The 72,089-nt window shown below is 37.1% G+C and overlaps 1 protein-coding gene across 3 annotated transcripts; it reads right to left on the reverse strand.

Moving 5' to 3' along the window:
• Positions 1 to 9,966: 9,966 nt before the first annotated feature.
• On the reverse strand, positions 9,967 to 46,992 carry ZBTB10 (zinc finger and BTB domain containing 10). 3 transcript variants are annotated; one of them, XM_069465506.1, is made up of 6 exons: positions 46,703 to 46,992; positions 33,170 to 34,058; positions 20,294 to 20,392; positions 15,743 to 15,919; positions 15,357 to 15,529; positions 9,967 to 15,086 (listed from the first exon to the last, which is right to left on the reverse strand). In XM_069465506.1, exons 1-6 carry the CDS (start codon positions 46,796 to 46,798, stop codon positions 14,781 to 14,783), a joined length of 1,740 nt encoding a protein of 579 aa, XP_069321607.1. In that variant the 5' UTR covers positions 46,799 to 46,992; the 3' UTR covers positions 9,967 to 14,780. The 3 variants fall into 3 exon arrangements, with proteins under 3 accessions (XP_069321607.1, XP_069321606.1, XP_069321605.1); XM_069465505.1 differs by lacking the exon at positions 46,703 to 46,992 and adding an exon at positions 44,798 to 46,062 and having other exon boundaries at positions 14,507 to 15,086; positions 15,743 to 15,847; XM_069465504.1 differs by lacking the exon at positions 46,703 to 46,992 and adding an exon at positions 44,798 to 46,062 and having other exon boundaries at positions 14,507 to 15,086.
• Between the last annotated feature and the right edge of the window lie 25,097 nt (positions 46,993 to 72,089).

The following is a 72,089-nucleotide window of genomic DNA, read 5'->3' on the forward strand; positions in this document are numbered from 1 at the left end:
AACTATCCTGATTCTGAGGATTGGATGGTGTTTATAATTATCCATATATAAATTTATACAAATTACAAATACATAAATACAAAAACAAAACTCCATTAGAAGTTAGTCAGAGTGAGGATGATACAATTAGGAATTTTAGTTCATAGAATAACTTCACCGTGAAAAATTACATCCCCCAGGATCAAAGATAATTTGGTGTTTTTCCACTACCAATATCAAAACAAACAATTGGCAACACTTTTAGAGTTGGGGAGACTTCCTGATCAGAAGCAGGGTCACGAAAACTCACCTTAAAGTAGGCGAAGTAATAGATCTCATCGTAATGCCAACAACCGGCAGATTAGGAAGGCCTGCCCGTAGCACCTTGTGGAGGATTCTAAGGCTGTGTTGGTGAATAGCAAAAAGTACTGTTTTCATCCATTAGCTCTGTCTGCCTCAGCTGGAGGAATACGGGGTGGGGGTGGGGGGCCCACGCTTACCTTGTGTTTGTCATTCCTGGCTTAAACTAAGACATTAATTGGCACACCCAAATTTGATTCCAAAATCTGTCACTTTCAGCTGTGACCCCTTGGGCAAGTCACTTTATCTCCTTAAGTCTCAGTTTCCTAGGTTGTAAAATAGGGATAATAGAAGGATTTAATCTTATGGGGTCTTTTTTAAAGGATTAATGTTTGATGATATTTAAAGCAGGGTCTGGGACAGGATTAAGTGTCCTATAAATAAAAGCCATTATTATTAATATTATCCATGAATGTTTTAAAATTGTCAGTGGTTTAAAAAAGTATTTTCTTTTAAAGCACTGAACCCTGAAAGCATAACAAATAAGATAAAAGTGAAGCTGTTGTCGTTGAGGTTTGGCTGAAGGCCCAGAGCCCCACCTACTCTGCTCCAGCTAACCCCACACCCCCACAGCCCAGAGAGGCATCTTCAAAGAACCCCTAGGATCCCAAGCACAATTTGAAAATCCCTGAAGAAGGTTATTTAGAAGTGAAAACAATGCTCCTCTTTTGAGGTTTGCTCTGCATTTGTTAGCCAGTTAGGCTTAAATAAGAGAGGTCAGAGTCGGGGCAAAATGGCCAAATTTAAGGCAGAGAAAAACATACTTTATATAAAGAAACTTTTCCTGGAAGTTAAGGTATTCAAAATCAGACAGTAAATTTACACGGTTAACAGTAGAGTTGTTGAAAATAAGGATTATTTTTGGCAAATAAAACAGGATTAAAATTCATTTTAGATTAGCTGGAGGATACAGCAGACCTTTAGCTTTGTCTTTATATCCAAAAGGTGGCTAGATTTAGTTAGAAGAATTTAGCCAGAAAAGTAACTCCCAAGAGTGAGCCAAAGATCAGAGGAAGGTAAGCAAGGGGCTAAAGTAGGATGATGAAGGCAAAGAATGTATGTAGTACCCATCAAGCACAAATGTAAAAAGGGAAAGTAAAATGTTCAAACAATGCATTCACTTTGAAAACTTATGTTGTAAATAGCTAGATTATTTAGATCACTGTTTACTAAAGAAAAAACAGAGATTCTAATAGAGCTAAAGAAATATATTTGATTCAAATGATAGCAATAGTGATCTAATATACCAAATGCTCTGGACACATTAAAGAAAAATGTTCTTTAATTATTCACCAAATTTACCCACTCAAACAAGTAAAGCCAGCTCATATGAAACTCTGTAGTTTATTCTGAAACCTTTCTAACTCACATCTGCAAATCATGAAGACTTTTGCCTGAGGAGTCTTCTTTTCAATATATTATTGTGTCTCGTGAGACTTTCCTACTTTCCCTCTCCAATGCCCATGAATGAGAGAGCCTCATTCAGGAACTGTAACTTCTAATTCTCAGCCGCCTTCAAAAACTTTCATCTCTGAAACTGAAATATAAAGGCCTTAAATATATGCCATATTCTAATTATTAATCCTAGAATGAAAATACTTTAAACATACTTAAATTCTTTTGACGCGAGTCAATTATGTAGTACGTTAATCTTTAGTTTCAGTTGCTTAAGATTTTTCTTTGATGGTATGATAAGTTTTGCTTTCTTGGAATACATGTGGTTAAAAAATAAAACTCACAGTCTCTTTTTTTGGGATATATAATGCCAGATTCTGCCCTTGCCTCGTATTAATCATCTCCAAAAATGAATTATGTTAATAAAGGTGGTAATATTTTAAAAACAGGTGCTATTAAAAAGCAGGACATCGATTACAGTATAATATACTAGAAATACTCTCAAATCTGGTTTTTCAAGTTACTTCCATCATATATCCAGAAAATGAACTTTTACCGTGGCAAACCAGCTAATACATATTTATTCATTTTCTGCTTGCAAAAAATATGGCCTGTCTGCATCATTTGCACTTAGTTTCCCAATAAAGGCCATTTTGACGTCTAGATTAGTCACACTGATACAATTCTGTAAAGAAACTGCTTACATTAAGCATAAAAACTTATAACAAATTGGCATGATGCCAGTTGAGTAATAATAAATGCTTAAAGAATAAAAACATTCCCTCTTTTTCACTCATATCCATAAATTGCTAGAGTGGCAATGAGATTCATCACCTACACAAGCGAAATGTCCTAGGATTCTCAGCTCTTTCATATTCTTGGATTTTGTGCCAGGAAAACAATGTAGTCTGTGGTGGTAGCTTTCAAATAGCACGAAATAAACCTTATAAAGTGTGTTTTGGGTGACTACTATTATAGAATTTCCTGACTCAGTTTTTTTTTTAAGTTCATTAAGAAAAACTATGCTAATATGCATTCAATAATTTTTAGGATGTAAATTGGCTATTCAGTGAGGACAATATTTCCCTTCTTCCATATTATTGACATAGTAATGTTTTTCAAAATAAGTACTGCATAAAAATAACAAAAGCAGCCATAATTATAAATCTAACCTGCTGCTCGAGAAAAGGAATGACTTGGGCCTGAGGGACTTGAAGTTGTACAAGAATTTAATCATAAAAATGAAAATACTTCTCATTTCCTTCAGCTATAGTGTTTGCTAGAATAAGAAAAAGAAAAAAATACTTCTCATTTCTTTTAGAATATGATCTAAAATGCAGTTAAAGAAAAAAAATAACTCTCATCTTCCCTGTAATACATTTTCTAAAAGGAAATGAATCATTAAATTTATAAATGTTAAAATGATACTGCATTAAATCAATTGACTGAAATTCTTGAAAGGCTGGGATTACACAACAGTGAAATTTTGATATTAAGCTGCAAACTTCACATAAGATCAAACTTGTTTCCCCAAGGTGTCATACCAGTGCCAGCAATTAATATTCTAGTTTATAAGAAATAATTCTAGATGCTTTTCTCTAAAATATTTTTGGGCATCAGTTTTTCATATCGAATATTGAATTCTTAGCCTTAATATGAAGAATAAAACATTAAACCAAAAAAGGTAAATAGCATGGGTTTCTCATTCTTACAGAAATGAAAACACAGAGTACTGTTTTCTAGGCAAGTAAAAATTTTAAGGCCCTAAGCACTCTTCACATATGGTGTACCTTTCTCCATTCCAATTTCCGCTGTTATGTAAACCACTATGTGGAAGGCTCACACTTAAATCTGTGTGGCTTCAGGAGATGGAATAAGGATTATTGAGTGGAAGTTATAAGAGGGTAGATTTCCACCTGACCCAGCATAGGGAAGAATGAATAGGACCCCAGGCTACTACGACCTGCTATATGAAGTAATGAGCGGGAGGTGAACATCTGTAGAGTGAGTGCAAGCAGAGGCTGGATACACGTGTGAACTAGTTGTTTCCAACACTCCTTTAGCACTTTGTGTACTCCTAGGATTCTGTAAGTCTGGTACAGTTAGCAGAGACGCATACATGTTGATGTGACATGATGAAGTCAGCTAGATACCATGTCTTCAAGAAAAGTGTTAACATGACTGGCCCGCATTAAACATCTTCAGAAAAATCAAGGTTATAATTTTTCTAAAGGTAACTTTGCTATGCTTCATCAGCCCATGGCAAGACTTCATACAGTAGAATGTAAACCTAAAGACCTTGAGGACATCCAACAGAAACAAATTAGGATTGTAATTGAAAATCCTTCATGCATCAAACCACAATGCATGGTGTGACCTAAACAAACATTAAAAAACTCACCAGTTTTTAAGCCATTGTGATCACTGGAACTGAATAATACCAGGGGAAAGGACACTAGAAAAGGGCACCCAGCAAAGAACTAAGGGAACATCAGTGCTTGCTGAGCCAAGTATAAGGAGTTTTACCTAAAGGAAATTAGTTAGTCATTAATAATGCCAAATACTGAAGAGTGGGGTGTGGATTTGGCAATTTTTCATTAGTGGCCTTGTCAAGGGTGGTTTCATTCAACTACCGAAGACAGAATCTAGACTGCAGTGGGTTGGGCAGTGTATGGGATACCCACACAGCAACCATATAATCTTAAATTTTCCTCAGATTATGTCTTCCTCGGAGTTCCATTATATGTCCTTTCTGATTATATTTGACACTCCTAATGGGATCATATCTCATTAGACAGGAAGAGCAACAAAACTTTTAATAAATCCCTGAGAATCAAACTATTTGTTCTGATTAATTTTAACCTGAATATTATGGGAAACCTCTTGGAACAATTGTAGATCAATGCTGAAATTGTGTTTTAAGTAGAAATTTTCTGACTATAATGAACTGTGCTCAGCACTGAATCTGAACATTGGAAATGTACTGAGAGCCTACTATTGCAACAGACTGGGCATCACCAAGACTGCAAGAACACCCTCAACAGGGCTTACGATGGGAATCCGTGTGTCTGAAACAATGACAGAAAGCGTTCTGATTCCCTTTGATAGCCTTTAGCCTTGGGAGTTTATTTCTTCATCAAGGGGCTTGATGGCCAGTGTTTTTCAAGTCAGATATTTTGGTTCACAAGCTTAGCATTTTCAAGCTATGTCAAAGATGACTGGCAAGTCTAGTTTACTGACACCTTTCATGAATGTAGATATTAATGAAAGACTCCCAAGTAGTAGTAGCTTACATTCTAAAGACTATGGAAAGTCAATGTTATAGTACTCAAGTAAGGCTGAAGCCTGATCTAAAGTTAAAGTGTCTTTTAACCTAAGATAATGTGGCAACAAAAGGGTCTAAATTACAAAAGTATCTATTTTTATCAGCAAGTCTCCTCTAATGAAGTTTGGAATGTACTTCTGAATTGGATGTATTCTTTATTTCTTTCTAGGAACCAGGGTGTCAGAAGGGAGAAACACCTTGGGTATAGGGATACAGTATAACTAAATTCCCATTAAGGTCTTATTGTTTAATTAGAGCTGAGATGGTAAGGTTTTTATCCTTCTCAGCTAAAATGGTGCCACCAAAAGTGTAAGTCTCATTGCTACTCCAGATCTGTAACTCTGGAAACGAAATAGGGATGTTAAGAAGGCACATTATTCAATGTATGTATTACAGGAACAAAGAGGGGTGAGGGGGGAACCTACAGATCAGGGGTCAGCAAACTGTGGCCCATTGCCTAATTTTGTAAATAATCAGCAGAACACAGCCTCAAGATTCACTTAAATGTACGGTCTAGAGCAGTTTTCATGCTACAATAGCAGAGTTGAGCACTTGTGATGAAGATCTTATGGTCCACAAAGCCAAAAAGATTTGTCTGGCCCTTTACAGAAGGTTTGCTGATTCCTACATCTATCAGAAGCCTGACTAAAAAGCAAAGTGCGAGTGTGCACGCACACACACACTAGATAACAGGAATATATCCAAGTGATATGTTCTAATCCAATGAGACAATTGGAATTTTGAACACTGATTAAATATTTGATAATAACGGATTAATTTGGGGGGTAGGAACATGCTATTATTTTTAAAGCACATCAAAATTGAATAAAGATACTTAGGCTATCAATTTCCTTTCGAATAACTTAGGAAGAAAACTACAGAAGCTTGTGATTTCATCCTTTGAGAAAAGGTAATTTTTTTCCCTACCAAAAAAAAAAAAAAAGTGTGGAATGAACATTAACCCTAAGTACCTGCAATTTTACTGAACTGCTTAATTGGATAGGAAAACTCCTCTAGATCAAAGGCCCTTCATCATCCAGGCCCCTAAAACAGTAAGTAGACTCTATTAAGATGTCAGTGTCCCTCGGTACAAACTGAGTCTCCTAAGAAGAATTTTTCTAGTTCTACAGACTTGTCCAACACAGCTGATAGAGAAATAGGAAGCATCCAGAAAATATACTGTCCCAGAAAAAGATAAAACTAATATAAACATCTTTTTATGCTTGTCAGTTAATACAAAAATATCAGGCCCACAAGTAACAAATCTTTTTCCCAAAAGGCTGTAAGAGATACTTTTAAGGTGAAAGTATTCTTTCCCCTGTTATTATGTTGAAGAGGGACAATGTAAAGTGCTGGTATGCATTCTCTTAACTTAATCTGCACCAGTTTATATTTATCCTGTCACCTCCCCCTCACACTCCTGCTTTTACAGCCAAAATGAAGGGCCTTTTTGTTGAAGGAACCGCTGAGCTAAAAGCCAGGCCTGAAGGGCCTTTTTGATAAAGTTCCTTGTTTGTCTAATTTTGCATCTGTTTCCACCCCAAATGGCTTTCAGTACAATGATAACTGAGAACAGTATATACACTACTCATTATCTGTTATCCATCAAAAGGCCTATTTTCTCACAAATGGATATTCAATATACACATATTTGTTGAATACATGTATGACCAAAGAGGAAAAGAGTCTGCGAACTGAAATAGGGACTCATGTTTGAGTGTGGTATAAGCCACCAGCAGTAATGAAGGACCAGCAAATGTAGATTAGGATGCCAAAGAGTCAGCTACCGGCCAGGCGCGGTGGCTCACGCCTGTAATCCTAGCACTCTGGGAGGCCAAGGTGGGAGGATCGCTCAAGGTCGAGTTCGAGACCAGCCTGAGCAAGAGCGAGACCCCTGTCTCTACTAATAGAAAGAAATTATCTGGACAACTAAAAATATATATAGAAAAAATTAACTGGGCATGGTGGCACATGCCTATAGTCCCAGCTACTTGAGAGGCTGAGGCAGGAGGATCGCTTGAGCCCAGGAATTTGAGGTTGCTGTGAGCGAGGCTGATGCCACGGCACTCTAGCCTGGGCAACAGGGACTCTGTCTCAAAAAAAAAAAAAACAAACAAAAAAATAGTTGTAAAATTTTAAAGTAAATAAATAAATAAAAATAAAATCAAAGCTACCTTCAAAAGACAAGAATAGGATAAAAGTTTAGAATGATTACTGGCTCCAAAAAATTGCTTTCAGTCTAATGGAATATTTTAGTAAAAAAAGATCTATAAGCCTATGAAATATAATCTAAATAGGCAACAAATTTGGGACTACCAATTAAAGAAAAATCATACCTACATATATAAAATTCTAGACTTTAGGTAAAGTCCTAAAATAATTTCTTCAAATTTCCTTTGCTATAAATGATATGGCCCTAGACTAATTTTCACATTCTCTGCTCTTTAAAATGACTAAATTGTATTAATGATTTAGGTAACAACTACTTGAAAAATTAGTGTGGCAAAACCTGCTTGAGAGAATCATGCATGTTTCTGGGCAAATGCCACCATCCCAGTTTAGGAATCCAGCTGCTACAAAAAATCCAAAGTGGTAGCTCAACTAAGGGGCAGGTAGACAGAGGTACCGAGCTCCACATTATCTTTCACATGAATACATGTATCGTTCATATGGAAAAACACAAATGCCAAAATCCAATCTGCCTGTTCACAAATACAATAATCATATTGGCAACTAAGCATCAGATCTTAAATATCTTTATTGCTGTATTGTCGCACTCTAGACTACATCAAAACTCAAATAGGGCTTTCTTCCTAGTTTTTTCTGTATAGACAGAATGTTAGGCATTTAGATGTTAGTGGTAGCTTTGCCAGTCATTAATTTAAAACAAATACTTTGCAGCAAATGGCTGATACTTCTAAGTATTTTGAGTTATGGAGATGGTTTAAGTAAAAAAAAAAAAAAAAAAAAAATCACGAAAGGCTACTTTTGTATTGACATCTCTATAGCAATATTTGCTATAGAAGTTGGGTTTGGTCATTAAATCATCTTGCAGTACAGTCACCTGTTAGGGTATGTATTAGGGGAAAGGGTCCCAAAGGCTCAGTGTGGCTCAATATATAGAGTGCTCGGCAACACAGAAACTGGCTTGACGGCTACGTGCCATATGATAGCAACAGGCAAAATCCTTAAAGTTGCTAATGCCTTCACATATTTGGCCAGTATTTGTGAGCAAAAACTATGCGCCAAACACTGCGTTTGAGTGCACTTGCTAGGCTTCTAAATTTCAAACTTTTCCCTAATCTCCAATACTTAATGAACCAGTTTGATACAGGGAGATTTATACTGAAATGGAAGTTCAGGAGTCCATGGTCCTAAAATTGACTGTAATAGTTATAGTAGCCTCTCTGGGTATGCTTCACAAGATAGTCTCTGAAGGTCTCTTTCAACCTAAGTAATTCTACAATTATCTTGAAACCGTTTAATGCATTAATTACTCTCTCACCAACTATTGGGACATGTGACACAAAGTTGACTGTCTTGTGTTTCGCTTTCACTAAGATTCTGACACATACCTTACTACATTTGGAAGATTAGCATTTTCTTATTGCCAAACATAAGATTGGTCGTGGTGGGAAAAAAATAAATCTGGTTGACAATAAGGTAGTATTAATACCAGGTAAGGTACCATGCAGTTATGAAGCTGATTTTTAAAATTTATTATAGTTGAATAGATTTCCTGTAATTTCCTTCTTTAATTCTAACTTCAGAAAGTTATGCCATAGACTCAGTTCTGAAGTAGCTTTATTTTTCTTATCTAATCATAGATCCAATAATTCAATTTCCTACACCAGCATCCAAACACTGGTCTGTGATGATTTGCAATAAAAAATTAAAAAAAAAAGGCTCAAATAGCAATTTTTTCCATTAAGCTAAATCTGATGTCTTAATTTTAAATTTTCTAAATTTTGTCCTAAAATTTTTAGTGTGAAAATATTCTTCAAGTATTTATACATAATTTTACCAATTATTTTCTGTTTACTAAGCAAAACAAGTTGGTAACTATGATGATCCCAACACTTGGGGGGAAAAAAAAAAACTCTGAAATAGGGAAGTTTGGTCAATATTGCCTTAGCCACAATGATTGTCAGATAACCTTCACTTTATGTAGAATATCTCCAGTGGTAGGAGATTCAGATTTTTTTCTGAAGCAACTCCATTTCATCTTTGGATAATTTGAAACTGCTTTTTAATCTTGAGCCAAGTGGTCCCCCAATCATTGCCTCTTAGAACTGCACAGAATGTCTTAATTCTTCTGCCACATGACAGTTCTTTACATATTTAGAGATAATGCTATGTGGGTACCCCCTTTACTTTGCCTCTCTCCAAAAACTAAAAACTCCCATTTCTTTAATAAAATCTCAGTATATGGCCATTTTATGGTTTCCTTTGTTCTAAATTTTAAAAAACCTAAAAAACTAGGTAACTATATTCTCTATATTAATATAAAGGTTCAAAGAATATATTACATATTTACTTGTGATCAATAAACCCACAAATATACAGTAAATATGGGATGAAGCGGTTTACCTTTACTTTTCAACCCATTTATTTTCCCAAGATTATGTACAAGGGTAAATTATATGGAAATTCAGAGGAATTGTTTTTTATAAAGTTTCCTAAAACCTGTAGAGAATCATAAAAGTAAATAAAGATGGAAGATACACTGATTACAAATCTTTTTTTTTTTTTTTTGTAAAGAGATACAGTCTCACTCTGTCACCCAGGCTGGAGTGCAGTGGTGCAATCATAGCTCACTGCAGCTTTGAACTCCTGGGCTCAAGCGATCCTCCTGCTTCAGTCTCACAAGTGACTGAGATTTCAGGCTGGAGTCACCGCGCCTGGCAACTGCTATTAATTAATCAAAGTAGGGTTACTAGGAGGTAGTTTGTCATTTATGTACTTTCAAATAAAAACATACAAAACCAAAATAAAAACCCTCATAATATTCTATAATTCAAACTTGTAAACCTTAAGTACAAAGGTATCTGGATTTTACATAAGTTAAAGTTTACAAAGGTGTTCCCCTTACCCCAATTAGTCTAAATTAGTACAGTTGGCAAAGAAATCTGAATTGAATGTCAGAGTCAATAAAATTCACAAAGCCAGAAGCAGTTTAGTGCTCACAAGTTTATATTTTTAGGTCTGATATTCTTGTGTATTTTCTAAATACACAGACAAAACAGTTTCGGAAGTTTACATACATGTCTTAGGACATTTATATTAGATAGGTAATTTACATTAAAAAAAATTGGTCTTCGTAAAAGATCTTCCCAAAGAGCTTTTACAAACAGCAGGCAGAAGTGTTCTTTTATGTTTACAGTGTTTAAAACGCTGATTCTCCCATTTCATAATGGCCTCAACCATCCCTCTCTACAACCCAAAATTTTGTTCTCACTAGCTAGTGTACTCCAAATTTAAGTACCCACTGTCATAAAATTCAGGGCTAGAAAACATCTTTTAAAGTGTGCTTATCCCTAACACATTTTAAACTACCTAGAATTAATTTCACTTGAAAGCAGGGATACAGCAGGAAAAAAACTTTCCATTTTAAATCCTAATGTGACTAAGAAAACACCTGTTTGTTAGTTCTAACGAGTATATTATGTACCATAGTTAAGTTTAAGGATCTGGGTGACTGAACGGCACAAAAACTGGGGTTTGTATCTAGTTTTTCAGATAAAAACCATCCTTTTAAAAATCAAAATGCCACAGCTGATTAATAGCATGTGCTACACTGAGGTTGTGTCTTCTTAAAGTGACAAAACAATTGCTTTATCAGGAGGAAAAGGTAGTAAGGATATTTGTTGGGGGAGGAAGGACACAAAATTCCTAACATAGCTGCTTTATAGGAAAAATATAAATCTCCATAGACAGACTCCTTTAAAGAGCTGAAATTCTACAAAAGAGTTGTTTAATGAGGCAGCAACAGAGCCTCCAAGAAAGAGCATGGGTTTCAGAATCAGACCTGGTCAAATCCCAGTTCTACCATGGCTGCATTAAATAAGCCAAGTTTCTGAATTTCACAGTCTTTCTTCATCTATAAAATGGAGACTATTAGCACCTACCTTATAGAGGATTAGAGAAAATAATGCATATAGCACAGCGGCAAGTGTGGGCACACAAATAAAATTGGTAGCTTTTGGAATCATTCTTCAGAAAAATGGATCTAAACCTGTCATGCTATGTTCAGAAAATCCTAAAAATATAAAACTTAATGAAGTTTTCTATTTTCCTTCACACCTTTCCTCACATTATACTACTCCAGTAATCTCCAGGTCATTTATACTATATTGTGATAACATAAATTTCCAAGTCCTAATCCTTTTATTTCCCATTTTTCCCTCCTTTCCCCCTTTTCTCATTTCTTCTTTTCCTCTTGGTTCTTATCTATTATTAAACAACTAAGATGTATTATGCACCTATTATGTACCAGTGTTCTAAGCACTTTACATGAATTAACTCATTTAGCTCACTCTTCACCAGGATGGCTCCACCTAAACTAGCTAGTGTTTTTCCCCGGAATTTCAAAGCTACTCATTACTGTTCAGTTTCCCCTTCCTGAAATGTTTCTTTTTTTAAGCTCTCAATTGCTACGGTGCTAAAATTTAGCAAAACATCTAGTAAATAAGAAAAATGAGAGCCAAGAACTATGATAAAGAGGGGACCATATGGAAGTAGCTGTCTGAGAATTCTAAGAAATAATACATGATCTTGATTTGAGAGGGTCTGTTACTACAGAGTGAATATGAAAGAAACAGTTTATACTCTTCCTTTTCATTAAAATTAGAAGCTCTAAAATATTTTTTCATTTAAAAATATAAATTACAAGAGAAAACTTCACCAAATGTGTAACATAATTCTGCCAGAGTTCTACAGATAAAATTATGAGTATTCCATTTTTACCTCTGAGACCAATCATTAAGTTCTTAGTATCTATCAACTTCCTGAAATTGTAAGTCAGAAAAAGAATATACTTAAAAAAATAGAAATGTCCAGTAGTATACCTTAGTACTAAAACTATTTTTTAAAAAGATCTACACGGGAAAAGGAAGTCCCTCGAGATCATGAAACAAAATAAGTTAGGCAGTCAGCAAGTAGAAAAATCTGTCAATTCTGTTTCTGGTAAAATGTTTACTTCAAAGAAATTTTTATATAGGCTGAGGCTAACATATTCTAGAGTATAAACATTTTTCCTTTGGATTACCTAAAAACAAACTTTTAAAGTATTATATTTCAATTGACTAAAAATATAGCCAAATCTGTCACAACACAACATAAAAGGTAATGGACAATTATAGAATATTTTAAATTAACAGTAACAAGCCATCTACGTCAAACCTTGTTTCCAACTAAAACCAAAACAAAAGCACAACAAAATCCCGTAGTGTACCAAGTGTGTATTTCAATTTACTGTATGCAATCTAACAAAAATTTGGTCATAATTTACCAGATATACATAAATGATTTAAGTAGTAAAAGAAAATTCAGTTTCAAGAGAATAATAATTCATATCTTGAGGAAAAGTAAAAGTACATTAAGAATGTAAAGCCAAGTCCAGTTTCTATGCAATAAGTGAACTGTAGTCTAATAAAGCAGATTTAGGTGATTTTTTAGATATATATCTTTGCTCTTTAATATATATTTATATATAGACAGATCTACCAATTGTAAACTAGTTTATTTTAAAGGAAGGGAATAAATGGGATGAAAGAAATCTTTATACTATACTTACATATTCACAAGGAACATTTTACGTTTAAAATACTTTTTCATTCATAGTATTTTTGCCCAACTAATTTCTACTTTGGACCTCACCAGAAATACATTTTACTCATTTGTCTAGAACATTAAGATATATTCTTCGGTTTTAAACAAAAATCAAACCAAAACTATTCATCTTTCAGGTTTACAGTTATGTAGAAACTACAATAAAGTATAGGTGACAAGATGTATCTAACCATGTAACTGTAATTTATCTTTGATTTATCCAAGCAGAAACATCATTGTCTAACATTAAACCATCATTCTACTGAAATCAGAGACAATGATAAAGCTTGCTCTGAAAAAACATATCAACTTTTCAACTTTGATCAGATAGAGCACCAAAAGGATTGTATCTGTCAAAGCACCTTTGCAATTTTTTCTCACACAACTAGCATTAATTTAGTTACCTGATATAAAATAGGAAAATATATTCAATTTTTATTTAAAAGAAAGCTGAAAATATGTTCCTCAACCTTATAGAATATACAATATGCTGATAAAATGCGACACATGTTTATAATATGTGAAATGTTGCTGAGTTCCACAATCAGCTAATTCATTTGTCACCAGGCTAAATAAATCTGACATTTCAACTTAAGGATCACCCTTTGTACCCTGAAGAATTTAGTTAATGGAATAACGCCTCTCTATTCTATTTGTAAGATTTTTGGAGATTGTTTCATCATGGTGACTACTAGAAAGACTGTATGTAGGTGCAGTGACTTTAAACAATGGAAAAATAATTATCAATCATAATTTTTAAGCACTCAATCTCCCAGTAAGTATGAAACAAAAGAGAATGCATATTTTGTGTTAATTTTAATGATAAAAAGGGCACAGGGATAAAAACCTGATATTTCACTTCTATTGCATAACACAAACTAACCAAACTGGACATGGGGGATAAATTATAAAACAAATCATTTTACTTATTATTTCTATGACTTTTCTTTCGATTAGGTCTTTCAAATAGGACTGAGGTATAGTACACTGGCAAAAATAAAAAGAGGCAAACAAGAATAATGCCAAAGTAACAGATACCCAAAACCAAATACCATGTCAGAAAACATTATATATAACCATTTATCAGATTAGAGCAGCAAGAAAAAGTTACTTCTAAATCATAATCATTTTAGTGGTATTTGTCAACTTCACCACGGTAACTCTGCAACATCATTCTTCATTTGTGTAGTAAAATTCATGTCAAAAAGGAAAGGGGAGATGGGGGAAGTCAGTTAGTTCATTCCAATAAATTATCTCTCCAGTTTCTTATAAACATGCCCATCAGCACAAAATTGAGAAATAATACCTAAGACTAGAGGAGACTTGGTTTAAGTTATGAAGCAAATTAAAATGGAAAAATACAAGAAAATAGAACCAATGGGGTTGAAAAAGCCCCTCACTGAAAATCTGTATTAAAAAAAATAAAATTAATAAAAATAAAAATAGAAACAAAACTCTACTAGTACAAACTAGCCTGAGTGGTTTGATGGACAGAGTGATTGGGTCAACTGTCACTGTACTTCCATAAATGGATTTTCTTCATTCACGTTAAAGTAGCACATGAATGTAAGCTCTATAAGGACAGGTAATATATTTTCATAGGACCCAAATAGTTACTGTATATCCTATAAATAAAAAATATTTTACTTTGATAACTGACTGAATGTGGAGACTCCATATAATCCAACCACATGGTTGTTTGCTGTACAGTCCTGTGCAAATATAAAAAAAAATTTTTTTTTGCTATAAGGCTTTGACCCTACAGTTTTCACAGCAACATAACTACCATCCAGCATGTACCATATTTTGCAAGCCTTCAAGTTCAACAATCCAAATTGTCGATTCATATTATGTCCAAAATGCAGCATTCTTGAGGAGTATAGTAGGTCAGTTAATCATCTAGAGACATACAAACATCTCCTGATTCATCCCATCGAGATGGATCATTCTGATCTTCTCCATCATCAACCAGCTCTTCATCAGCTTCTCCTACTTCATTCTCCTCATATTCTTCATCCCGAGGGAATTCTGTATCCTGTCCCTGATCTACACCTTCTTGCCCTCCTGGCTGTGATTTATCTGCACAGTCTACACAAACACCATAGCGTCGAGATCCATGTCTTATTCCAACACTGGCTGCTAACATGAAGATCTTCTTACACACCATACATTTGTATTTTTTATCCTTTTTATGCACCTGATTGAAAGGGGGAAAAATTCAATAAGGATGGTATAGAAAATAGAATGCATTTGAACCACTCAAATTGAACCATATATTTAACAATAATGAGTGGATACACCATTGCTTTTCTGTATGAAATTCAGTTTCATTCACATTCTTTGCCTAAAGCAATTTATTTAATAATCAACCTTCCTTAAATTTGTAATTAACTGTTAAAATCCCTTTAATCTTCACTGGCATACATATAGTTTATCTCAAAGACCAAGTGTATTTAAAGTTACTTACCAGGGAATGTCTTTTTACATGTTCTCTTCGAGTAAACAGCTTTCCACAAATATCACAGCTAAATGATCTCACTCCCGTATGAATGAGCAAGTGCCTTTTTAGTGTTCGTCTGTATTTGGCTACATAGCTACAATGAGGGCATTTTAACTTGTTCATGATTAGAGATGATTCACCTGTGAAAATTAAAAAAGAAAACAAAAGCAGAAAGTACTTACTATACATTAAACAGAAAACCTGCTATCAAAACAACTTCCATCTCTATCCCTGGAAACAGTAATTGACATAGGGCTGCTACTACTTGATTTTTTTAAACTCAGAATATGGAAGATTTTAATTGTTAAAAAGTATTTGATAATTCTGTATTTGTTTAGTTGACTAATACTTGCCATTTTCCCAAGTTTCTTGTTTTGGCCAAGATTCCGGCAATAATCCATACTTGAAATCGTTTGAAGCACCTGGGATCAATCCATACTTGAAGTCATTTGAAGTACCTGGTATCAACCCATACTTGAAATCACTTGAAGGGCCAGGCATCAAACCATACTTGAAATCATGTGAAGTACCTAACAAAAAGTGATTTGAAGTAATGGTAATAAAGATCTCTCTCTTATTAGTGTCAGAAAATAGAAAATATATTTGTATCTTATGAGCATAACAGAACATCTTAAAAGCTAGTTAACTCCACATTTCAGTCTAAGTTGTCTCCATACTTATTATCACAACTTTAAAAACTTAAATTTAAAATACATTCAATATAGGAAAAAATCCAATTTTAAAAACCCCATGAATATTATTTAATTGTGGGAAGGCCATGAGAAATTACCCTTTTAAATGTTGGGTTTCAAACATATTCAAAACAGAACTCTTCATGGTTGCTATTCCTAACTATTTTATCGCTTGAGATTCTATCACTTTGAAGCCCAACTGTCAAATGGGATATTCTCCTTTATTGTATCCAAAACAATCTTATAAAGTACAGAAAAATTGACTAAATCAGGTAGTTAAGATAGGAAGATTGCTTGAGCCCAAGAGTTTGAGGTTACATCGAGCTATGATCATGCCAGTGCACTCTAATCTGGGCAGGGTGAGACCCTGTGTCTCTAAGAAAAAAATGGACTAAAGTTCTTCTATTACTGGACTTGTTTTAGACATATTAGGGCAAGAGTAAATGAATACTCTTGAGGTTCATTGAAACTTCTCTTTCTACTAACTCCATTCTTACACAAAACAAAGTCCAGAAGGTAGAATTCAAAATAGAGTAACATGTGCTTAAGGATCTTCAGATTAGCAAGGGCAGGAATTATCTCCTCTATATTTAATTTCATTCTGACTTTGTAAGTAATTCCCCAGACCAGGAATCTTCTGGCAATAGGAATATATCCAGAATCCTCCACAGCCATTGCCACCCTGATCCAATCAACTATCAACTCTGGTCCTTGGATTGTTTTCGGTGGCTACCAACTTGTCTCCTGGTTCCTGCTGCTGCCTTCCTAGAGTCTGTTCTTAGTACAGCAAAAGACTGTCAGAGGAAGGCAGGTCATCACTCTGCTCTATAAGGCTGCAAGGGCCACCCATCTCACTCACAGTAAAGGACAAAGACTTCAAATATCCTACAAAGCCTTACCTGGTGGAGCCCTTGCTTCTAGTCCATACTGACCTCTGTGATAAGCAGGCTCCCAATTCAAGGCATCTATGCTTTCCTCTGTCTGAATCATTTCTTTCAAGATGTATGTATGGTTTACTAGTGCAGCAAATAATTTATTTTACTCTCATGGACACCATGGTTTTAATAAAAGAATGCTTATCAGAATGGATTTCCTAAGAATTCAATTTTCCCAGATTTACCAGACATGTCCCTCTTAAAAATTAAGAGAACTTAAGATTTCCTCTTTGGTGAAAGTATTAATACCCAATGAAGTTAAAAGGTCTCTAAAGTGTTTTAAAACCGAACATCATTACTCTTAATGTAAGCTGTTTTATACTTTAAAATATATCCATTTTTTGGTGTCAAGAAAGCCCTCTGAACCCATAACTATATATAATCTAACTATAATGTATCACTGTTTGGGGCAAAGTTTTCAGAATCCTAAGCGAGACAAAATTTCTACGTGTGTGGGATGGTGACTAGGATGGGGGTGGTAGCCTGTGGAGGTGAATCTACTTTTAGTTTCACTTTAAAAGACAAGGTCTTGCTCTGTTGCCTGGGCTAGAGTAGCACTGTCATCACAGCTCACTGCAACCTCAAACTCCTGGGCTCCAGCGATCCTCCTGCCTCAGCCTTCTGAATAGCTGGGACTACAGGTGCATGCCACCATGTGCGGCTAATTTCATTTTTATTTTTTGTAGAGAAATCTTGCTCTTGGCTCAGGCTGGTCTAGAACTCCTGACCTCAATCCTTCCAACTCGGCCTCTCGGAGTGCTAGGATTACAGGTGTGAGCCACCGCACGGGGCCCTTTGTATTTCTAATGTCTAAAATATATGTTCTCCAATTATTTGCTGAATAAATATATCTAGCAAATGCTAAGGTATAGCTGATACTTTTGACTTGCTCAGAATACTTGAAAAACTAATGTCATAAAACGTTAGATGTGCTAATATATTCAGTTAAATATTATTCATTATATATGAAAATAAGGAGATAGAAAAATATCCCTAAAACATTTTATGAACTGATGATCCAAGATTCATAATTAGAGATTTTCTTTGTATTTGATATCCTATGTTTCTCTAGATAGCTTGCAGTAAAGATATAATAAAATGCATCCACAGTGACAGGCAAGAAACACTATCTGGAATACAAAATGATAATTCAAATTAAGAAAGCCTTCTGTGGGTTACCACAACTTATTAATAGTGTCACTGAAGTTGGTATACAACTCCCCCACTGCTAAATTTGACTGGCAAATAAATAAATAAATAAAGCCAGCCAGCAAGCAAGCTTCCCCCTGAAGTTCTTGCATCTCTCCTAATTCTTAAAATTAGCAGAGATTACTTATACGAATTACAAGAGTGGTCTGAATAAAGTTATTGCCATTGTAATTCAATACACTTAAGTATCATTAAGGATCTACTTCAAAATTGTGCTTACTGTTCAATAATATCCTTCTGGGCACACTGTTCCGTAACAGCAAACTAAGGAAAAAATGTAAGTTTTTGACAAGTCATACGACAAAGGCTGATCTCAGCTGCAAAAATACTAATGGATCAAAATGTACCCTTTGAGGGAAATGACTCTAAATCAAAGGCTTACTCTTCTGAGAATGAAATGAATGATATGGATCATTCTCCACTGAAAAGGTGTGTATGTGCCCAAATTTAACATTTTATATATAAATTCACACAGTCCTATGAAACACATTCTTGCATCAGATTTCTAAACAAAGGAAGTGCAATAAAATTCTCTTGCACTATTAGTGATTTTCTGAAAAGCAAAATATCTTCAAAATTCAACACATCTGACCCGCAAAACTGTCAATTTCAAATTTTTTTTAGTAAATTATTTTAGTCAGGGGAAACCACCTTAAGGCAGCTTCTTCAGAACTGTGGTTTAATTGTGGTCAGTGCACACTACATTCACAAGCCCTGGCTGCTTTGTGTAAGGAGTGCCCTTTGTGGTCCCCCCCCACACCACCAACTTTGAAAAGAATTCCAAAGCTACACTGAAAGAACCAATAAACATCCATATCCCTTTATCTATCTTCAACAAATGTTAGTTTTTCCCATTTTCTCGTTATGTATACACATCTTATGCACTACTTCAAAATCTGCACACTCATCACTTCAAGACTAAATATAGCCCATGTCTTCTAGAGCCTACATAACCACAGCACATCCAAGAAATTTAAAATTGGTTGAATACTACATACTACATATTCAAATTCCAGCCATTCCCAAAATGCCCCCCTTCAATCGTTTTTTGACCTAATAACATCCATGCTGTATTTCAGTTTATCTCCTTGGTCCTTTTAATCTAATGGTTCCCCCGCTTGTCTTCAATGACATGAACATTTTAGGGTTTGGAGCACCTGTCACGTAACTGGATTTATGTAGATCTGATTTTTCCTTCATGATTAGAATCAGGCTAAATATTTTCAAGAATACTACATAGTTAATGTGTACTGGCTAGTGTATCACATCAGCTGGCACTTAATTTCAGTTTGTTCTACTATCGATGATACTAAGTTTAATCACTTGGTTATGATAATGTTCCTCAGATCTCTTTAATTATAAAGATACCATTTCCCCCTTGTAACTGGAAATAATCTGTGGGATGTTACTGAGTCCACGTGGATATGCTATTACTTCTACCCAATCATAGTGGGACAAGCCCATTGACACTGGCTTAATATCCACTGATGATCTATTTCCTATGGGGGATTAAAAATAGGTATTTTTCCAATTCTTTGGTTCTACTACTTTGGCATACTTCTGTAAAGAAACCTTTCTCCCTTTTTACTCATAACATATTCATGGATTCTTTATATGTATCAAGCTTCCCCCAATATACAGCTAATATTATATAGAACTGATCAACATTTTCTATAGCCATCAACAATCACACCATTATTTTGCAAAGCTAATTAAAATACATTTGTCAATCATTCTGATAATTAAATCATTCCCCACTTCATATCTATTTACCAGCAGGAAGCCATAAGCTCTATTAACTTAATTACCTTTGATATTTAAGAGTTTTAAAACTCTAAATAAATGATTCCTTCAAACATACAAAGGCAAAAACATCTATCAATTCGCATTTACCAAGTTTCCAAAGTCATCATAAACACCGATTCAATCTACCACAGATTCAAAGTATTTACAGACAATACTCTCCCCTAAGGGAGAGAAATTACACTAGGCTGCAGTAAACATGTAACACATCTCAACAGTCAAATCCTCTTAGATGTAACTCTTGCTAAAATCATCCTGTACCTACCAGCATCACCTCCGTCTTGATTAGAGCCAGCTTCAGCCAATAAATTTGCATTCACATTCCTATCACCATCAGGCCCTGAGAGTAGAGCACCATCCAAATCTGAAAAGGAGACAGAATGATTTATTTACAAACCATACCATAGCTACCACCTAAAACATTAATCTTCCTGGAATTGCTTCTTATACAGATGAAATAAAGGATTGTCTGTAAATACTGAATTATCTACGTGCTCAACACCGCAAGGCACAAGACATGGTTTTCAACTACAAGAACAAATACGCACGGAAAACACTAAGTACAATGTACTGGTCAGGAATGGGTTGTAGAGCAAGGGTGACTTAAGTGCTAATCCTAGTGATGCTACTGGCTGTGTGCCCACGTGCCTTGGTTTCCTCATTTACATCCATCTACATCATAGATTTGATGTAGAAATCTAATTAGATAATGCAAGCCAAGTGTTACAATTATGGTGCCTGACACCCAAACAATACCTGCTACTACCAACTCATAAGTACAAGATGTATAAAACAGATTGATGCTTTTGTATTGGTTGAGAAGTGGAGAAGACCAACTAAAGCTAGAACAGTAAGGGAAGACCTCAGAAAAGAGGCAATTCTTAAGAGCTAATCTTGAAATATGGAACAGATGTGGAGAGGGTAATCAGATGAGTGCTTTGGGGTTTCAACCTGTAAGTTTCCTATAAATCTGTTCCATCCGACTGTCTTAATTCAGATACTCGTTACTATTCTTTTGGATTAGTGAACTAGTGAAATGGCTTCCTAGTCTCCTGGTTTCTAAAATAATGTTCACACCTCTATTCATTTCCCACAGTGTTGCCAGAGAGATCTTCCTAAAACAAAAATCTTTGTTTAAAATGTTCAAATAGTTCACCATAGCTTTTAGGATAAACTTTGAAATCTAGTTTAGAAGGTCCTAATATTTAGGACTCATTCTGCTTATTATCATCTCACTGGTAATGTCGCAAACCCTCCTGTACTCTCTCAAACGGCCTAGGTCTTGGAAAACTACCTACCTATTTATTTATTTGAGATAGAGTCTCACTCTGTTGCCCTGACTAGAGTGCCATGGTGTAAGCCTAGTTCGCAGCAACCTCAAACTTCTGGGCTCTAACAATCCTCCTGCCTCAGACTCCCAAGGAGCTGGGACTACTGGTCCACACCACCATACCTGGCTAATTTTTTCTATTTTTAGTAGTGATGGAGTCTCACTCTCACTCAGGCTGGTCTCCAATTCCTGACCTCAAGTGATCCTCCCACCTTGGCTTCCCAGGGTACTTCGGAAGACATTTTTAAAATGCCATTGATGAACTAACTATCTTTCCTCTATCTCCCATTCAAGACTTATCATTGGTATTACCATCCTTCACTGCTCTGGCACCCCCAAACCCAAGATTAAAAATAAAAACCTCTTTGTACATAAGTACTTATTCAAAAATATGTAAAATGGGCAAATAAATTGTGGTATATTCATACAATGGACTGCTAAACACCAATGCTTCCAGTGTGTAGTTATAAAGTCCAAAATCAACAAACAAAGCTGGTACTGAAATACTGACAGGCCAGTAGGACTGCACAATCGTATAATGATTGAAAGAATAGTATAAAATGATAGTCAATAAGCATATAAGCCATACAGACCCCAAAGCCCGTGGTAAGAATTTTGGCCTTCATTTTAAAGGGGATAGAAGCATTTTAAATAGAGATTTCATTTGACTTATAAAAAGTATCCTTGCTATTGTATGAATGAATTAAAGAACAGCAAGAAGGGATGTAGGCAATGGTCCCCAACCTTTTTGGCATGAGGGACTGGTTTCACAGAAGACAATTTTTCCACGGACTGAAGGTGGGGAGCTGGAGTGTTTTGGGTTGTGGGGAGGTGGTGTGGTGATACTCGGCCCATTTCTTAATAGGTTACAGACCAGTATTGGGCCTTGGCCCAGGGGTTGGGGACTGCAGATATATAAAGACCAGTTAGGAAACTATTTTAGCAATCCAGGTGAGGGCTGAGGCAACCTTGATGCACTTGATGGCAGTGGCAAAGGGAGAAAAGTGGATAAATTTGAGAAAGTTTGTGGGGATAGAAAGTGATAGGACTTGGTAGCACACTGAATATTGGCGGGGAGGGACTCTTAGTATAGGGTAGGAACAAGGGAGGTTTCTACCCTATACTAACGGCAGCTAGGGAACCCTAGAGGAGGACCAGATATGGGGAGAATAGGAAGTTTAGTTACAAACAATGACATACCTAGGAGAGAAGTATGGTATGTTTGGGGTGGGGGTGCTGGGTTAAAAGGGTAAGTTCAGGTCTGCCTGGGATTAAATCCCAGCTCTTCCACTTTCCAGCTGTGAAGCAGGTTATTTTGCTTTTCTAAGTGTAGTCCCTATGTACCAGTATCATCAGGGAACTTTCTAGAAATGAGAATTCTCAGGCCCTAACCCAGACCTCCTACTGAGTCAGATATTTTGGAGGTAGGCCCAGCAATCTGCACTTTCAACAAGCTCTCTAGGTAATTCTAATACTTACTCAATGTTGAGGACTGTTTTACTGTAAAAAAACGGGGATAAAGTTTAAAAGTCAAATGAGAAATGTGAAATCCTTAGCTCTTTGCCTGGTATATAGAAAGTACTCAAAAAATTTACCTACATATGATTTTTTAATTTAAGCTTCCAAGAGGAGAAATTTAGTATCAAGGTGCTTGAACTGGAAATAAAAATGTTGAATTGTCAGAATATAGATGGTAAATAAAACCACTGGAGTAAAAGAACCACAAGGAAAGACTCTGACCAAGTATATTGAAGAATCCCAGCATTTAATGAGTTAGAAAATGATATAAAAGATTTTTAAGGAAAAGGTAGTATGCTTTATCAACTCTGCCTAGGATTCAAGATAAAGACCGAAAATGTACATCGCTTTCATTTTATTCCCTAGGCACCTACGAAGTCACTGGTAGCCTTATTGAGAGTGATACTGGTGAGCTGTGGTTGGGCAAGCAGAAAAGAGTCAAAGTGGCCTGTGTTGTGAATAGAGGATGACCAATTAAGAAAAAATATAGACAACATTTTGGGAAATGTGGCCCTACAATTGCTTCTTTTTAGAAGCTGAAAGTAACAAACATTTAAATGCTGACAGGAAGGAGTCACTAAGAATGGAAGAAGTTAAAGATATTGAAGATAAGCCAGCAAAGAGAAGGAATTATCAATTGTGTAGGATTCCTAGGGAGTCTGGAATCCAGGAGCACAGGTTGGGTACTTAAGAGGCAGCAGAGACAATCTGTGTATATAAGGAGAAGATTAAAGCCAGAAACTTAAGGACATTCTGTTAGCTTTTACTTTCTCTGTAAAGTAGCATTAGAAGAATGTCAGATTATTACCCAGAACAAACCTGTTCTAAAGTCAGGAGAATAACCAAGTAGTTTATGTAGAAGGAACAGTATATAGACTCCTTTGCCCATTCTCCGAGAGTAGGGATATTGTTTATTTTCCCAATATTTATCACAATGCCTAGTAAATAAAAGGCTTTAAAAATATTAAATGTCGATAGATATACTGTGCCCTTTGCAACCTGTATTACCAAACAAGGTTTAGTTTTAATTAACTGTTATGTGCAGAATAATTTCTCTGTGTTTTAGTCTACAATTAAAGTAAAACATATAAACTAAAAATATTTAACTGAAATTTAGTGGCTTTGTTTTCCTTAGAAAGTTAAATGTATTTCAGTAATCAAAAAATGACACTTAAATCATTATTCAATTTTACCAGTTTTCTTTAAAAAATTCATTACTCTGAAATGTAGTCTGTTCAAAAGATATTTCTTACTACAATTCTGCCAAATGAATTTGTAAAATACAGGTTTCCATTTATGTACACATCTATAGTGATTTGTTGAAGCAAGCACTTTCCTTAGCTAATTCTTAATAGAGGTGTTTCCTACCTCTTACCCCTTTTCTTTTGCAAAGCACCAACTACTTGGTTCTTGATATCAAAAATCTCAGCATAGGTGTGTTCTCCCAGGTTGACAATAAGCTATCATCAATAGTGTCCTTAATTTAGGAAGTGACAGATCATATACAACTGCTGTACATTATCCAAAATCAGCCAAACCATCTAGCAATTCATTATTAGTTATGTAGATGTGAGTGAGACAGAAGCCAGGCAATCAACCAGGCATTCATTTCAGGAATGAATTTTGCTTCGTTAGGAAACATTATAACAACTCTTGGTAATCTTTTTCTCTAAATAGGATTACAAAATAAACTTTAATATACTTTTGTAATATTCAAAACCTTCCTATGGAAATCTTTTATTTCATTTAAACATAGCAAAAAGGGGGTAAGATTTCTTTGTAAACAGCAAGAGATCTTTTTGAAGACCTATTAAAACATTAGTTTCACAAGATGACAGCTATTTTTCTGATTGGTAAGCAGGTACTTATCTGGTATGGAATATTCAAATGACCAGAGCTAAAGAATAAGCCACATAACAATTTCTTCTGTTTTTACAAATGCCCTTCCCCAGTGAACAATAGCAGCCTCCCAAAACAAAAACAGATTTTATGCATCTAACAGTAAGTCCTATCATATGTTATCTAAGTTTCACTATATAGCTATGTAATAGTAAGAATATTCTTATCCTTAACTTTATCAATGAAGAAACTAAGGCTGGGCAAAGGTTAAATAAAACAAGCTAGTGGCAGAGGTCTGCACTGTTTATTAACTGTATCACACTGCCTCCTGATAATGTATTTAGAATACCAAGCCTCAGGGCCTAGCACATAGCAGGCAATCAAAAAATGGTACAATCTGCAATACTGGGAAAGTGAGTGCAGAGGCATACTCAAACTTATTTTCCAAGTGATACCTGATATGGTTCTTTTGAAAATGAACAAAAATGAAACTTAACTCCACTCTGTGCTAAACAAGCATTCATTTCATTATCTTCCCTTTATTTGATAAAACTACCTCCAAAATCTTAAAAGTACCAAGGTATTAGGTATCATTGTTCTTTACAGTAACACATTTTTGTCTATCTTCATGCAATTGCTCTTCAGAATTCACGTTTTATATTTCTCTGATTTACCATGTATTATAATTTAAAAAATATCTTATTCATGGATTAAGAAATCTGATTAACAAGAATGAAAAGAAAATGAGATTAAAAGACTGGTATAAATCTCAGTCTCTCCACCCCTCAAATTTTATATATCCTCTCTTTTCTTCACATGGAAAATAGGAGCAATACTTACCTACTTCAGAGGTGCAGTGACAAGTGATATTAGTAAATGAAAATACTGAATACATTATAAAGTACAATATAAAACAAGGTATCATTATTAAGTGAGGTTAATTTTGGTCGCTTGAACAACAGGAGTACAGCAACCCTTACAAATCATCTAGAGAGAAGTATAGCACCTGCCTGTCAATGCTAAATTAAACAAGACTGGGAGTGGATAAGGAAAATGTGGTACCATATACATCATGTACTATATTAAGCCATAAAAAAGGATGAAATAATGTCTTTTGCAGCAACTTGGATTGAACTGCACACTATTATCCTAAGTGAAGTCAGGTAGGAATGGAAAACAAGATACTGCATGTTCTCACTTAAAAGTGGCACTCAAGACTATGGGTACACAGGGCCATACCTCTGGACACTGGAAACTTAGAAGGGGAGAGTGAGAAGGGGGTGAGTGAAGAAAACTACCTATTGGGGTAATATACACTATTTGGGTGACAAGTACACTAAAACCCCAGACATCACCATATATAATTCATCCATGTAACCAAAAACAACAAAATATAAATTAAAAAAATTAAAAAAAGAACATGGCGTTGGGATGTTCTGTGTGACCATTTGCTTCTGGTTCTCTATATTCCAAGCATGAGGTAGGTGCAGAATAATCTAGATATTCTTAGAACAAATACTCTTGAAAAGAATGAAATGAGAAAAGACATCAGAAATGGAAGTTTTAGAAATAGCTAAACTCGGCTATACAAAAACTCAGGGACTCAGTAAGATCTATTCAACTTTCATTTTCATAAATATATACCAGCATCAAGTTTCTCTTCTTGGAAGACAGTTTCAGGTATAAATTTTTCTCTTCATTCAGTTTTCCCCTTTCAGTGGGGAGTAAATTCAGTTGCAATGTATTATATAAAGAACCCCTGACAGTTCCTGTAGCAGCCTAGAAACTCAACAGTTTTCCCTTCACTTCCAAACTCTTGGACTCACGTGACCATGACTAGACTAGACTCCACTGTTCTTGGCACTATTCAAAAAGGCAGTTTCTGCTACATATAGTCCCTAACAGATCTCCCCAGCTCATTTCCCACTCCAACCCCATGAACAATGCTCTCCAAATTTTTTGGTCTTAAATGCAAATATAAACAGATGAAATTTCTAGTTAAAAACCTCACTGCCTCAGAGTCTGTAAAACAAAATTCCCAATTTATTACCATGGCATAGAGTTACAACATACCCCTAACCTATGGACAAGGTTGTAAGAAGTTGGAATAAGAAGGTAAAAGAACAGAAAGGTAAGTGTACATCTCTCTATTACACTCCCTTTCTGTTCTTTTACCCACTTATTTCAATTTCTTGCCACCTTGCAGTCAGTGAATGCCCTTCCTCTCCTGGAAAACTCCTACATAAGATCCAACTCTTAATGCCTTCTCTATAAAGCTTTCTCCAACTCTTCTGAGCAGTTAGGAGTCTCCCCCTTGCCGTGCTGCTTAAATAATCTTATTTTAATACTTATCACATTGCACTGGGTATGTTTTTACCCCACAGCCACTCTACTGTTTATAAGTTCTAGATAAGGGAACTCCTAAATCTTGACACTATTTGGCCTACATCTTAGTGTCTTGGGTTTTAAATAAAAATTTTGCTTCCAACATTTCCTCTTACAATGTAAAAAGCTATTTTGGAGTTCCAGGAAAGTAATAGTTGTTTATAACATAACTTTTCTGAAGAGTAAAGCTTTAAATGAAAATTCAAAGCTATCTAGTCACCCCACTATATTAAGGTATGTCAGAAACGAAAATTTCAGTTTTATAAAAACTCTCAGGGGTTGACATTTATAAGGTTTAGACAACTTAATACCCTCAGCAGGCAGAGGTCACAAAAATGCTTTTCTAACTGATCCACTTAAGGCTTCTTCAGCTCCTAGTTTCAGTCTGGCCACATAGCCTCTATTCCTTAGGGTTTCTAACTTATAGGTAATAATCACCAGTGTAGCCATCTTTGGGTCAAATACAGCAGATAGGTAAGAAAAGCAATAAACAGAGCAAAACTAAAGGAAAAGGGGGAAAAAAGATGACAAACTATTTCTCTTATAGCTCATCCTTCATATATATTCCACACCAAAAGGATGCCTGGAAGGTTTAGCAAAACCTCTGGAATCTCCTAAGAAAAAGAAAACTAATCTAGGTTTATAAATCTATTATATGAAACCTTTGAGATAAGATGTAGAATGCAGAAGTTCTCAGATTTTAGGAAATAACTACAACACCCCAGTGGGACCTGGGGTAGCACCCTATAATCAAAACATTAATATTTTCGAAAAAACATGAATATACACATTGAAGGAAGTAAAAAAATATAAATAGTTGGTTTTATTGAAAAAACAAGTAAGAAAAAATTGGGGGTTTTTAGAGCCTTTAAGATTTCAGAATTGAGGTAGAAGTTTTACTTCTTTCCCATTAGGGAGGTTACTGGGATACACTCAAGGCTAGTTAAGTGGCAGAACTGAGTCTACACCCCAAGTCCTGTTACCAAAGCCAAGTTCCACAGTTGTTTAAATATATGGCACAGTCAAACAATGGGAAGTCTCAAATCAGATGGCCTAATTTCAAACCACAAAAATGTTTAATTTCTAAAATTAAAAATCATTTAGAAAGCATTTCAAGATTCTGCAGTGCCCAAAAGTAATATTGAACACCAATTATCACCCAAAACATACAAGAGCAGAAATGCTGGTTAGTAGATAACTGTAATTATAGAGTTTACTGTAATTTAAAAAGTTCATTATTTCAAATATGCCTCATTAGGATTCCTTAAAGCTATTTAGTTTGAATATTCTTTTCTAAAAATTGTTTTCTAAATACCAACATATATGCTTTTAATCAAAAGGCAATTACACAAGTCAAAAATGTAAAGCTCAGGCCGGGCGCGGTGGCTCACGCCTGTAATCCTAGCATTCTGGGAGGCCGAGGTGGGCGGATCATTTGAGCTCAGGAGTTCGAGACCAGCCTGAGCAAGAGCGAGACCCTGTCTCTACTAAAAATAGAAAGAAATTATCTGGCCAACTAAAAATATATATAGAAAAAATTAGCCGGGCATGGTGGCGCATGTCTGTAGTCCCAGCTACTCGGGAGGCTGAGGCAGGAGGATTGCTTGAGTCCAGGAGTTTGAGGTTGCTGTGAGCTAGGATGATGCCATGGCACTCACTCTAGCCCGGGCAACAGAGCAAGACTCTGTCTCAAAAAAAAAAGAGAAAAAAAAAAAACGTAAAGCTCAAACCTGAGCTCAACTAAGGATTAATACAACCTTACAAATGCTGTAAAACTATTTTCCAATCAGAAGTGTAGAAGAGAGAAACAAACTTTTAGGTTATTAAAAAGAACTCTAAATTTTATCTTTTAGTCAACTAAAGTCACCTCACATCTGAGTACTTACATGGCATTAAGGAAAAAAGTCAGCTTTTGTCAATGATAAAAAAACAAATAATCTACAGCTGCATTTACTAGAAAATACTTAAGGAAAATGTCCATTATACTACTTGTGAACAATATAAAAGCCCACTGGAGAAAGTCCTTTCAGAAGTCAGTGCAAGGAAAAGTTTTGTCATCCTGCAGAATTGGCTACTTTGTCTTATCACTTCCAAATCTTTGTTCAAAATGAATTACATATGCATGAACACACAGAGTACAATTATTTACAACAGGTAAAACTTGCAAGTATGACTGGTATAAACATAAAAATCTAGGCTCAGAAAAACTATATTCCATCAGCCTACAGCATTAAGAGATCAAAAAATAGGATTATCCTTAACTTGTTCTAATTAAATGCAACATGTGTGAGTGTATTTTGTAAAACAATTTAGGCTGTTTATTTGTATTTCTACAATCTAATTTCTAATCTCATTTTTATTTGCTTTATTTGGATAAAGTGTAATGTTTTCTTATCATAAATCAGCAAGGCAAGAATTTGAAATTTTTTACATTAGAGTAACCCATTAATGACACCATTTTCTTCTATTTGTTTATCCAGACTTCCATTTTTGCTGACAGTTTTAACTATTTTACAACCCCAACAATAAAACAGGACAGAATTTTCTGACTTTCCTGAGTTTGACTTCAAGTATTCTCATGAGAAATGATCTGAAGTGAATCCCAGTAGTAAGTCAAATTAACAGATGTTAGCTTCATGGAGATTTTAAAAAATCTTAATAAAATCCCTGACAGTGAGGGGTGTACCTTCTTCCCTCAATCTTTATGAGGCATCCAAACACCAGCATTAATATTATAACAGCATTCTTAGAACTGTAGTTTACTGTGGGCTGAAGACCTCAGGAAGTCACAGTTCCTACAAGGAATCCACAAATCCAGATATGACAAACATTGTAGCCTGAACAATTCACCATGACTTTTCAGATGTTTGCTATAGAACTTCAAGAGCATTTATTTCACAGAGATTTTTTTCATTATTTTCTCAGTGAAAATTAAAGCATAGTCAATGATGTAGGCGTTCATAAAAATGTTTTTAAAGTTAAAAGGGATTAATTTTTTAAAAGATAGGGACCTAATAGTTTAGTGGTTAATTGCAAGGTTTTAATGTAAGACAGTCCTAAATCTGAAACCTGCCTCTCTTCAGTTTTACTAGCCGAATGACCTTGGGAAAAGCCTTAACCTTGGTAAATACAGGCCCACTCTGTTCTATAGTGGTCAGAATTTGGGAGAGTTAGAGTCAATTCTGTGTATTCATCACAAGGTGGAAAGAACAGCATTTAGCCTAAAAAAACAGGACTTTGGGGGAACTTTTAAAATTTTTAATATTTGAAGGGTTATCAAGGTAGATTAGAGGTTAGGTTTAGATTACACTACTCAACATGGCAGAATTAAGAAGTTACAGGCCTGGTGAGGTGGCTCATGCGTATGTAATCCTAACACTTTGGGAGGCCGAGTGTTAAATAAGTTAAATAAGCACCATATTTTAATAATGAGGAAACTGAGGAATAAGGGTTTAACTTTATTTTACCATGGTCCAGCATGGATAAGTAGCACAACTGATTTTCAAATCCATTATGTTTGACTCAGTTTACGCTCGTTCCACTATCTCCTTGGATTTCAACCTTGATTCATAGAATTACCTGTAGAACTTTTAAAAGTTCCAACATCCAAACCAAACTGCATACCAACTACATTGGAATCTCTGAAAAAAGAGATCCAAGCATTATGGTTTGTAATGCTCCCGAGGGATCCCAACCTGCAGCCATGATTAAGAACCACTGCTACATATCAAGGATTGGCAATAAAGTTTTATTGTAACATAGCCACGGTCATTTGTTTACAAACTGCCTATGACTGCTTTCAAACTATAAATGGCAGAATTGAGAGGCTGACCTTAGGACCAACAAAGCTGAAAAATATTTACTGTTTTACACAGCCCTTTACAGGAAAAATTTGCCAGGCCTTGGCTCTATATATCACACCCTAACGATAATGCTCTTATATATAACACCCATTTTCTGCCACCAAATAAAGTTGAATTTAGAGGCACTAAAAAGCTGGACACAGGACATCACTGATCAAGCAAATTTGTAAGTTAAGCGAAGTTCATCAGATACCAAAATGGTATCTATGACATAAAAATATAATTATCTTTTATAAGATGTAAAAGATAAATTGAAAGCTATTAGAGGAGAGCTGAGAAAAAAAAAGAAAGAAAGCTATTAGACTATCAACATAATTTGATAGACCTAGTCCATCAATACAACCATGGCTAGGAGGTACTTGCTAACAATTGCTACTGATGTTATTTTTGAAAGTATGCATTGTGGTTCAATATTAATGTTTTTTTAAAAAAATCACTCCAATTATACATAAAAATCAATCTTTAAATAGGATTAGCTCTGATTAATTTTGCCATTAACCACCCAAAACATCGGCTTGTTCCTTAAAGGGAAACTGTGTTTGTGTATTTAAAACACTATAGGGACCAGGTGCAGTAGCTCACACCTGTAATCCCAGCTCTTTGGGAGGCTGGAGCAAGAGAATGGCTTGAGGCCAGGAGTTTCAGACCAGCCTGGGCAACATAGCAAAACCCTGTCTCTACAAAAAAATGAAAAAATTAGCGTGGTATGATCATGTGCACCGGTAGTCCTACCTACTTGGGGGGGGGGGGGGTGAGGGGGCGGAGGCACGAGGATTGCTTGAGCCCAGGCGTTCCAGACTGCAGTGAGCTATGATCTCAACACTGCACTCCAGCGTAGGGCAACTGAGTAGGACCCTGCCTCAACACAATTAAAAAAATTTTTTAAATAAAAAATAAAAACACTACAGGGTTCCCACCATACTGTTAAACAGGAATAATCCATGCAGCAGAAAGACAATGTAGTTCTAATTTGAGAAATTTTCAATGTCTTCTAATTATTAATAATTAAGCGAATACAAAGTGCTAGCTAAGGAGTCTGTCTACCCATAATACTTTATTTAACTTAACTACCTCAGGGGTTTAATAGCTAAAATTTGATATAAAGTACAAGAAAAAAGATCACCAAATAGTATTCGTTATACACACACGCATATTTTTACACAAGTAAAATTTCTACCAGTGAAAACTAAGTCAAATCTAAAGAGCCAGGTGAACCATTTCACAGAATTACTATGGCATATTTTGCCCTCTGGGAACTAAAACCAGTGATTCTTTTTAACAAAATGTACTCCGTCCTCAGATGACCAATATAATGTAAATCAGACGCTGAAAACAGTTATAGTGCTTTGAAGCAAAACAAACATTAAATCATGTATGACAGTGGTGGATAAGCCTAGGGTATGCATAGGAAACCTCAAAACCCACTGAGCTGCTGTTTCAAATAAAGACAGGCCCAGCCAGATTAAACTAAAGGTAAAGAAAAGCTTCAAGTCTATTTACATTCTTTCACAATGATCCTCCCCCCAACTCCACTTTTTAAAAATTCCCCACCATCAATGTGTTATGCTGAGATTCTTGCATATATTTTTGGGGGAATGTATTAAAGAGAAAGGTCTCAGGGGACTCTTAAATAAGCAAAGGTGAATGAAAATTAGAAAGTGACAATGGACAAATTATTCCAGCTTCTATAATATACGTGGTGAGAACAGTAGCTCTAAACAAATTATAATACTGTAATCTTATAATTTTGCAAAATTCTATGAAATACTTAAATATGTTTAAATACAAAAAAAAACCCATTAACTAGTTCTCAAAAATGTTCTGAAATAACAAAGTGATTATACATTACCACTAAAGATTCTATCTTTTCCAGCACTGAGTATAAAATAGTAAGCATAGAGGCTAAAGTTCAAGAAAATCAAAGAACTACATATTCAGGGAAGTCCACATTCCTTAACAATATATGTAATGCCTGATTATTAATACAACTCAAGAAACCTAAATATATAGGCCTAGAGAAAAGACAAAGAAAATATACCACAAATGTTATGTGATTCCCCCTTTTGTAAACATTCAAATTTAGTATTACTTTTATAATAAAAATTTCATTAAAATAGATTTTAAAAATATACTTTGAGATTGTATCCCACTAGAATTAGAATAAAAACAGATAAAACTGAAATATCTTTGTGTATACAATATTTACCTGGTTCTTCCTTGATGAGTAGCGTATTTTCTTCTGCATAGGCAACAGGTGGTTGGATTACTGAGCAATCTTCTAAATTTGTTTCATTATTAGGTGGAATATTATAAATAAATCTCTTTGTAGTTTGGTTTTTCCTCCTTGTTTTGCCAGTTTCTTGAATCCCCTGGGATCCCATATTATTCCAAATAAACACTTTTGCTTGACCTTCAGATTCATTTTCAGCCATTTCAGGAGATCCATCCTGGACCCAACTACTGTCATTCATTTGGTAGTTTTCTATTTGGCCCTCCTCGACATTACAACCATCATTTTCAATTTTTACATTACTTGCCAAATTGGTAAGATTCCGCGTCGCCCAAAAACTGGCAATTTTTTGATCCCGTGATGAAGACAGACCATCTCTGTTAACTGGTTTTCTATTATTGTAGTCCACAACTACAGACTCTGGAGCCTCTGATTTAATGCTTATATTTAAGGCATCTTTAATGAAATTTCGGCAAGTTTGAACAACTTCACTCATTTGAAGATAGCTGGCCACTGTCATCACTTCAATGGCATTTTGGCTTGTGAGCACCAGGTTACCAGAATACAAGAAGTCCAAGATAACTGAAAAACCTTGAACTGCAGCAATATCTAAATGGGTAGTATTGTTTTGGTTAGGGCTTTCTTTGTTTGAAAAGCAATATAAAGTCTTAAAGAAACGGCTGCCTGCAACCAGGATGTTCTTATGAGCTTTAAAGATTTTTCCGCTTACCACGATGCTGACATCACAAAGAATACCTTTCTTTCTCTGTTCATTTAGTTGTCGCAGAAGTTGATAGCAATAAGAGTTCTCATTTGGCCTACTATTAAAATCACAGTACCCCTCCTCTGATGGTATTTCTGACTCCTGTAATTGGATGAAAAACATTAATTATATTTTATTTACTTTTTTAAAGACCCCAAACCAAGGAAAACAAATATCAACATCAAATTTTTAAAAAGCACTAATCACATATACTAATTTGCAAGTAATCAGGTATTTTGAGGTTGAAGTGTACATGATCCCAAATATTAAAAGAAATGGTGTGAATAGCATGGCACAATTCATTGCTATAGTAAGAAAAATCAAACATGTTTGATTGAGAATCAGCAGTATCTCATTTAAAGAATAACATGCATCTTATTATTCTTTTCAAAAATAAGCTAAGGAAATGAATTAAAATTATTTAAAATTAAAATAAGAAGCAATTATTTTCTTAAAAAAACTTTCATTTATAGGAATCAAATTAGTTTGCTTTATCTCTGATAGGAAAGCAGCAGTCTCCTCTGATTGAACTTAAAATATCCAAGTTATAATACACTAGGCATATCACCCTATCTGACATTAATAAAAAGGTAAATTTTAAGTCTTGGCAAACACTGAAATCAAATAGCTTAGGTCAATGAAGTTAATTAAATCTGGCTAGAGATAAAGTTAAGACCCTAAGAGGAAAATCTGCTTCAACTATAGGGATATCCAGTTATATAATTTCACCAACTTTCAAAATGCCTTATCTTTTTAAGGTCATAAATACTATACACTGTAAGTTAAAATTCCTGAATTCTAAATTCTTAAATGTTTATAAATTTTGCCTCTTATCAATCATACAAGCATTCATTATAGCTATAGTAATTTCCTATAAAACAACTGTGTGATAAAACAGTAAAAATAAGAATACAATCTAGATTTCAGACTGCTGCCTGTACCAGTTATTATCTGTGGGTCCCTGGGCAAGTTACTATCCCTGAGTATTTTTCTTAAACCATAATAGTATTACAAATGTTAGTTATAATTAATAACTTTATGACTTTCCTCATACAGTGACCATAGGTGTGTAATCTCGAGGTAGAGCTGTATATCCCTAGCACTTTGAATAGTGCCTGGCGTACTGTTTAATAACTTTGCTAAGTAACTGAAGCTCTCATTTTTTTCCAAAAGAAAAAACTGCTCAGATATTTCTAGTAGAAAGTATGAATGAAAATGCTGACATTTAAGTTATAAAATTTTTCATATTTTGGGGAACATTCATAGTATTTTACAGAGTAAGGTGCTGCCCAATAAAATAAAAATTTTTAAATTTTTCTTTGGCACAAAACATTAAGTTAAGCATAGGCCATCTTTATAAAATAATGAAATATATACCTACATATGGATCTATGATTTTATAAGCATGGAGAAATATATGGAAAGATGTGTACTAGAGTGTAAACATGCTGAGACGACTGATATGCTTAGAGAGAAGAGAGGAGGGGGCATAGGGAAGACAGGACTGCAAAAGAATTCTCAGAGAAACAATATTCTAAGTGATGGATTCCTCAAAAACCACAAAACTCATTTTAACCCAATCATGAGTATGGCTAAACTTTATATTAGCTTTACTTCTGCGTCCTAGTCAGGAGGTCTTACGCACAATAAATCCCAGTTCTCTGAAACTAAATCACAGTACATCTAAGTTTTGTATGACTTTCAGGTATGAGAAGTCAATTGTAAGAACCAAAATATTAGAATTCCAGGACACTTCAAGTGTTTCACTGGGATAATTAACAGCATAGACAGCCCTGCAAATCCAGAATATAGGATCACTACAGAATGAAGCATGTGAAATAGTGGAATTTCCTTTCATTTTTGACTGACTCTTAGTAGCCTCCCCCCAGCCCTTCCTAATGCCTCAAGTGCTACACCAGAGCAACCCATCCTACCATACTAAAATGTTCCATGCTCTAAATTAGCTAGTTTCTCCTCCTACCAAAACACCCATTCCTCAGCAAAAACTGGTTATAGTCAAGGAGGGAGTAAAATAATCGAAACTAACTCCTTCGTGAGTAATTCCCATATTTATGTGTTTTGGGGAAATGAGGGAAAAGGAAGTGAAGTAATAGAGTTCGTTTTATATAACCTAAGATCTTGTATACAAACCCTTATATGTTGTAAAATTTAAAACACGTATTTAGGGCTTTTATGAATATATCAAAAACTAAAACAATACTTCAATATATAATTACTGCTACAATGTAACTTTCTATAAAAGCATCATATTGTTCACCTGGACTCCCTTTGAGACTATTTGAATAAAATGCATTAATTTGCCCATGCTCTCTACAGAAATCTCAAACATGAACAAGGAATCGTGTTTTGGTGCATAGGCCTTACACTAAGCTTTGTTATGCATGCTGTACCTGACCAAATTCATTTGATTCAAAGTTCTAATAGGTTTTGTATGTAGTGGACATATGAATACTTGGAAGAAGCAAAAATTTTAACACTGAATAAAATTTAGCAGCACATTCATGAAGTGTTTGTGGAAGCAGTGAATTAGTATTTATGAGTCCTGGAACTGCCAAAAGTTTGTATATCAAGCAGTCAAAAACACTCTAAGAGGTGGATATGTCTAACTGTAGCAGTGATCCTAGGCTATGGTCACTGTACTGAATTTGCTGGGCCAGTCCCAATTTGTAAGATTCTCTGCCTTTATCACATCAAATACCCTAATTTTTAAAAATAACTCATACAAAAGCCTATCCACTAAAACATTTGCCCATCCTATTTTGACACAAACTATACAAATCAAACATTATTCAACACTATCTTTTCTCAGTACTACTGTACAAGAACGTAAATATCCCTTGCTTTTACAACCAAAAGCACCAATTTCTTTTTCACTACTGATTAAAGCATTATGTTGTGTGTTGTGTAGCAGCTATTAAATATGCCCTTCAAAAATGAGGGGTTTCTAAATCAAAAATGTATGTACTCTCCAAGGAGATTATTATTTGATGTAAAAGAGCTAAATAAGTACAGAGCATTAAAATAAAGTGCCAATATTATTTGTTGAACCAAATAAATTAAGAAATTCTTAGTACTAGACACAAAAATCTTAAAGTAGGTTCCTAATAACTCCAGGGATTTCCACCTCTTTGATTTCCTTCTTTAATGTTCTACGTCCACTTTTAGTATATTGATAACATTAGATATCACTAATAAGAAGAAAATACTGGTGAAGAGGTTGAATTATTTCCACAACTGGTCTTTTCAAACGTGAAGGACTTGTGAAGGACTTTTTCTATCCCCTTTCCATAAAAGGAAAACACTTAGCCTAGACATTAATCTAAACTGGCTAAATAAGATTTTAAGGAATTTTACTTCAGACCTAAATATGAAGTGTTGAATTTTTTCATTTGTGGAGATGCCCTTAAGTAAAATCATAATTTTAGTCTGAATGAGACCTCAGTATCAAGTCTCCCAAAATTTAGAGAATACAGAAAAGTGTCTGTTTAGCTAAAATCCTCATGACCTATTGTCATCATATTCAATTCCAGAAGTAGGCTACAAAATAGCCAACATTTACTCACAGGAAGATGCTCTCAAAAGCTTAAAAAATCCTTCCTACCACTGAGTTTAAGCCCAAGGGGAGGAGGGAAGCTTGAAAAATCTTAACTCCACTCACTGACTTAATAAGCATTAACTGAATGCCTACTTTAGCCAGGGTCTACACTGAGAACCAAAATGATTTGCTTCCTAATTTGAAGTTATTGCTTATGGGAAAGTCTCTTAAGGTACTGAAGAGTATAAACAAGGGTGTCGGAAGAGAGGTGTGTATAATCTAGTTTTTTTGTAGGTGTGAGAATGCCTTTTGGAATAAAGGAAATCTGAGCAGAGGTCTAAAGGATACAAAAGTTGGATGGGAGGATGAGCACTCTAAACAAATGAGACAGCATAGAAAAAAAGAACCTAAGATGGTCTACAGCATCCTCAGAATTCCAGCTTTATGAAAGAACTGATTTAAAAAAACCCATGAAATGCAAATATGCACTTAACCACACTTTTCAGAGGTAAATATCCATCATTTTCAGATTATAAAAGTGATAAGAATGCCCCAAATGATTAAGTACCACTGCTACAGGCACCTTACAGCTTTTAGAAGCAGAGCAGCTTGATTGGATTATCAGAGATCGGAGATGACTGTGGCAGCAATGTGGGGGACTAATATCAGGGGACTAAGACTGCAGATATCGTGACCAGTTGGGAAACTACTGTTAATAGTCCAACATTTTTGTAAAAAAAAACAAGGACCTTAATTAAAGATGGGTATCAATGGCCAAGTGAGACAGAACCTGGAAAAATCATCTGAAATGTAAAACTGGCAGAACTTCAGTGATGAAACAGACATAAAGGAGGGGGAAATCAGAGTTTTCAGCATTCTAGCTTTAATAACTAGATAATGCTACCAACTTGTAGAGAATACAAGCCCAGCAAGTCTCCCACTCTTCTGTGGGGGAAAGGGAGAGAAACTAACCTCAGTTTTAAGTAATATAAACTTCAAACAGCACATCAATAGTCAATCTATTAATGATAGGAAAATGTTATTTAGCTAAAAATCAACATGTAATTAATATTTATATCCGTACTCAGAATTAGTCCTTTTTCGATTAATAGATTAGCATAAAAGCCATTTTCAACACAAACATTAAAGCATAAACTAAAAGCATTAAAAACATCAAAATCTTCATTACTTTTGTTGTAGCAACTCACTGGAACAACGTACTGGAAGAACAAACATTTATTTACATTTCCAAATCCAAATTTTAGAAAAACAAATTCATTTGCTAGGATATGAGGACAAACAAGGACACAGCAAACATGATGTCAAATAAATACCTGCTAGTGGTATTGACGAATTATACTAGTTGCGAGAAAAAGACAGGAAGGTCTCCTTTTCAGTTTTCTGGTCACCTACCTCTACGTCCTTGAGTAATGGCACCCTCTCTGGTGGTTTAGGCACTATCCCCAGAAATTCTAATTCTGTAAGCGTGAGAGGGAGGAGAATGGAAGGGGAGGACTTCAGGTGACAACACCCAGCCAACCAGCTCTCTCCTCAAATTCTAAACCAACACACTACGCAGGTGCCTCTAAACAATATACACATTTGCTTATGATTCGCCCCTGCTTAAAACTGCCATTGTTGCCCATTTGTTAACAGAGTAAAATGCAACCTTTTTGGCACAAGAGATCCTCCTAGGATCTGGAGTCTACCTATTCAAACTTGGTTTTTCGTCCTGCTCCACAATCAAACTATCCACTCTCTCAAACACATCAAGACACCATTTTTTTGGCCAGGTGCAAGGATCATGCCTGTAATCCCAGCACTTTGGAGGCAGAGGTGGGAGGATTGTCTGAGGCCAGGAGTTCGTGACCAGCCTGACCAACATATCTTGCTTTTAGACCTCGTCTCTACAAAAATAAAATTTTAAAGTAAGCTGGGCATGGTGGTGCACGCCTGTAGTCCCAGCTACAAGGGAGGATTCACCTGAGCCCATGAGTTGCAGGATGCAGCCAGCTGTGATTACACCAATGCAATCCAGCCTTACAGAGCAAGACTGTCTGTAAAAGATAAATAAAAAAAATAAAAAGACTCCATTTTTCATTTTCCTCATGCTGCTTCCAACTGCACTGCCTGAATGTCCTTCCCTCCATGGTCAACACCTATTCATTTAACACAATTAAACTGAAGAGCCAATTACAAGCTTCTTCCAATCTTTGCAGGTAGAACTGATCACTCCCTTTAGAGTTCTCACTGTACCCTGAACATACTGCTACCATGGTATCGGCATCATTTTGCTGTCAAGACTGTCTTTCCAAACTAGACTACAAGTTCCTGGAGGGCACAGAGAATGTCTTATTTATGATTTTATCTCCAGTGCTTTGCATCAACCTAATATAGTTAAATTTAAGAGGGAGAAAAAAGCCAATGCCAGATATACAGTAAGATGTAGTTGGACACACTACTAAAAATTTGAAAAACACAAGGGAAACACAAGCTCTTACTGAAACAAACACAATGAATAAATAACATAAAAATACAAATATGAGCTTATAGCCCAGTAAATAAATTAATAATGTCTGTTTCTCCTAAGTGAAAGGTCTTTCAGATTTTCTTCCTAAATTGTTAAAAATCAGCCAGCCAACTACCCGATATACCTTTGGGACTTTTTTTTTGAGACAGAGTCTTTCTCTATTGCTCTGGGTAGAGTGCAGTTGGCATCGTTGTAGCTCACTGCAACCTCAAACTCCTAGGCTTAAGTGATCCTCCTGCCTCAGCCTCCAGTGTAGTTGGGCCTATAGGTTGGCACTACCACACCCAGCTAATTTTTCTATTTTTGGTAGAGATGGGGTCTTGCTCTTGCTCAGGCTGGTCTTAAACTCCTGACCTCAAGCGACCCTCCCACCTCAATCTCCTAGAGTACTAAGATTACAGGCACGAGCCACCCCACCTGGTCAGGGACTTACTTTTGCCAAAAGCAAAGGCTGGTAGATCTGTCTCACCTTCTGTTTGCTCCAGCTGCTGATACCAACATATACCAATAAGTAATTTCAATCAGATCACTGGTCTGAATTCACTATTTAATTTTTGGAAAGGTTAACTAAATTTACAACAATACATTTGGGTGCATGTTTTAGGTTTAGTAAATTAGGAGGAGTTGACACAATGTATAATTTAAGGTATGAAAATTTTAAAAGTGGGTAGAAAGTGGTCTAAATGAAGACACAATGGTAATTACTGTTATTAAGGCAATTTAAGGCCTCTGGGCCAAATGGTCAAATCCTGAATCAGCTAATCATTGAACTTGACTGTGCAGATAGTCAGTTATTACTCAAAACTATAAATTGTCCCTCACATCCTTATAAATACAGGGATAACTCCGAAATAGAACACTCTGAACACAGCTTCAGAAAATGTGTCTTAAAAGTCTCTCCCATGAACAGTCCTTAATAAGCAAGGTCCAATTAACAAGAATAAACTTCTTGGTCACCACCAAGCAATTAACAAAAAAGGACTTTTCTGATTCTTGTCTGATTTATAGAAACCATAAGAAAGGCCGGGCACGGTGGCTCACACCTGTAAATCCTAGCACTCAGGGAAGCCAAGGCAGGCAGATCGTTTGAGCTCAGGATCGTTTGAGACCAGCCTGAGCAAGAGCAAGACCCCATCTCTACTAAAAATAGAAAGAAATTAGTTGGACAACTAAAAATATATAGAAAAAATTAGCCAGGCATTGCCTGTAGTCCCAGCTACTCGGGAGGCTGAGGCAGAAGGATTGCTTGAGCCCAGGAGTTTGAGGTTGTTGGCACTCTAGCCTGAGAAACAAAGTGAGACTCCGTCTCAAAAAAAAAAAAAAAAAAAAAGAAAGCATAAGAAACCCTTAGTGACATGATAGTCATGCACTGCTTAACAACAGGGATTCCCCACCTGAGAAATGGGTCAATTTCATTGTTGTGCAAACACAGAGTGTACTTGCACAAACCTAGATGGTATAGCCTACCACACACCTAGGCTACGTGGTATAGCCTATTGCTCTAGGCTACAAATCTGCATAGCATGACACTATACTGAAGAATGTAGACAATTATAACACAATGGTAAGTATCTGTATATCTAAACATATTGAAATGTAAAAAAAGTGCACTAAAATACAGTATTAAAAAAAAATGGCACACCTGTGCAGAGCACTTACCATGAATGGAGCCTGTAGGACTGGAAGTTGCTCTGGGTGAGTGGTGACTGAATGTGAAGGCCTAGGACACTACTGTACACTACTATAAATTTAAGCTACATGAAATAATATTTTCCTATAATTTTATGACATTACTAGGCAATAGTTTTCAGCTCCATTATAATCTTATGTCACCATCATAGTATGCTGCAGTCCACTGTTGATGGAAACGTTACGCAGTATGCAACTAGACTGAGACTTGGACAAACTTCTTAAAAAACAGGCCTCTTTAAACGAAAAATAAAAATAATGGGGAAAATAAAGGGAATTAAGTACTCCTAGCCACAAACTGAATTCTTGCCTCAAGAATTCCAGAATTCTCATTTCCAGGTTTTTAAGACAAGAGAAAGCTAATGCAGTATACACTTTTTGAATCTGAGAATGATGAAAAATAGGCTCAGAATATTCAAAGAATCTGACAGCCAAAGTCTCTGGAGATATAAAAATAACTGACTTGCTTTCTAGAATCGAGTGTTTCCGTAAAAGTGGCTTACTAGGCCACAGAAAACATCTTGTTACAGATACTTACCTACAATAAAAATAATAATGATAATAAATAATGGCAATTATTTACTAAGTGGTTATGTGCTGGCACATATACTTTGCATACATGAGGAAACTAGAAGTTAAGTAATTTGCCTGCCAAGAAAGTGGAGTATTAGGACCCAAGCCCCCCTTGACCTTAAGTCCAAGAATGCTCTTACAGGCTGTGTTATACTGCCTCCTACAGGTAATCAGAAGCTGTAGGGAAACGAAAAAATTGAACTCTCCCCAAACGAATAAAATAGATCAGGAACCTAGATCAGGAACCTGTTCACTCATTAAGACAAAGGGATATGTAGGTGGTATCTGGGGTTGATAGCAAGATATTGCCCCAAACTAGTTAACGTTATTATAAGGAAACTAAAATGATTAGGATCAATTTAAAATGAAAACACCCAAAATCCAATCAAGGGCACCAATACAAAACAATTTAATAAGTGATGGTAGACAAACATGACTTACTAAATTGTATTGTCCTCAATCTAATGAGAACGCTCGAAAGAAACGAGATTGCCTACAGATTATATTAAAAAGGAATTACAAGGGGGAAAAGGGGAAGAGAGGCACAGTTCAGAGGTCAAGTTTGGAAAAGGTTTTACCTAGGAATTCCAAGATCCAGATATATGCCTAGGGGAGAAGGATACACCCCATCTAAGCCTACCTTAAGGTTATCCAACTAATTCCCCTTCCTCTGATTTCAGGTTCACTAAGCAGCTAACTATAATTTGCATTCTCGCTCAGATTTGCCTACAGGGAGAGACTATGCTGATAAGAGGAGTAACTGGTCCGCAGTAGATTAAGAAAATTCATTCCAATTGTCTTTTTTAAATTTTCTTAATAACCAACCTACTATTATTTGGAAAATTAAACTTTCATTTTCACAAGTCCCCCACACTGCGATCATCTTTATAAATAACTCCAGGAATGTTACTTAACCATTTAAAGCCTTAGATTCCTCTTCTGTAGAATGGGAACAAAAATATTTTCCAAAGTAAATCAAATGTGTGTTTGGCACACAGAAGACAAGGACATGTTAGTTCTATCTCACTGCACTGCCCAAGCCCACAAAGCTAGTAATTGCAGAAAGCTGAGATCTGAACCCAGATTTACTACAAACCCATTCCTTTTCCATTACGACATTCCCTATAGGCGCTTAGTCTCAGTTGTCACCCTAACTCTTAAGACTTAAGACAATTTACTTAACTTTTCTAGGCCTTATATCTTTAAGTGATGTTCCTTGTAGGGCTTAGGCAACTAAAATTTATGCAAAACAAACAAACAAAAAAAACTACTGCACTGTCCACTGGGAAAAAATAACCCTGTGCTTTAAAGTTAAAGCCCTGACTTCTGAGAAACATGGGTGCTTTATCTTTTGGGTTACTGGTGTGCTTAATTAACTCCACTATAAGTGTGCTGAACAGCAGGATCACTCCAATAAACACAGAGACTTAACATTTGAGTTAACTTTCTAACATCAGTGACTAGCTACCGATACAAAAGAATGAATTCCATCTACCAACACAGGTAGTCTAAAGTCGTAAAAACGACTGATCAATATCTGTTTGGCTTGAAAACGTATCAAAATGGTAAGGCTACTATCTTTAGACTAGAAATGTTAATACAAGGACTAAGAACTAAAGTACAGCTTGCTTGTTTTGTAAGTAAGGACTTGGGATTTTCAGAGTTTGGTAAATAAATTCCCGATCAGTCCAAATCAACTACTTGATGCAAATTAACTTCACATTAAGCATTTCTAATGCTAAGTTTAAAGTACTTAATGTAAACTTCATTTATAAGAAACTGAAAAGGAACGATATAAAAAAATCTCAGCACAGAAAACTGGGTAGAAGTAAAACAAGCAAAACGACGATAATTTAGCAAAAGCAACCCCTGGTAGTAAAGTTCAACAAGTTCAACACTGATGAATTTAGGAAAATTATTCACGAGAGAAAGGAGTTCCAAATAGCTTCCTCTACATTTACATACTGCTCTCATATTTCACATTATCTTGACCCAACATACAGAATTTTTTCGGCTGTTTTCCTGAAAGGGGGTAGCGTTAAAGGTTAAGGAAATTATTTAATCCATTCTTCAAAGAATTGCCAGATTTGACTTCCACCAGCACATTAAACATCTATTAACATAAAGCAGCTTCTCTAAAATCACAGCTAATAAAATGATTGACCGCAAGTCAACCTTTTAGGTTAAAAACTTCAACCTCACTTTCTTTCTGATTCAATCTGATAAGCTAGGAAATCTGAGTCATAAAACATATTCAGCGCTACGATTAGAAAATTGTCATTCCACCCCTCTTCCCCCAACACTTACACAACTTTTGAAAACTTGTTCCCAGGCTTTCTAAACCCCCACGCTTAAGCTCCCTGCACCTCTCAACTGGAACGATGCCTTCACCCAGGAAAACGGTTTTGTTTCTTTTTTTGGTTTTTTTTTTTTTTTTTTTGCTGCTAAACCTTTCCAAAAGATCTCAAGAAGTAGGAGCAGGATATACTGTACCTGGGCGTTGGCTTCGTGGAGTTTGTGCTCGGCAGAGACGTGGTGCCTCAGCAGAAGGGTTTTCTTGTAGTTGCGGGTCCCTCGCGAAAGCTCATCATGCCCCACTTGGGGAAGGTCCACGCTCCCCCCATCTGCAGGGGTCTTTTGGCACCAGCCACAAGACATAAGGCCAGTATCCTTGGAATAACGCAGCCAGGGAAAGTCCTTGAGCCAGGAGGTCTGGAAGGAGCACTGTAGCTTCTGCATTAAAGACTTGGGCCGCGCGAGCGGGAAGTGCTGGACAGTCTCTCCTTCGCCAGCTCCCACTCCGCTGCCCTCCACTTCGTCCCCGCCATCGCCGCCCGACCGCCTGCTGCTGCTGCAGCTGCCGCCTTCCGCCCCGCTGCCGTCGCCCAAGCTCGCCCCCTCCTCCTCGTCTTCGGTGCTGTCGCTCAGGGACGCGCCGTCCTGCATCAACTCCTTCCCCTCCAGCGCGTCCAACTCCAGATCCACAGCCGCCGGCCCTCGCCCATTGAAATGCCTCAGGGGCCACGCCGAGGTCTCGGGGCGGCCGCGGCTACTGCCATTGTTGCCGAGACCCCCGCCGCCGCCGCCTCCTCGGAAGGCCAGAGTCCGACGGTTCCTTTCTGCTAACAGGGGGCCCCCAGCGCCACCGCCGCTCAGCGAGGTGGGGCCGCCCGCGTCTTGGGGGAGCAGCAACTCCTTGGTTTCCTCGGCGGCCGCCCCAGAAGAGGCCTCCAGGTCTTGGGGCTCCAGGCCCTCCAATTCCACTTCCTCGTCGGCCCCCCGCCCATTGGGCTGCTGAAGCGCTGGCGGCGCTGCCGGCGGGGGCTGTCTTGGCTGGGGCTGCTGAGGCCAAGCTGAGGCCTCCCCGCCAGCGTTATTGTTCGTGGAGCCGCCGCCGCTGGAGGTGACCAACCCGCCTCCTCGGAACGCCAGCGTCCTGCGGTTCATCTCACTGAACGACATGGCGCGCGCCGCCGCCCGGTGCCCCGGCTCGCGCGCGGCCTCGGGCCGTGTCCCGCGCGCTCCCCGCGGCTCCCCCTCCGTCTCGCCCCCGCCCCCGGCGTTCCGGTCTCGCGGGGCTGGGGCTCGGCCTCGCCCTCCCGCCGGGCCGCCCGGCTCGCGCTCGCTCCCGGGGCTGCCGCACGCGTCCGTTGCTGCTGCCGCCACCGCCGCGGCCGGGCCGCCGCCTCCGACCGCTCTCCTCGTCCTCCACCCCCGCCCCGCTACGCTCCGAGCAGCGTCCCGCGCGGAGAAGGGGGCGGGCGGCGGAGAGATGAGGAGCGAGCCCGGGTCGCGTGGGGCCTTCGAAGTTGAGAGGCGGTGTGCGGGGGTCCCTCCGCTGCCCCCTCTTTAAAGCCGCGCGCACACACCGACCCTTCAAACAGATATCCTTCCTCCGGCGCGCCGACGAGTCCCGACGCCACCGCGGGTTTCAGAGGCGCTGTTGGCGAGAGGCACGTTAAACTGCTGGGCTCCGCCACATAACGAACCGACAATAAAGCCGGCGGAGCGTTTCCGTCCGACCAGGCCCTGGCGGAGGTCGAATGGCAAATGAACAACGGACCGTGCGCCCACAATGCACCGGGGTAGCAGTAACCGCTGGAGGGGGAAAGGGTGGGGGCCGGGCTGGGGGAGGGGGGCTGGGCTTGGGGCTGGGCTGGGGTGGGGTGGGGGCGCCAGGGGACCGGGAAAGGGGCTGGGCCGCGCCTCCGGCCTGGGGGCGGGGGTGCGGCCGCGGGGAAGGAAGTCGGCGGAGGGGCGGGGGACAAAAGGCCGGGCGGCTGGCCGGGGGTCTCAGGGAGGGGGCGGGCGTGTGCGGCCGGGGCCGCGCTACGCGGAGGACAAACAGCTGGCGAGTGTCAGGGTCTGGCCGCCTGCCTGCTGCCCACACGCACCTACCCGTGCCCGGGACGCACATTTTCCTTCTCTCGCCACGAGTTCACCTGGGACTTTGCAAATAACTGTGCGGTGGGAGCTGCGCTCCAGCCTTGTCATTTGCTGGGGGTGGGTGGCGGTGCCCAAGGAAGTGAACTTATTTTGTTCCTTCACAAAGACTGGACCAGGCGGTGCCTTTCACGCGAGGAGGTTACAACCACCGACACCTCCTCCTCCTCTAATGCATTGTGCGAGGCAGCACCTCAGGTCCAAGGCAATAATCATTTCACAGAAAATGCACCGCCCCGAGTGTCTTATTGCTGTGATGAAATGGAAATTTAAATAAAAGGTCGAACACGTGCGTTCACTGGGAAGTATTGACATGGGTGTTACATCACCAGCAGCCAATCAGATAACTCCAGTCGTGTTTATACTTCTACAACCACCTTGTGAGTATTACAGTATGTCATAACGTTATAAATATTAGGCAGGGTTTTCCCCAGAAGCGGGGAGGAGTCTGCTTATACGGATGTTGTGTGCGGCTCCGAAGATTATGGGTTTAAAGACGAGAATTAATTTTTGAGACTTTTTAAAACTGTTTACATTGCATATGGAATTTAGATTGATTAGAAGAGAATGAGGTGGAAATGAAACTCCCATAATTATAATCTTAGTCGAGTTTTTCAGAAAAAGCAGGGTTATATTAAATATACCAAAAAGTTCTACTTTATAGAACTCTCGTTTTAAAATTTTTCATGTACTAAGTTTAGCAAATACGTGTTTGGACTCATTTACAAATTTACAATGTGAGGTAAATCTTAAGTTACTTTCTTGTTCAAGCCTATTTCAGGTAAAAAATGTCAAACTATGGAGGGGCTTTTTACTCTTTTAAGAAATATACTTATTAGAATATATTCTAATCACAAACTAATATAAAGTATGTTCAAGATAATTGTTGAATTAAAAAAGTATATAGGGCAGGGTAGTTTTTTTACATTAATACATATAATGTGCATAGAAAAAGTGAGAAATATATTAATACAGGAACTCTTTACAATTGCCGATTATTCAATGGGAAGAGTTATGTTAGAGGCTTGAATCTCCTACATAATATATTAATGTAAGATTTTATGTTTTATAAAGAGGACATGATACAATTTTTAGGCCCTCTGGTTTTATAATTCTTATTCTCCAGAAATTTTTTTCTATTTTAAAAATAAGAGCAATATTTAAAGCTTTGTATAGTGTGGAATATTGTATGTTTTTCAAGATTAACTTAAAAACAAATTTTCTTGAACATATACCATTTGTCTTAGCATTTTTATTTTTATGTTTATTTATTTATTTTTGAGACAGAGTCTCATTCTGTTGCCCAGGCTAGAGTGTCGTGGCATCAGCCTAGCTCACAGCAACCTCAAACACTTGGGCTCAAGCAATCCTACTGCCTCAGCCTCTGGAGTAGCTGGGACTACAGGGATGCGCCACCATGCCCGGCTAATTTTTTTTAATATATATTTAGTTGTCCGGTTAATTTCTTTCTGTTTTTTTAGTAGAGATGGGGTCTCGCTCTTGCTCAGGCTTGTCTCAAACTCCTGACCTTGAGCGATCCTCCCTCCTCGGCCTCCCAGAGTGCTAGGATTACAGGCGTGAGCCACCGAGCCCGGCCATGTCTTGGCATTTTTAAATGGTCTAAATACATGAATGCACATCCAGACTCAAATATATTGATTGTATAAATTTATTCAAAACAACTTTCACTTAATTCACTGTAATTTTAGTACCCGTGTAAATGAGCAGTGTTGTATCTCCAACAAAAACATTAGTTCTATTTTATAGATTAATTTTTATGTAAAGAATGATACAACTACCCTGCCACAAAAAGATTTCGGCTTTGAGTTATTTTTCCAGTAATAAGTGTATCGTCACCTATTCATATTGTCACCTGGCCACCAATGACCAACAGCCTGAAATTATGGTATTGGTCCTCAGGTTGGTACAGTTGTAGATTTTTTTCTTTTTGTACTGCTTTGTGTTAATTGTTGGAAAATTGAAGACAGTAGAGTCTGTGATCTTGACCTAATTTGTACCCTAGAGAAATGAGAGAATTCTGCCTACTGTGGCTGTGTATAACATGTACCACAAATGGAAGAATATATTAATGTAATAGTAATAACACCATGTTTTGTCCTTAATGCATTCTTTTAAAAATTCTAGGCATTTTGCAAGTAAGTACCTTTATTATATTCTAACCACTACAGCCTTCTCCCCATAAAAAGAAGGAAGAGTTACTGAGTTAATTACTTGTCTAGTGTTAAGGTGATGGGAAGTGAAAATGGACTTAAGAATTGTTATTTCTACTTTAAAGCCTGTTTTCATTCCACAACTGAATTCAAATCTTTGCTTTTTCTCACCTTGTATCCCTATTACATAATAGGCACTATACAAATTTATCTTACTATTACTATTTTTCTTTCCAGTGGTGCCAGAATCAACTGAAAACATTTGGATCCATAATGTTGTTAATTGTGTCAGAACTGCGTTTTTCTCAGACATATGTCTGACCTTATGTTTTATAAAATCCATATTGTCTTCTACCTGGAATTATGTTTGAATATTGACTGATTAGGAATGAATGACACTAGATTCAAGTGATACAAATAAATGACTTAAATTCTGGGACCACTGACCTAATGGCCAAACAGTATCAGTAAGTGGTGTGGTCTGTGTATGTACGTGCATGCATATTTATATATTTATCATTATATATATGTATGTATATCCAGTTGTCTTCCTCTAAACCCTAAAGGGAGATAGAGTCAGAAACAAAGATCAAGGTGATAGTAATCACAAATCTCTCAGAATACTCGGTAACAAGGGAACTTTGAGTAATAGAAGGGGATCTCCTATTCTATAAATGGAGATTTTAGGAATTCCCCAACCCCTTCCAGTCTCCTACTAGCAAGCAGGGATGTGTTCTCCCCGCTAACCCCTATATTCACTGTTAGGGTTCTACCGTCTTCAGGGGAATTCCCCCTTATGCTTACCAGGGGAACCCCTCAAGAATGGGGCATCCCCAACCAATTTGTCCCCTAATTTCACTTTAGCCTGTGTAAAACTGATGTAGGTTACACTTGGTAGTGTCTCACTATAACTCTGTGAGGGGGCTTAGCTCCCATACCTGGCCCATACCTGGCTTAGCTGATCTTTGATGGTCAAACCTAACTTCTTTACGGCCTTGGTAGAGGTACTTTGCCTCTATCAGTATTTTGCCTCTTGAGGTTCTAGGGTCAATGGCCTATGATCCTGTCTGTGGGATTGGTATGAGTCATCCACCAGAAGTACATGAGATAGGGACTGTCTTACCCTTTCCACCCCCTTCCCACCCCAGGCCCAGCCTGGCATATAGTAGACAATTAGTAAATGTTTGTTGAATAATTTACTGTCTCGGCCGGGCGCGGTGGCTCACGCCTGTAATCCTAGCACTCTGGGAGGCCGAGGCGGGTGGATCGCTCAAGGTCAGGAGTTCGAGACCAGCCTGAGCAAGATCGAGACCCCGTCTCTACTAAAAATAGAAAGAAATTATATGGACAACTAAAAATATATATATAGAAAAATTAGCCGGGCATAGCGGCGCATGCCTGTAGTCCCAGCTACTCGGGAGGCTGAGGCAGGAGGATTGCTTGAGCCCAGGAGTTTGAGGTTGCTGTGAGCTAGGCTGACGCCACGGCGCTCACTCTAGCCTGGGCAACAAAGTGAGACTCTGTCTCAGGAAAAAAAAAAAAAAAAAGAAAAAAAATAATTTACTGTCTCTTCCCTTGCAATGTATTGTGGTAAGCAACCTTTTCTTCTCTCTTTTTTGCCTTGGGTAAGTAAAAAATATTCTTTTTAAAGGTATTGTTAATGTTTCCATCGCATTTATATTCAAAGCAATAATAAACATAGTTAAATATAAATAATATTAAGTTATTAGTGCCATTTTCTGTGTAGCTTACAGTGAATTTAGTTTGTACAGCGTCCCTGTGATTTAAATCAAAGTACATACTATTATCCTTACTTACCAGATGAGGAAACTCAGGTGTAAAAAAGATAACCAGGCCAGGCACGGTGGCTCACGCCTATAATCCTAGCACTCTGGGAGGCCGAGGAGGGTGGATCACTCGAGGTCAGGAGTTCAAGACCAGCCTGAGCAAGAGCAAGACCCCATCTCTACTAAAAATAGAAAGAAATGATCTGGACAACTAAAAATATATATAGAAAAAATTAGCTGGGCATGGTGGTGCTTGCCTGTAGTCCCAGCTACTCGGAAGGCTAAGGCAGTAGGATCGCTTGAGCCCAGGAGTTTGAGGTTGCTGTGAGCTAGGCTGATGCCACGGCACTCACTCTAGCCTGGGCAGCAGAGTGAGACTCTGTCTCAAAAAATAAATAAATAAATAAATAACCAATTTGCTTGACTTTATTGAATGAAGCAGAAGTTTGTAAGGTTGTAGACAACGATAATAACCTCCAATCTAAGTCACCCTTAGGTACTAAAGTATGCATGATACACTTTAACAATGTTATATCTGTGTAATTATAAGCTACACTAAATTTTAAACTTTCTTGTTCAAATATGTTCATGGGAGAAAAGAAAAAGAAGAAAGATCACCGTTTATTTCCAGTACCCAGAATTAACCACTATTGTGTAAATATAGTCTTTTTCTGTGCCTAGCTAAAATTGGGTTTTGGTGTTTATAAGTTGAATCCTAGCCTATTTGTGCCTTTAGTTATTAGCATGTTTTAATATCACTAAATATTTTCAGTATCATTTTAATTACTATGGATATGACATAATTGATTTAACCAGTTTTCCATTGTTGAACTTTTCATTGTTTACAGGTGATTTTTTTTGCCACTATAAATAATACTTTTGTGACTATCCTTGAAAGTAAAGCCTTCTATATATTTTTTCTTTTTCTTTTTTTTAATTTCTCTTTTTTTGTAGAATGGGGTCTCCCTATATTGCTCAGGCAGGCTAGTCTTGAACTCCTAGCCTCAAGCAATCCTCCTGCCTCAGCCTCTCAAAGTGCTGGGATTACAAGTGTGAGCCACTGTGTCTGGCCTATATATTTTTAGGATAAATTCTCAAAGGGGAATTTTTGGCAAAGTCAGTGAACATCTTATAAACAAAGGTTTTTGTTTTGTTTTTTAAGTGAACTATGAAAAAGAAATCTGGGATATATGTAACAGGTTTAATATCAGTGATATACATAGGGCTTTTATCAATTAAAAAAAGGTGTAGTAGAAGAAAAAATGTGCAAAGGACATGTATTAGAAAATCACATAAAAAGAAATAGAAATGCTATGGTCTGAATATTTGTGCCTCCCCGCACCCCAAATTCATATGTTGAAACCTAACCCCCAAGGTGATAGTATTAAGAAGTGAGACCCTTGGGAGGTGATTAGGTCATGAGGACAGAACCCTCACAAATGGGATTAGGGCCTTTACAAAAGAGGCCCATGGGAGAGCTTGTTTGCACCTTCTACCATGTGTAGCAACCAGGCGTGGTCTATAAGAACAGCCCCTTACCAGACACTGAACCTCCCTGTGCCTTGATCTTGGACTTCTCAGCTTCCAGAGCTGATAAATTTCTGTGGTTTTTAAGCTACCCAGTTTATGGTATTTTGTTATACTCTGAACAGACTAAGACAAGTGACTAGTAAACACATGAAAAGATGTGCAGTCTTGGCCAGTAATTAGAAATGTGGGTAAACACACCAGTGATAAGTTTTTAACCCATCAGGGGTATAGGAGAATGAGCACAGTGGGAATATAGATACGAACAAGTTTTCTGGTAGACTGTTTGGCCTTTTGTATCAACATATAAAATGTTTGGCCAGGCCAGGCGTGGTTGTTCACGCCTATAATCCTAGCACTCTGGAAGGCGGAGGGAGGATTGCTTGAGCTCAGGAGTTTGAGACCAGCCTGAGCAAGAGTGAGACCCCATCTCTACTAGAAATAAAAATACTAGTCTCTACTAAAAGTAGAAAAATTAGCTGGGCTTCATGGTGAGAGAGGGAGGCTGAGGCAAGAGGATTACTTGAGCCCAGGAGTTTGAGGTTGCAGTGAGCTATGATGAGGCCACTGCACTCTGGCCTGGGCAACAGAGTGAGACTGTCTCAACAAAACAAAACAAATATATAAAATGTTGATAAAATCTTTTTACCCGGCAATTTCAGTACTAGGAATTTATCCAGACAGGTGTGTTAAGATATCTGTGCAAAGATTTTTTTGCACCACGGTTTATAAACCTAAAAAACTGGGGGGAAAAAACCTTGAGCTTCTATCAATATGGAATTATTTATATACATTATGTTACATTCTCAAAATGAATTATTTACCAGCCATTAAAATAATCGATGTGGCGTTACATAAGTCCAAGGCTTATTGCTGAGTGAAAAAAGAAACGTATTAACATGTAGGAATAATTATTCATTTAAATAATATTTATTGAACATCTGCTTTGTTAAGCACTGGACATGTATACTTTGCTGAACAAAACAGCTCTGGTCCTTAGAACTATACATAAATATGTATTTGAATATAAGCGTGAAGAGGAGTATAAAAGGATGTTCACCAAAATGGAAGCAATAGTTAGTAGTAGGATTTCAGATTTTAAAAACTTTCTTAATACATTTTCTATTGTCTTGTGTTAAAAATATAATTTATATTGAATATACAATCAAAAATCAATAAAGCTATTTTCATGGTGGGGAAAGGAGATAACTTCAGTAATCAATGACATGGTTTTTCTCAAGACTTTTAGGGGAAAGTACTGTTCATATTCTTCTTTTTCCCCACTTATTATGAACCAATTTTGGCCTGTCCCCCAAAAATAAACACAAAAAATTAAAAGAAAAAAAAACACAATTTTTCTTTTCTTTAAAAATTACAATCTTTTAAAACATTTATTTTACAAAAGATTAAATTTACATGCATGTTTTCAGGGAAGCATCTATCACAATAAACCATACATTCTGGCCCCGCCCTCCATCCATTCTCTATAGAAGCCAGTAATCTTTTCAAAATGCAAATCGGGTCCTGTCACCTCACCCACACTCATGATTCTTGATCCCTTTACGCCTAAAACCCTTCAAGGTTTCAATTACTTTCTGTTGGTCTACATATCAAAACACTTTAAAAATGCCTGGAGAGCCTAGCAAGGTCTGTCTGCCCTCCAGCCTCATCTCCCCTAACACTCTCTTCCAGAAACTGGCTTCCTTCTGTCCTTCACGTTTGCTTTGATCCCTGTCTGGCCTTTGCACAAACCATTCTCCATCTGTAAAGCTCTTCTCTCCCTTCTCCTAATTAACCCACATTCATCTTTACATACTTCTGTAGGACAGCTTTCTCTGACCACTCGCACCCCCAAAATATTCAAATATCCTATTACAGATTCTCTTAGCATTCTTTAATTCTCCTTCATAGCCCTTGTCACAATTGCAGTTTTTGAACTTGTATAATTATGTGATTATTGCATATTCCCCCATTAAACTGAAAGTTCTGTGAGGGAAGGAACTATTGCTGGTTTTGCTCAATATTGTGTTTCCAGCTTCTAGAAACAGTGACTGTGATGTAGTAAACAATCAGTAAGGGTTTGTCGAATGAATAAATGAACATGAATATGCAAATTTTTGAGTACTCTAGGTACAAAGAACCTTGGGCTTGGAATAAAAGACTAAAACTAATTAGTTCCAGTAAGACTGATAGCTAAAAAAAAAAAAAAAAAAAAAGATAAAACATAGATTAGAATTTTGCTGAGTAAACCAGTAGAGCAGAAATATGGTAGGTTTTAAATGTTGATGACATTTACATTTTATATAATTTACCTCCATAAAGTATACCATTATAGAGAGGTGGTTTTGAAAGTTTTTAAAATTAAACTTACTGAATAAAAACAATTCCAATCAACACTTACTAGGTCATTAAAATTGTATACAAATAAGACATTGCTTTATCTGTGAACTCGTGCTTTTAATTTAAAACTTTTGAAATTCTGAATTTAGTGTTAGCTAACCATTTTTATGATTTCAGTTAATTTTTTTATTTTTAATTATTATGGATATCCAATAGTTGTATATATTTGTGGAGCACATACAATGTTTCAGTACAGGCATGCAATGTGTAATAATCAAATCAGGGTAACTGGAGTATTCATCACCTCCAGCATGTATCATTTCTTTATGTTGGAAACATTCCAATTCTATTCTTTTAGTTTTTAAGAAATACACAATAACTTATTGTTGACTGTAGTCACCTTGTTGTACTATCAAATATTAGATCTTGTTCATTCTAACTATATTTTTGCACCCATTAGCCATCCCCACTATATTCCCCACTCCCTGCTACCCTTCCCAACCTCTGATAACCATTCGTTCTACTCTCTATCTCCATGAACTCAATTGTTTTAAATTTTAGCTCCCACATAAGAGTAGGAGTGGAATTTGTCATTCTGTGCTTGGCTTATTTCACTTGACATAATGTTCTCCAGTTCCATCTATGTTTTTGCAAATGACGGTATTTCGTTCTTTTTTATAGCTGAATAATATTCCATTGTGTATATGTACCACATTTTCTTTATTCATTCATCCACTGATGGACACTTAGGTTGATTCTGTATCTTGGCTGTTGTGAGTCGTGCTGCAATAAACATGGGAGTGCAGATACCTTTTCAGTATTTTGACTTCCTTTCTTTTAGATGTAAACCTAGCAGTGGGACTGCTGGGTCATGTGGTAGTTTTGTTTCTAGTTTTGTTCTTTGAAGAGCCTCCGTGCTGTTCTCTGTAGTGGTACTCATTTACATTCCCTCCAGCAGTGTATGAGGGTTCCCCTTTCTCCACATCCTCACCAACATTCATTATTGCCTGTCTTTTTAAGCCATTTTAGCTGAGGTGAGATGATATCTCTCTGCAGTTTTGATATACATTTCTCTGATGACTAATGATGTTGAGCATTTTTCCATATACCTGTTGGCCATTTGTATGTCGTCTTCTGAGAAATATCTATTTAGATCTTTTGCCCATTTTAAAATTGGATTATTTGATTTTTTTTCCTATTGAGTTGTTTGAGCTCCTTATATTAATATATCCTAGTTATTAATCCCTTGTCAGATGGGTAGTCTGCAAATATTTTCTCTCATTCTGTGGGTTGTCTCTTCTCTTTGTTGATTGTTTCCTTTGCTGTGCAGAAGCTTTTTAGCTTGATGTGATCCCATTTGCTCATTTTTGCTTTGGCTGTCTGTGTTTTTGTAGTATTACTTAAGAAATCTTTGCCCAGACCAACGTCCTGGAGTGTTTCCCCAATGTTTTCTTTTAGTAGTTTCATAGTTTCAGGTCTTAGATTTAAATCTTTTATTTATTTTGATTTGATTTTTGTATATGGCAGGAGATAAGGGTCTAGTTTCATTCTTCTGCATATGGATATACAGTTTTCCCAGCACCATTTGCTGAAGAGACTGTCCTTTCCCCAATGTATGTTTTTGCCACCTTTGTGGAAAATGGGTTCACTATATATGTGTGGATTTATTTCTCGGTTTTCTAGTCTGTTCCATTGGTCTGTGTGTCTGTTTTTATGCCAGTACCATGCCGTTTTGATTATTATGGCTCTGTAGTATAATTTGAAGTCAGCTAATATGATTCCTTCAGTTTTGTTCTTTTTGTTCAGGCTGGCTTTGGCTCTTCTGGATCTTTTGTGGTTCTATATAAATTTTAGGATTTTTTTTTTTCTATTTCTGTGAAGAATGTCATTGGTATTTTGATAGGGATTGTATTGAATCTATAGATTGCTGTAGTATGGACATTTTAACAATATTGATTGATCCCATCCGTAAGCATGGAATATTCTTCTCATTTTTTTGTGTCCTCTTCAATTTCTTTCATCAACGTTTTATAGTTGCAGAGATCTCTCTTACTTAAGTTTATTCCAAGGTATTTTGTTTTATTTGTAGCTATTGTAAGTGGGATTACTTTCTTGGTTTCTTTTTCAGTTTCTGTATTTTAATTAATCACAAATAGGAGTTAGTTCACAGTATTGTTCTCAGAGAGATGAAGTAAAACGGTAAAGTGCCTCTTTTATATGTGTGAATTGTACAAAATAGATTCTTTTTACAATATGAATTTTGATATGGACTACAAAGAATGGGAGCAATGGAGTAGGGAGGTAGAAGTTGATATTTATTTGTATTGAAAACAGTTATTAAAATCACATTACATTACTGGTTTCTGTTAACTAGGAGACCCATCCCAAATATTGACTTTACAGATACTGTTTGAGTCACAGATTCATTTCTCTGGTAGACCAGTTAACTTGGCTCTGTTCAGTAGCCACATATTTCACACTAATCCACCTCTCTCTCAAATTTACAAATGCAAACCTATTACCTTCAAAAAGATCAGGTGAAAAAATGTATAACAGAGAAAGATACCAAGGCCGTAACGGTGCAGTGCTATGAAGAAATACTATAAACCAGGGCATTCTACACAACTTTATGCAATAACTTTATAAGGGACTTTAAGGCTCCAAATAGGGTAATTTCTGGCTCCCAGAACTTGAAGATAAGGTCAGAAGATATCACACTTTGAAAACTAAAGCTAGTAGAAGCATCATAAATCATGGTATCAGTCTTTACAAAAGAAATCTGCCATCCCAAAGATGTGATTAGGATGACTCTGCCATCTCTTCAAGATTGAGGGTACATCCTGGGATTGGAATGGAACTACTTCAAAGAAAGCTCTAATAGTTTCAGGTCTAGTCCAGTGTTCTTCAAACTGAGATATGCTTAGCCTGGAGGTACGCAACCAGTTTCCAAGGAACCATTTTTAAGAGAATTGCTTCTCAGGCTTTCCACTTCCAAATGGACTTTTTTCCCAAAAACTAAAGTGATGAAGATGCTCCTCTTAAGCTGTTTTTCTTTTCTGTCTCTCCTTTCATAATCACCCCTCTCCCACTTCACCAAAAAAGACATACCTTTCACCCATCCCTAATCTTAAAACTGTTTTACATTGTTCCAAGATGGAAAAGGGGCACCAGAGACAAATAGAGAAAGTAAGTATTCTTAATCACGTGGTAGCAACACTTTTGCAACCCTGATGGTTTCCAGCTTTTGCTTTCAACAGAACTGAAGAAGGACCTAATTGAGATGGCAGTTGATCATTAAAAATAATTTTGAATGATAGATCACTAAGGGATTTTTGCGCATAGCTTGGAAGGAGTTTAAAGAATGTTGTGACATAGCTAAAACAAAACCCCTTCTATTCTTGTCATCCATAATTTTTTGTGAACAAATGTTCTCAGCACATATGCAAAAAAAAAAAAGGAAAAAGGGAATAAAATGTATGACAAATCCTGTCTCACTTTAGCAAACATATCCTTGGCACATTAATTAGTTGGAAAAAACTGAACTAATTAAGAAATGCATTTCTTAATAAATGTTTATGTCTTATGTTTAATATTGATATTTATGTTGCTTTGATCAAATGTGCACTTACAATGGTAACTCAATTCAGGATATTTTTAAACATTAGTCACAGAAATTTTTAAAATTAAATTAATAATGGTCTTCTGAGGATAAATGCATTATAAAATTCTGTGGGGAAATAAAATAAAGGAAAAATGTTAATTGTCCAACTGTTCATGTATTTTTAAATTAATGGTGGTATCAAATAATTATGGTATATATATTCCATTAAGTGGATTTTCTAAGGTGACATAATTTTATTTTGTACTGTTTGTATTTACAGTTTGCTGGAAATGACATTCATTACAACAATTTACAATGAAATCTCTCACATGCTAAATTAAGGATGTATAAAAGGGTATATAGTGTTTCAGAATTATTCTAGGGAGGACATTAGTCTAGTTCAGTGTTTTCCAAATGCTGTGTTTCACCAATTGGTGGTGAAATGAAAAATAAAGACAATCTAGAGAATTTTTTATCAAGTTAAATTTGTCTAACTTAAAAGATTGCCCATGGCACCTTTAGGAATAACATTAATCGGGTGTCGGGCAGATGTGGGGGGGATGGGTGTACACATACATAATGAGTGCGATGCGCACCATCTAGGGGATGGACACGCATGAAGTTCTGATTGGGCTGGGGGGAGCAAGGGCAATATACATAACTTAAACTTTTGTACCCCCATAATATGCTGAAATAAAAAAAAAATAGTTTGCCCATGTTCTGAAATTATATCCTCTCTGATGGCTTTAGACTTAAGATATATTTTTTGAAATTGTGTTAATGGATGATAGATTTTTTTAAAATATTCTTTATTGCTCTCCAAAAATGTTTAATAATTCTTTTTGCTAAATTACATAATTTGGAACCCTGGGAAAAAAACCACTGGTCTAATGGAATATAAAGGGGAATATTTTATAAAACAGAATGTTCTAGAATTATTAAAGAATGGAGACAGCCAAGTTACCACCTAGTTTAATGGACATAGTTAACAAGCACTTTAAAGGCATTTTTTGAGTTTCTACTGTGTGCCAAACATTAGGATTTAATAGATAAATAAGATTGTCCTAACTTTCAAGAAATTCGCATTTCACTGAGGGAAGAGAACTTTTAAATTAGTAATTATAATGGTTAAGTGTTACTAGAGGTAAGTGCAAATTGCTGTGGAAACAGGAGAATAGAATGACTATTGCTGGTTTGAAAATTGAATTGCTAGGGAAGATAGATAGGGTTTTGAGATACAAATATAAATGTTGTCAAAATAAAAGGAAATTTACTCCCAAAGTAAGGAAATATTAAGTAGTTCAGTGTGTTGGGACTATAGGAGAAATGCTTGAGGTGAAGTTTTTAAAAGAAAGGAGGGGCTGGACATGGTGACTCATGCCTGTAATCCCAGCACTTTGGGAGGATGACGGGAGAGAATTGCTTGAGGCTAGGAGCTTGAGACCGGCCTGGGCAATGTAGGGAGGGAGACCTCATCTCTACCAAAAAAAAAAAAAAAAAATTATCCTTCAAAAGTGGGGAAAGAAAACAAAAAAAAAGAAGAAAGGTGGGGGAGTGATCAGTGAGTTTGAACTTAATGCTGAAAGCCACGGGGAGACTGGAATGTTTTTAAGCAAGGAAATAAATAAATGGGGGGGGCTTTAGAATGAATGACTCGCTTTGTGATTTTTACATTTTTTTTTAATAAAGCTAATCAATTTCTACAACCTTATCACATGTAAAAAAAGAAAAAGAAAGAACTAAATAGGATACTTCTTCACAACATCAGTTTCCTCCATTTTACTCATATGCTCATCAAACTATCTGATCTTGAATTTTGCTTCCTATGTAGACTCATCCACTAGGAAGAAATTCCCTTCATAAACAAAGTAGGTTACCTTGCCAGATAAATATTCTATTGAAAAATAATGAATTGTCAGTCTCTACAGAATTTGAATGATTTGAGGATAGTGTCCAAGAGTCTAATATATTTCAGATATAGTGATCAAGCCTGGTTTTGGTGTGCTTGTACTTGGTTATAGACATGAGATTTAGGGAGATGCAACAGTTATTTCTGCCTTGTAAAGTCCTGCTTCAAGGACTTCTAGTACCTCAGGAAACTAGTAGAACAACTTCTAATGACTTTCTCTGTAGTACCCAGTAGTTACATATCCATCAACAATGCTCAGGCACACTGAGAATTCCATAGTTGTGAGAGCAATGATTTCAGAAAAGATGGCAGTGATACTTTAAAAATCCTTAACACAAACTTCTAGAAATGAAGATGAAGCTCTTCCAAACTTTAATGATCAACCAACATAAAATTTCCCTCAGATTCCGAGGAGATATTACTCTTGCAGCAAGAGCCATAAAGAATGACTGTGGGCCAGTCGCGGTGGCTCATGCCTGTAATCCTAGCACTCTGGGAGGCCGAGGCGGGAGGATCGCTCGAGGTCAGGAGTTTGAGACCAGCCTGAGCAAGAGCAAGACCCCGTCTGTACTAAAATAGAAAGAAATGATTTGGACAGCTAAAAATATATAGAGAAAAAATTAGCCGGGCATGGTGGCGCATGCCTGTAGTGCCAGCTACTCGGGAGGCTGAGGCAGAAGGATCGCTTAAGCCCTGGAGTTTGAAGTTGCTGTGAGCTGGGCTGACGCCATGGCACTCTAGTCCAGGCAACAGAGCAAGACTCTGTCTCAAAAAAGAAAGAATGACTGTGAAGTCATGCCTCTATTCACAAAAGGGGTGGGCTAGGTAGCATGAGTGGAGAAGGAAAAATTTGTAAGTACCTTTGGGTACACTGCTCAAAGTAGTTGCACTACTTACAGTGGGTCAGTAGTACTGTCTGCATCTATTAATATAAAGAGGGTCAACAAGTGAGGCAGGCAAGTTGTTTTCCTGTTGGTGAAACGAGAATCAAGTCATTATTTTGGATTGGTAAATTTTTTGACTGAGGTGTATTTCCCCAGGCTAGTCACAGTCAGTGTTGTACTTTGCAAAGTTATTATGCCTCACTGGTCAGTGGAACAATTAGGCTCATTGAACAAGTACAATTCAGGTACAGCCTACTTTTTTCTTCTGTTTAACTAACCTGACCTAACAACCATGAGACTCTGTTGTTGACTCTTAAATATTTCAGGATTTTCAGGTTTGCTCAAGAGATGTAAATGATCAGTGCATGATTCAGAGCTATCTTCCCTTCTCACATGTTCCGTGTTCCTTTAGTGAATACATCTACACAGACATCCACAAATGATGGGCACCAGTCACATAGTCCTCTATAGAGGACTTCAGTATTCTTATTGTGAGGCCTTGGGCAATTTACTTAATATCTCTAGTCCTTGGTTTTCTCATTTGCAAAATGGAGCTAATAATAGAATGGTAGTAACGATTTTATAGGTTTGTTGTGATGATTTAATGAGATAATCTATGTTAAAGCACTTAGTGCCAGGTAAATATAAACCGACAAATTAACTTACACAATACACAACATGTTTAAATACTCTCTATTTGCCAGATGCCGTGTTAGGTGCAGGAGACAAAATGGTAAGCAAGAATAGACACAGTCCCCGCATTCATGAAGCTTACAATCTAATAATCACCAAAACAAATGTAAAAGAGGAGGAGGAGGGGAAGGAAGGGGAAAGAACATGGCATTTTGGAGCTTGTACAGGTTGAGCATCCCAAATCTGAAAATCCAAAATCTGAAATGCTCCAATGAGCATTTCCTTTGAGCATCATGGTGGTGGTCAAAAAGTTTTGGATTTTGTAGCATTTTGGATTTTGCATGTGGGATGCTTAATTGATAAGTATAATGCAAATATTCAAAAATCCGTAAAAAATCAAAATCCAAAACATTTCTGGTCTGAAGCATTTCGGATAAGGGATGCTTAACCTGTAATAGAAATATTTGACCCAATTTTTTAGTGTGATCAGAGACTTCCCTGGGAACGTGACTCTTGGGCTGAAAGATGATTAGGAGGAGTGAAGTAGATGAAGTGGAGAAGAAAGATGGCTTTCCAGCCTGTGCAGAGGCCTGCAGAGGAGGGGTCATCGCTGGTGTGAAGGGTGGAAAGCAAGCCCAGAGGGCTGGAGCAGCTGAGGGGAGGAGGATGTGAGATGAGATGGTGTGAGCTGAAGTGGGTGGGATCCGTGGGACAGGGCTCTGTAGCAATTTTGAGTTTCTTTCTTTCATAAGAACAATGGGAAGCTGCTGAGGGGCTTGACTGAGGAGGAAGGCGCAGCGTGAAGCAACACTATCAGATTTGGCTGTGAGACCATCCTAGCTGCAGAGAATGGATAAGAAGAGGAGCAGAGGATATAGAGGCAATTATAAGAGACGATGAAAGCTTGGACTAGGGTAATAATGGTAAAAGTGGAGAGAACAAATCTGAGAGAGATTTGGGAGAGAAAATGTATAGAAGTTGGTGATGGATTGCGTATGGGGCTTTAAAAAGAACAAAGTGTTGAGGATGACCCCTAGGTTTCTGGCACCATTCACTGAGACAACGTAACTTCAGAAAAAGAAAGTTTGGGGGGCAAGTTATGATTCATTTTGGGGAATCTGATTTTGAGGGTTTGGGGGATATGTTAAGTAGGCTAGGTAGAGCTCACAGGATATATATATCATGAATATATGTTTCTATACACATATATGTCATCTGCATGTAGGTCGTGAGTTTTTCAACTATAAGGTGGGGATACTGATCCTGTTTCATACGGATCCATAGGAATTGAGTTGGAGATGAGTACATAACATGCTAAGTATGTATGGACAGCCGTGCTGGGCTAAGAGAGAGCAAGGAAAAGGTACTGGGGCCGGTAGTGGAGAGGAATATGGAAGTGCCTGAGACAGTGCTGTGAGGGCTGCCAGACGAGCAGCAGCCAGAATGAATCTAGTGTCATAAACAGAATAGTCTGGTGTATCCCACTTTTCAGAGTTGATCCCTAGATTCTGTTAGCCACTTAACACAAGTGTTTTCTAAATGAGTAGTTACTGAATCTGAGGCCTAGAAAGGCTCCTAGCAGTCCTAACGATAGCGTTATCCAAGGGACGTTTACATGGGAATTCATGAACATCTATTGAGAGTCATTAGTCCAGCTTGGTACGATCAGGGACAAATACCTGGAACTGGAGAGTAGAAGTTGACCATAGAAAAAAGTGGGCAGGTGTGTTCTAGGAGCAGTGAAGAGTACAGAGACTTGAAAAAGCACAGAGATGTAAAAGCAGGAGTGAGATGAAAGAAGTGGAATCATCTTGGAATTAACAACATTTGGGGAGTGACAGGAGATGATATTGGGTAAGTCAGGCACCAAATGATGGAGAGCAAGTAAGTGATGGGGGCTCAATGAAAGATTTTAAGCAAGGAAATGAAAAATTAGACTTGCTTTTAGACAGAAAGTTTCTGACAGTCATATAAACCAGAGAACGGAATTAAAGCTGGAGAGAGAGAGAGGTATCAGACATGGTGCTGTTGCAAGAGGACAGACAAGAGATGAAAGCCTAATGTCCAGCAGGCATTTAAAGAGTAGTCTGGGATGGAGATATTTAGATATTTATTTGGAAATTATTAGCTTATGTGGGATAGCTAAAATCAGAGTAAGTACAATAAACTAAGGAGAACATGTAACGTGAGAAAAGAGAACTTAAAAATAAAAGAGCCCCATGAGACAGTATCATTTAAGGAACACGTGCAAAAAGAGGATCCTGAGAAGATCTCACATCCAATAACCCTCAGCTGCAAAAGTTCGTTTTTGTATCTAACTTGGGTCTTCCTTGGTTTAATCAAAGTCTATGTCTTCTGTTCACTCTCCAGTCGAGATAGGAAGCAGCTGTTCATCATCTTGTATATAACAACCCTTCCTATGCTTGAATACTGTTATTAAGAAACCTAGTAGTCTTCTCTAAATTGGGCTAAATAATTTCTAGCTCCTGTTTTTCAAACCCTTTAATCATCTCTGTGACTGTCTGTTGAATCCCTTCCACTTTCTCCACATCCCTCTCTAAGTTGTGGAGTCTGTTGCTGGACGTTGTACTTTCAAGATTTGCTATGAAGATCATCGGAGAGTTTTCTTAAATTTCTTATGTTAGTATAATAACTTAATGTATCCCAGCACTATGTTTGGATTTGCTCCTTGTTAAACATAGGATTTTTAGTAAACCAGTTTATTTTGGTTATTTATGTCTAACTGGCTAAAGTAAGTTTTCATGTTTATTGTTAACATTAAATTCCTGTTGTGACATTTCAAAGAGGTAATTGTCAATACCCTTATTTGACTGAATGAAATAAGTTGATCTGCTCCTGTTCTCATGGATGTCAGTTTGGGTAGGAGGTAAGAGTTTGGTAGATACTCCATGTATCTGCAAAGATTAGGAGTATGTTCTTTTTCTTCTCCTCCCATGTCTTTTTTTTTTTTTTTGAGACAGAGTCTCACTCTGTTGCCCAGGCTAGAGTGCTGTGGCGTCACCCTAGCTCACAGCAACCTCAAACTCCTGGGCTCAAGCTATCCTCCTGCCTCAGCCTCCTGAGTAGCTGGGACTACAGGCATGCGGCACCATGCCTGGCTAATTTTTTTCTGTATATATTTAGTTGTCCAAATCATTTCTTTCTATTTTTAGTAGAGATGGGGTCTCACTCTTGCTCAGGCTGGTCTCAAACTCCTGAGCTCAAATAATCCACCCGCCTCGGCCTCCCAGAGTGCTAGGATTACAGGTATGAGCTACCATGCCCCATGTCTTATTTAAACTGTAAAATCAGATTAAACTATAAATGTGAAGTGGGCTCCCTTATTTCGAGTACCTCACTGTGTTGCTCATTGACTGCGCTCATGTCTGTCACCCTTGCTCCCCTGTGAGCTTCCTGGTTATCTTTATAGTCTCAGTCTACTTTTTATCTCAAGGAGAAGCACCTTGGGTGCCTACCCTAAATCAAATGTGAAAAAGGAAGTTCTTGACCAGCAATGGCACTAGAATTTCATCTTGCTTATCAGCTCCAATGGGTTGGTACTAACTTCGTTATTGCTGAGCAATGTGATGTTAAGAATTCTGAAGCAGAGTCCTGGCTCATTAAAAAATGCTGTGGCAAATTGGAATTTTAGGAATTAGAATTGTAAATTATTGTGGGAAGTTTTTTTTTCCCCATGGACATGGGACTTAGTAAAGAAGGTATGAGTAGCCCATATTTGCCATTAAAAACAGAAATGACAGAAATATCTTTATTCCTATAAGATACTTGGTCCCAGACTAGTTATGGACTACCCCTATGAGAAAGAAAACTGTACTTTGTTCAGTTTATAGACCATAGCAAGGACGACAGAAAATCTTTGAGGTCGTGGCCCTACTAAAACATCCACTCACCCCACTCGTTTGCCCAATTACACTGGGTCTATTTCTGGTAGCTCTTGGAAATTGGGTGAGAATGTGCATGGTTTCCACACATGGTTCTGAAATGTCATTACAACAGTTTTGTTCATGGTTCTTTCCTCGAAGCTGCTCAGAAAATACGTTTGATTTTATTTAAAAGTCAACAAAAATCATAGAGTTTTTTGTTTGTTTGGGGTTTTGTGGGGTTTTTTTTAGAAGTTAAAGAATTCAGCTGCCACTTTAAAAGTTCCACAACAGATCAGGTACTAAATTGCTAAATTGTTACCTTGACAGCATATTGTTAAATGATGTAGTAATAAACAAAGAACTAGAACACTGAAAATACAGTGACATCCTTGCCAAACAGGTATAGTTTAGTATAAAAGCTGAACTAAGAGGTAGTATGTTGGGGGTGTTGTTAAAACCTCTGAAATATAAGAAATAGTCCTGAAGGACTGTCAATATATTCAATTTTAAGGTCAGACATGGTAGCTCACACTTGTGATCTCAGCACTTTGGGTGGCCAAGGTGGAAGGATCACTGGGGGACAGGAGTTGCAGACCAGCCTGGACAACATTGCAAGACCCCCATCTCTACAAAAAATAAGAAAAAACTAGTTGGGCATGCTGGTGCATGCCTGTAGTCCCAGCTACTCAGGAAGCTGAGCCAAGAAGTACCACTTGAGCCCAGGAGTTGGAGACTGTAGTGAGCTATGATCACACCACTGCACTCCAGCCTAGGCAACAGAGCAAGATCCCATCTTTAAAATATATATATTCAATTTTAGGCACTTTTATTTGTTTCTTCTTGTTACTCTGTTCTTCTTTACTTAACGTGAGCCTCCATGTCTAGGCTTTGGGGAACAACCTCAAAGATATACAAATTAATGATAAATCAGGTAGTTTGATCCATTCATGATGGGTACTATACCTAAAGTCCACAATTAATGGCAGAGATAAGCACTCTGAAAGTACAACTTTCTGAATTACTTGACCTATTGATATGATTTGAACTACTAATATCACTAATGGGGGCAATGACACCAGGCCCAGGCCCACAGCTGCACCTCAGACTTTTCTCCAGAGCTGCTGACTGCTACATGTATGCTCCAGGTACATCTCAAACTCAAGCCTAAAATTATTGAAGTGTCATCACTTCCCTTCAAATCTATTCCTTTTACTTATTCTCTATTACACTTGATATTGATGCTATGCTTCACAATTGTCTTTGACTTTTCCATTTTCTGTGTTTCCCACATTCAACCAATCACTGAGTCCTGCCAATTATACCTCCCAATTAGTTCTTAATCCTTTTCCCACTCTCCACCTCTGCTATTACTGTCCTAGTTCAGCTTCTCATCCTCTTCTGTCCTGAATATTGTAACAAACCTCTTAACTTGTCTTCTTATCTCCAGTCTGCCCCTGTCCATATCTTTCCATTTTGTTTCCCTATTTAAAAAGTTCAGTGACTGGCTCATTTGCTTGTAAGATAAAGTTCAAGCTCCTTGACATGGAATTCAAGAATGCTATGATCTTCCCCCATCTAACTTTGTATTTTAATTTGTCTCATCCTCTTCCACCTCTTGTTTTTCACTTCGCTCTCTAGCAGTAGTGCTGTTTTTCTGTTTCTCTCGGGAACACCCTGCCCTGTCCCTTTCTGTACTCTTCCTCATCATTTGGCTGATTCCCACTGGTTCTTTCATAAAACTTACCTTAGTCACTATCTGTTCCTAGAAAGTCTTTCCCACCCACCTACCTACACAATACACCTTTGCGCCTTTATAATACCCAGGATTCATGCCTGTCTGTGTCCTTACCACATTATTTTAACATGTGTATGCTAGTATTTGTCTGCACCACCATGCTATAAACTCTCTAAAGGGACATCATGTCATAGTTATCTTTGTGTCCACACAAGCATAGTGCCTTACTCTGGTAATCTTTTTATGGATATTGACTGAATGAATGGCAAACAGAATGTATCATTATCAGTGCCTGCAGTAAAATACAATTAGAAGCAATATTATCTACTCTAATTTGCAACAAATTATCCTGAAACGAATAATGTAAAATGTGGTGACTGAGCAAGGACAGTAACTCTCATTTATACTTTTAGGTCCCCTAGAAATCACTGAACTCTGTAAGTTAAATGAATAAAACAAGTATAGTTATTTACCTTTAGTGCAAAACACTTTTAAATGACTAAGTGACATATTTAAAGGTTGATAACCAAATCAGTATTGCTAAACAAAACACACTTCTAAATGAAAATATTTTAGACCAAAATGACATTTTCTTGGAGAAGTACAAGCTCCTCTTAGAAGGAAAATCCATAAAATGTATTACTGTTGCATGGGACTGTTAGAATCATTGGTATAACAAGAATAGAAAGAATGGCTAGTCATGCCCCATTCTTTCCTTCATCAGTGGTCTTCAATAAAATAGATCATCTTTCTAAAAGTATACATTTTTTTCTTTTATTTATCTAACGGAAATATTCAGGAAATATCTACAAGTATACATTTTCACTAAATGCCCAGACTTCACAACTACACATGATATCCGTGTAACAAAACCGCACTTGTCCTCTCTAAATCTATAAAAATAAAAAGTAGAAAAATAAAAGTATATATTTTTCTCCCCATAGTACTAAAATTATTTCTATTTAGAATGAAAAATTTAAAATGTAGTCCATAATATTTTTATTTTTCCTTAAATTATCTCATAGGCCCCATAAAAAATTGAATACCGAGACTCTAATAAAATGAATTAACGGGATAAAACTTTCTCATCTGCACATCTTGGAATCTAGGCCTTCGTTTGTTTAGTAACTTTCCTTGGTCATTCCCCCAAATTAATCACTTATTAATATTTTCCCAACTACTTTGTTTTATGCTTGTGTGTGTTTGTTAAATTATTTACAAATGTATTTGTGCAAGGATTTTATTGAAAAACCGTAAACATTGTGAAAAAACTACGGTTTTAACCCTCCAGTTAAAAACCTTTGATATTTTTGCTTTTAAAAGGGAAATCATGAAAATACTTCTTTGCTTATTTTAGAGTACCTCATGAATATTAACAATTCATTCTTTGAATATTTTGGTTATTGTGCATTCTATTTTATACTAGAAAACAGGTTCTTCATATTTTGCTCACTAAAAATTGGAGTGATCTGTCCTTTAATACAAACATATGACCATGACTAAAATACCTACCTGACCAGGCTTTAGTTGATTAGTGGAGTGTTGGATCAACGTTAGTGCCTTCAGAGATTTCAGTGAATGAGAGGGCACTAAGAAGTCAGAGGGACCACAGTTGCTCTGTCAGAGTTATTTTTCCATTTAATTTTTGCCATAGATGAATTTAAAATAGTGTAATGTATGGAATATTACTCAGCTATAAGGAATGATGAAGATACGACATCTCTATGGTTCTCCTGGAGAGAGTTGGAACCCATTATATTAAGTGAAGTATCCCAAGAATGGAAAAACAAGCATCACATGTACTCACCAGAAAATTGGTTTCCCTGATCATCACCTAAATACAAATCTGGGAACGACACCAATTGGATATCAGACTGAGGTGGGGGGTGGGGGAGGGGATGGGGTATGCCTACACAATGAGTGCATTGCGCACCGTTTGGGGAGTGGTAATGCTTGAGGGTGCTGACTTGGGAAGGGGGGGTGAGGAAGGGAGGGATATATTCCTACATGATGGGTGCAATGCGCACGACCTGGGGAACAGACACGCCTGGAGCTCTGACTTGGGGGAAAGGCGATACAGGAGCAATGTATGTAACCTGCAATTCTGTATCCCCCATAACAAGATGAAATAAAAAAAAAAAAAAAACCTACATGATGGGTGCAACGCGCACTATCTGGGGAACAGACACGCCTGGAGCTCTGACTTGGGGGGAAAGGCGGTACATGGGCAACGTATGTAACCTGCAATTCTGTATCCCCCATAACAATAAGATGAAATAAAAAAAAAAAGATAAAAAAAATAAAAATAAAATAAAATAAAATAAAATTTACTTTTCTTTTTTTTTTTTTTTTTTTTTTTGAGACAGAGTCTCACTCTGTTGCCCAGGCTAGAGTGAGTGCCGTGGCGTCAGCCTAGCTCACAGCAACCTCAAACTCCTGAGCTCAAGGGATCCTCCTGTCTCAGCCTCCCGAGTAGCTGGGACTACAGGCATGCACCACCATGCCCGGCTAATTTTTTCTATATATATTTTTAGCTGTCCATATCATTTCTTTCTATTTTTAGTAGAGATGGGGTCTCGCTCTTGCTCAGGCTGGTCTCGAACTCCTGAGCTGAAACGATCCGCCCACCTCGGCCTCCCAGAGTGCTAGGATTACAGGCGTGAGCCACCGCGCCCGGCCAAAATTTACTTTTCAAGGTTAAGGGACAACCTGAGTAAAAAGGCATTGCTTTTGTGAAATCAGATAAGGCAAAAAGATGTTCTCTGTCCTTTATTTTATAATATTTATAATATAATATATTTCAAAATATAAGTATTTATGCCTTCTGTGCTTTTTTTTTGGAGACAGAATGTTGCTCTGTTGCCCTGGGTAGAGTGCCGTGATGTCATCCTATCTCACTGCAACCTTACTCTACTGGGCTCAAGCAATCCTCCTGCCTCAGCCTCCTGAGTAGCTGGGACTGGAGGCGAGAGCCACAACACTAGGCTAATTTTTCCATTTTTTTGTAAAGATGGGGTTTCACTCTTGCTCTGATCATTCCCCCGCAGCCTCCCAGAGTGCTAGGATTACAGGCATGCACCACTTCACCCAGCCCTTCTGTGCTAGTTTTACTAGTTTTCCAGCTAGTTTTACCACTCATTCTCTTTCAGTTTGATTAAGGAAAAAATCTTCAAGGATTCAAGAATTTCCCATAAGTTTATACTTCGTTTAATTTATACAGTCAGAATAATGGTCCCCTGAATATCATCCATTCTTAATAGATAAGTATTAAATGAATAAACAAAGCAAACAATCCATGATATTAGAAGGATAATATGTTTTAAAACTTCTGTGGAATACTTTAAATATGCTATGGTGAGCACCTATTGTTTTGTCTACCAGGTGCTTGTTCCAGGAACTGCCCCTTCCTTAATTCCTAACAAAGCTACTAAGTTCTCTCATGATGCTGTGGGTCACAGAGCTGTACCCTTGAAACAAGCTGGGCTAGTGAATCCTAGACTTTCTGAACTTTTGATCTAGAAAATAAGGTCAGTCCCTTGTAATGGCTGAGATTATAAGATGTAAAGTCTGGCTGGTTTGGTGGTACCATAGCTGTTTAAAGTATAGGTTCTAAACTTGAAGTTTTTACTGGCCAAGGATAGGACAATTTGAGCACTAGTAAAAATAATAAATGTGATGGGTTAAAGCAATCCGATATGTTAGAATCTTTGAGTTCTTAATAATTCTAAGAATATTAACTGGTTACTTTTGCTAGAAAAACCAACTCATTATTTTGAACGCTAGTTAATAAAGGAAAAGAATTAAGGATTTCTTCTGTGTCTTTTTTGTTTGTTTGTTTTGACTAGTCAAGTGCTAGTCAAGTGCAGTAGTGAGAAGGGGGGAAAGTTGTAGAAAAAGGAGTTCAATCTGTAACTGACTGTGAACAATCAAGTGAGATAACTGACTACCTTCAGACCAGCCAAGAAATAAGGATTCATCCTGCCTTCCTTGTATTTATTATACATTAGTGTAACTAAATAGTTAATGATCTGAAGTACTATCTTGGGGAGATTAAAAAATAAAAAACTATAAATAGGGAGGAGGAGGAGGGGAAAAAAACTATAAATAGTTAATGAAGAATTTTTTTCTCCATAGAGGTATCCCACCTAATAAACAAAGAAGGAATAATAGAATAGATGATGTTCTTTTGCAAACTCCTAAGGAAATAATGGACCTAGACCTGGACTGTCCAGTATGGTACCCACTAGCCATACATGGCTGTTGAACACTTGAAAATGGCTGCTCCAAACTGAGATGTGTTATAAGCAGTGGTGTTTTGGTAAATATTTAATAACTGGCTCTCTGAGAGGGACAAAACCCTGGTTTTTGCCATGTATACATATTCAGGCCATACCAAATTTTGAGCTACCAATGAGATGTCACTGAATGTAGAGTTGAGATGAGATGCTTGCAGTTGGCTTCTGGGAGCCAGTGCGAGCCAGCCCCAGCACCCACTGGCTGTGAGTGGAAAGACCACACCAGACTTTGAAGACTTAGTATGGAAAAAAGAATATAAAATATCTCTTTAATCATTTTTATCGTGATTACATGTTAAAATGATATTTTGGATATATTGGGCTAAATAATATTATTAAAATAAATTTCACCTTTTTTTTTTTTTTTTTGAGACAGAGTCTCACTCTGTTGCCCAGGCTAGAGTGAGTGCTGTGGCGTCAGCCTAGCTCACAGCAACCTCAAACTCCTGAGCTCAAGCGATCCTCCTGTCTCAGCCTCCCGAGTAGCTGGGACTACAGGCATGCGCCACCATGCCCGGCTAATTTTTTCTATATATATTTTTATTTATTTTTATTTTTTTTTTTTATTTTTTTTTT

Source organism: Eulemur rufifrons, chromosome 3 (assembly GCF_041146395.1).
Source record: "Eulemur rufifrons isolate Redbay chromosome 3, OSU_ERuf_1, whole genome shotgun sequence".
Taxonomy (NCBI): Eukaryota; Metazoa; Chordata; class Mammalia; order Primates; family Lemuridae; genus Eulemur; species Eulemur rufifrons.

Excerpts from the sequence above, each read along its gene's own strand:
- ZBTB10 (XM_069465504.1), bottom strand. The coding sequence starts at position 45,766 with ATGTCGTTCAGTGAGATGAACCGCAGGACGCTGGCGTTCCGAGGAGGC. Across the intron at positions 20,393-33,169 it reads ACTCATCAAGGAAGAACCAG|ATTTGGATGGTGCTCTACTC; the intron begins GTAAATATTGTA and ends TCTCCTTTTCAG. Across the intron at positions 15,087-15,356 it reads ATGTAAAAAGACATTCCCTG|GTGCATAAAAAGGATAAAAA; the intron begins GTAAGTAACTTT and ends CCTTTCAATCAG.